The 69,727-nt window shown below is 44.9% G+C and overlaps 2 protein-coding genes and 5 non-coding genes across 7 annotated transcripts; 1 reads left to right on the top strand and 6 right to left on the bottom strand.

Moving 5' to 3' along the window:
* Positions 1-5,962: 5,962 nt before the first annotated feature.
* LOC127779088 (zinc finger A20 and AN1 domain-containing stress-associated protein 9) lies at positions 5,963-8,398 on the top strand. Its single transcript, XM_052305781.1, has 2 exons — positions 5,963-6,128; positions 7,676-8,398. Exon 2 carries the CDS (start codon positions 7,689-7,691, stop codon positions 8,172-8,174), a length of 486 nt encoding a protein of 161 aa, XP_052161741.1. The 5' UTR covers positions 5,963-6,128; positions 7,676-7,688; the 3' UTR covers positions 8,175-8,398.
* Positions 8,399-10,515: 2,117 nt separating this feature from the next.
* LOC127780974 (small nucleolar RNA SNORD24) lies at positions 10,516-10,603 on the bottom strand. Its single transcript, XR_008018865.1, has one exon. It is a non-coding gene; the product is annotated as a small nucleolar RNA SNORD24 (small nucleolar RNA).
* An 85-nt stretch (positions 10,604-10,688) lies between these two features.
* On the bottom strand, positions 10,689-10,770 carry LOC127781004 (small nucleolar RNA R12). The gene has a single exon (XR_008018894.1). It is a non-coding gene; the product is annotated as a small nucleolar RNA R12 (small nucleolar RNA).
* Positions 10,771-11,052: 282 nt separating this feature from the next.
* LOC127780972 (small nucleolar RNA SNORD24) lies at positions 11,053-11,138 on the bottom strand. The gene has a single exon (XR_008018864.1). It is a non-coding gene; the product is annotated as a small nucleolar RNA SNORD24 (small nucleolar RNA).
* Positions 11,139-11,217: 79 nt separating this feature from the next.
* LOC127781003 (small nucleolar RNA R12) lies at positions 11,218-11,300 on the bottom strand. The gene has a single exon (XR_008018893.1). It is a non-coding gene; the product is annotated as a small nucleolar RNA R12 (small nucleolar RNA).
* Positions 11,301-12,369: 1,069 nt separating this feature from the next.
* On the bottom strand, positions 12,370-15,590 carry LOC127779087 (glucan endo-1,3-beta-glucosidase 8-like). Its single transcript, XM_052305780.1, has 2 exons — positions 14,818-15,590; positions 12,370-13,599 (listed from the first exon to the last, which is right to left on the bottom strand). The coding sequence occupies exons 1-2, from the start codon at positions 15,153-15,155 to the stop codon at positions 12,501-12,503; spliced, it is 1,437 nt and encodes a 478-aa protein (XP_052161740.1). The 5' UTR covers positions 15,156-15,590; the 3' UTR covers positions 12,370-12,500.
* Positions 15,591-18,276: 2,686 nt separating this feature from the next.
* On the bottom strand, positions 18,277-18,348 carry TRNAG-GCC (transfer RNA glycine (anticodon GCC)). The gene has a single exon. It is a non-coding gene; the product is annotated as a tRNA-Gly (tRNA).
* Between the last annotated feature and the right edge of the window lie 51,379 nt (positions 18,349-69,727).

Here is a 69,727-nt window from a genome sequence, read left to right as displayed (position 1 = left end):
TGTATGTGTTTCTTCCAATTGAAAGTTCCAATCTCAAAACAGAAATAATAAATCCCGATCCATGAAAAAATAAAAACCCAAACCAAGCGGAATGTTACTCTACTTCCAATTGTTACCCAAAGCACCAAAATTGAACGTGAGGTTCGATAGATCGCTGCTGCGCTGCATACTGTACAAGTTAGCCAAATGAGGAGGACCGGACCAGCAGTGCGTCAGCGTGCTTAGGTAAGCCATGAACGCCCCACGTGACGGTTTTGCACACTGGCCATGTACTGTACCTGCACGAAGCCACGATCTTGCTGCTATTTACTGTAGTAACTACCATTACACTGCTGCATCTTCATGCAGCTTTGCATGATTGCAGGGTACATTCGCTCCGTGGTTTCTGTATACCTACAAGGAAAATACCGCACATACGATTTTTTTTAGAGTGAATTATACCTTGGGCTAGTGTTTATTACCTATGTTGCATATTGGACAAGGTAGTAGCAAGTATTTTCACTTTAGACCATGTTTTGTTACCAAAGGTTGTATTTTGGACTAGTTGGCTGACATATCGGTCACCAAAAGCATCTTCTTCCTCCTTTCATCCCTAAGCTAATTTCAGGGCATGCTACTACATTTGGGTAGTGAATGTGAAGGTGGATGAGCCTATGTACAGAGGTTGAGCTCAGCTTTGGGTACAACACCAAAGACAGCAAGGAACAACCGGATTCATGAGCGTGGTGCTCGAGCTCTGGGCATTGAAGGAGTTAGAGCCTTCACCTTGGTAGGATGGCATCTTCTTCCCACCAATGAGCAAGCAGAGCATGGAGACCACCTGCCCATTATCCCAATCGTTGAGGCAGCAAACAGAAATGTGTGGACACTGGGCAGGGGAGCCAGCGAATAGAACCGTGTGGGCACTAGGCAGGGGCAGCTTGATCTCGTTGTGCCTTGCTCATGGCTGCTTGCTCAAATCTACGTGCCTCTCGAAGAAGAAGAAGAATAAAGAGAGCAGGGAGATGGGGGCAGCGAGAGGAGAAGACAGGTACAATGTGAAACATTTTGTTAAGAAACCTGGTATAAAGTGAAAAGGGGAGTTTAACCCTAGTCCAAAGTGCAATATGGATAAAAAGAGATGGTCCAATGTGCAATTCACTCTTTTTTTTTTACGATCTTGTTATGACAAGATATAATGGTACGAACGGCTGGGGAACCTAACGTGAGCGCTCGGTGCACACGGACGCAGTCCAAACGTGCTTATGGGCCCTAAAGCCCAATTCACCTCTAAACCTGGTTTTACGTTCACTACTCCAAACTCTAGACCTGAGTTCGCTATTCCATCTTTCGCATGTTCCGATCTAATCTGTAAGTCTGAAACTAATCTAATAGCATATACGCCATCGAAGGCGAAGGTATGCCATCTTATTTACTTGATTTCCTTTAGCTTCACAATCATCTTTTTTGGTAAATTAATCTCTTTCTTTTTTGTTCCTGGGCAATGTTCATGGCCATGAAATGCTTTCTTTATTATTATGGATTTAATCTGAAATTTTCCTTTGCAAAACATATGCCATTATTTTTAATTTAATCTGAAACTAGGGTTGACACTATCACTGTCCAAGGTGCAAGGAACATATTTGTATGTGTAATTTGCTTAACCTGCCACATGATAAATTCAATGTTAAGTGCTAAGTACAATTACTATACCGTAAGATATTAGAAAGAAGATTGCTTAAGATATGATAGAAAAGAAGATTGCTTTGGTTGGATGTGCATGCAAGCCAACGAGATACCAGGCCAGGACGTCAGGAGCTTGGGCTTTGTGAAGGAGGGATCTGTTTGATCATACAACCATCGTATGAAATCATTCGTACATATAGCAGCGCTGATACCTAAAATCCTGACAAAGAATTGGCATACATATACCATTATACGCAGTAGCGGAGTCAGAAATTTACAAAAGACTAGGGCCTAACCAATAAAGACTAAGGCTCAATATATCAATACAATTTGTTGAATTTTCAAACTTTTCATGAATTTGAGAATGGATTTACAAAGAGAATAAGGAGATAAACCTAGAACTCGAGTTTTAATTGTCCTAGGCTTGTCTCGGTCTCTGATTATACGTAAGCAGAGTCACAAACTCACAATCTATATATTGGCCCCAGCGAGCTGAGTCCCGGACTATAGGGATGGCAATGGGGCGGGGCGGGGCCGGGTTAGGCTGGAACGCCCCCGACCCCGACCCCCGACTTCACACCCCCCCCCCCCGTCCCCGGCCCCGATCATGGTTGCGGGTTGAAAACATCCCCCGCCCCCGACCCCTGCGGGGCCCCGCAACCCGACCGGGGCCCTGCATTGGGTAGCATCTCCATCCAATCAACTCAAAAAATACGACGCAATCATCATTTCAGCAAAAAGAAATATTGTACATAGTTAACACACCATCAAAAATAGCATGAATACTTAAATATCATCATAAAAATTCAGCAAGAACACATATTGATCCATCATTCCACACATGAGTTACACACATGACAAATCACAAGGCACATTTGGAGTATTGGAGATGGAGCAATACCTCTCACTCTGTGATGCGTTGCAACCTCGCCGCCGGCCGTGCCCTTGCTACCCGTGTCGCCTCCCCGCCGCGCCCTGAGGCGCCGCGGCTGGCCGGCGCGGCGCCGCCCTGTGTGCCGCCGCCGCTGCCCTCTGGAGGGAGAGGAGGAGCTGGAGCCGCCGGACACCGAATGCCGGAGGGGAGATGGTGGCCTGGCGGCTGGCAGGCGCAGGCGGCGCCGGCGACGCCGAGAGGGCGAGATCCAGAGGCGAGCGCGCGCCGCCGCCTCCGCCTGTTCCTGTCTCAACACGGGAGGGGAGGGGAATCGATGTGGGGAGGAGAGAGACTGAAGGGATGTGCATGTGCTAGGGTTAAGGAACGTTTTTAGTGGGTTGGGCCTTTTGGGCTTTCTTTGATCTATATTTTGAGGTCTATATGTACCCCCTAGGGCCCCGCGGGTCACCCGCGGGTGAAATCTGTCCCCCGTTCCCTCCCCGCCCAAATGCGGGGCCCCGTCCCCGACGCACCCGCGGGTTGAAAATCGCCCCCGTCCCCGCCCCCGTAGGGGCGGGTCCCCGCAGGGGACCCGGCCCCGCGGGGGAAATTGCCATCCCTAGCGGACTAGCATCGTATAGCAGCATGCAGGATCTAGGAATCACGCGTGCAAGTATGTAAGTTCAGTTGGCTTGGCTCGAGCATGTTACTCCTCATGATTGGGGATTTGTTTGGAGGTGAGATCCTGCAATACACACTCTGGATCTAAGTGGTCAGTATGTTTTTCCTATACTCAGATTAATAAGACAATTATTCTCTCATTGATGTTCTATCTCCTACAAATATAGATGATATGTATCCACTTCATATTCTTACCCCATAGTCACACCCACGATAATAAAAATTTCACCTTCAACCCACACCCGCTCGTAGGTGCAAGGTTCTTACTATGCCCATACCCGGGTAGGTAATGGGTAAACTGTTGGGTTCCCATATCCGTAACACTAAATTAGAGCACTTATGTTATGTGCATCAACGTAGGTATATGTATCTTTCATGAGTTTCCAGAGGGTGCCATGATCTGCATCACACCGTAGGTGTGCTTCCAGCCTAGTGACAACCTGCACGCCTATGCCTCCTACACCGGCCGGCTGGTCCAAAGATTGATCAACAGTGGCCAGATCAGTACATATATATGGAGATCGACAATTAAGCTTGTGCCACGAGAAAGAAATGCGTCGTCGATCGAAAGTGCTCTAGTTGGGGTGTCATTTTCCTTTGTTAGTGGTGGATGATCCTGCATTAAGTACTATAATCACTGTTACCACCTTTTGCACTGTAGCAATATTGATATGGCACTAGGTTCCTCCTATGACAATTGACACATGACAATGTACCATGTTTTGTTCAAAGTGTGATCACTGATCTCTTCACCTACCAAGCCTAATAGAACAGATCAGTACCTCTCCCTTGAACATATGGTACACCTCAATCTCATCAGATCATGCTTAGGCTTGCCCTCCCTACTCCATTTGCAAGATATGGTTGGGGGCCAGCCTCAAACTAGGGCCAGCTCAAGATGCACGTATCCTCAATACTACTTTTGTACTGGCGTATAAATTGATCTTAATTATCAGCATAAAACATGTCGTTTAGTTAGGCCATGTTCGCCTCTGATTAAGATGTAGATTGTACCCAGTTTTCGTTAGCACTTTTTTTTAATTGCTAAACGATATATTTTATGTGAAAACTTTATATATCCAAGAGCATTTTTTAAGTTTAAAATAATTAAAAAAATTAATCACGTACTAATGATTTTCTCGTTATATGTGTCAGCACTTAATCTTCATCTACCATGTACTCAAATGAGGCCTTAGTGGATACATATGAAAGGCTTTTTGCATCGATATGTTCTTCGGTATTTTCAAAATAATATACTTTCATACTATTGTAATTTATAGGGTTTTGGTATTGTAGTATAAATTAGTTGTCCGATTTAAAGATTGTGTTGGTGCTATAACTTTCATGACTAGAGGAGTAATATTTTCAACACATGTACAATTCAAAAGATGACGGGTTTAAGTTTGTCTCACGTGTACAAAAAGCCTATTTTGCAGTCTAAGAGTTAATACATTTTGCATTATATGTTATCGGGTCTATTTCTCATTGATTGTAGCAACACCGCCACCCTTGTTATCACCATCCTTTCCTCCGCTTAGCCTTACTTGCTCCATAAAAATAATTCTAACCAGATTTAAGATTTACCCTCGGATTGGGTTCTTTTTGTGAGGACAGCGGGAGAACAATGCAACTTTCCACCTCAAAAACCTCATACTTGTCCCTCCTCAATACAATTTATTTTTGGCTACCATTTCGAGCAACTTGTAGTATGTCTACATCCTTCCGCACATACAGCCCACCACTTTTGAGAATATCATACGTATGATTCATTGTGAATCTCCACATTCTTCTTGCATCATAAATATGTTAGAAATACATATTTCAATCGATTAAATATGCAAACCCTGTTGGTGACGGTGGTGTTCATTTCTACTGAAGATAAAAATGAAGTTAGAGTCTTACGTAAAAAGAAAAAAGATAAAGTTAGGGCATTAAAAAACAATAAAACTGTTAGGGCGTGATTAATTAAGTTTTTATTACTATGAACTTGAGAAATAAATTAATTTGGTATTTTAAAACAACTTCTATAAATAAAGTTTTCATATGAAAATACCATTTAGCAATTTAAAAATATATTTATACAAATTGATATAAAATCTATATGTTAATAAAGAAAGACCCATTGTGGACCAATGAAGTGAGTATACATAATCCTTAAAAAAAATCAATGGGGTAAAAAGTCCTGGAGACAATAAACTATTGAACTGTTGGAAGAGTACATCAAAGCACTATAACCCTACCCAAGAAAAAGATCTAAAATACTGTCCCCTCAGAAAAACAAAATCTAAAATACTGTAGTATCCAATTACACGGTGTAAAGCTCGCTACAGTTCGATGTGGGCCCTGCGGTTCCTCCCCCCACCAAAAAAATTCCAAAAATAAAACAAAAAATCCCTCCACCGACATGTGGGCCCCACCACGCACGACGGGCTCCTCCTCTGTGGACCCGTTCCCACGCCGAAACCCGGACACCCAATCCGCCGCAACGGCTCGCAACCGCGTTCCCACCGCGGGCACTGACACCTGGGCCCCACCCGCAGTGACACGTCGACGCGGCGCCCTTGTCTCGGGTGATCCACACGACTCCAGAATCACGTCTAATTACTTATTAATTAATTGATTTAATTAAATTAATCCGAACCCTGCGAGATTATGGAGCGGGATTATTAAAGAAAGTGCCACGTGGATATTTGGAAGGCGTGGCGGCATGTGCCCCTTTATTTAAGCGGCCACGCAAAAATAAACCAACCGCGTCGTCGTCCTCCTCCACCTCCCCCTCCCTCAGCCTCGTCGTCGTCCCCCCCAAAAAAACGCGAAGAGAGAGAAAGAAAGCGAGATAGAGAGAGAGAGAGAGAGAGAGAGAGAATCCTCCGGTGAGGAAAAGTCCCGTGCCCTTCTCGCCTCGCAGGTTGGTGCGCCCCTCTCCTCGTTCATCTTCTTCCCCCAGATCCGATCGGCGGTGGCGGTGGCGGTGGCGGTGGCCGATCTGAGCCATCCGCCACCGCGGGTTCGTCGGGTGGTTGGCTTGATTTTTTTTATTTTTTTGGGGGTTTTTTTGGGGGGAGGGGGTTATTGGGAGATCGGGATGGGTGTGGTTGGATCTGTGATTGTTTGTTGTTGTTGTTGTTGTTGTTGATGATAGGGGTTGCTTGCTTGCGATTTGATTGTGTGTTCGGAGGTTGACCTTATGGTTATCGATTTTGCTGTGATTTGATTGCTTCCAGATTTGCTGCGATTTGATTTGATTCTAGGATGTAGTCATGTAGGGGAGATGATTTTTTTTTTACTTTTTGAGCCAATCAGCATAGGGAGGAGTGGGAGACATAGAATTCTCTCGCTTATGAGGAAAATTGGATGTGGCCTGTTGCTCCCAGCCTTATCTCAATCGTGTGAACCTCTATGAGAGGTGAGGGAAGCTACGCCAACGATTGATACACGGTTTCTGTGTGCTTTGCCTTTGCGCGGAGATTGATAAAGGATTAAAGGGATCAACCTTTCTTGCCGTGCATGGCAAATCAGCGATTGATTATATTCTGGGGGGATAGCGCCATGGGATTTCTTGATGAGCCTGTAAAAAAAAAAAAGAAGAAAAGGTCAGCCGCCTTTTGGATATCAGGGATTGCGGGAAGCTAGAGAGAGGTTTCTTGGATTGTAGGCACATCCGGATGGGATGAATTGAGGACGTAGGTTGCTTCCGCGGTTTGCATAAGTTATCGTGGAGTGAACAATCCAGCAAAGTCTATGATTTGTCTGAGGCTGTGAGCAATATAGATGGGCGAACGATGAGGTAGAAGAACATTGGTTCTGCCTAATGATCTGCTCATATAGCAGAACGATTGTAGCGCGGAGTTTCAGGTATTTCGTCACTGCTGATTTTGCTCTGCAGGAATCAAAAGCAGAGAAGACCGTTGGTTTCTATGTGTTTCCCATTGTAGTGTTTTAAGAATTGTTCAGCTTTTGGAGGGATACTACTATAATACTAGGACATAGCCTCTCGGGAGAATCATATAACCTGCTGTTTTTCAATGTTTGAAATCGGCTACCTAACATTGCCATCTCCATCTGCTTGCGAACACAATCCTTAGCTGTATGAAATTATGAAATTTTATCAATTCCCTGGTTTGATGGTCTCTTGAATTTGGTTGGCTAGAACAATATTTATTAGAATTTTGTTAACCTGGGATGTATCCAGTGACACATTTGGCTGTCCTACTGCGCAATGCTGATACATGCTATATCTTTTGCAAATTAATTTGAGAGCTGAAACAATAAAAAACAGATTATATCACCTAATTAAATGAAACTGAAAATGGTACAGATCCTTTTCATGATACCGATCCCTAGTTCCCCCACCCATTTGCAGCCTGTTTTCTTGCATATGGTGTTTTACTTATTTCCTATTCTAAAAATGTAATTTTCATCCACATTTACTCATAATTTGTTTTGCACGTACAGCCTGCCGGTAGCAATGGCACAAGAAAGCTGGAAAAATGAGTCTGAGGAGACTGTCCACACACCGGAGGCCCCAATATTGTGTGTAAACAACTGTGGCTTCTTCGGCAGTAGCATGACGAACAATATGTGTTCGAAGTGCTACAGGGACTTTGTGAAGGTCACGACAATGGCTGCCCCAGTAGTGGAGAAGAAGGCATTTACGCCAGCATCGTCTTCGAAGACACCATTGGAGCCAGCAAAGCCAGATGAAGTTCCTGCCGCAGCTGTAGAGGATAAGCAAGCGGCACAGGAGCCTCCAAAGCCACCCAGCAACCGATGCCTGTCATGCCGTAAGAAGGTTGGTCTGACTGGCTTCCAGTGCCGATGCGGAGGTACCTTCTGCTCAACACACCGTTATACCGAAGCTCACGACTGCACCTTCGACTACAAGAAGGCCGGCCGGGATCAGATTGCCAAGCAGAATCCTGTTGTGATAGCCGAGAAGATCAACAAGATCTGATTGAAGGTTATGGAAGGGCCATTTAATCTCTATTCATGGTGGCAACCGAGTCTTCAAGTTTACTTCAGCCAGTAGGTTCCTTCAGGTCTGGGTTAGTGTGCTAGGAGTCCCAATTGTGTCTATCCTTCCTCCTTATCATGGTTTCATTCTCTGGCAATTAAGGAATAATAATGTAAATATATATTCTATTCTTAACTATATTTCCATCTTATTGCTTATTGTTACAGCCTTGATGCTCTATTTTCATCCTTCGTTTTGACTCACAAGAATTTTGTGATGATGATTCCTTGTTGATGGCTTGATCTTAACGAGTGGTTTGTTGCATGTTAAAAAGATTAATTAGAGGTGATGAAACCTTGCTACTGCTGCCTATTTCCTGGAAGTTCCATTCAGGATTTTTATACTATTTGATAGTGGTATTGAAAGGATGGCGGCTTGTGCTATCCTGGAAAAGATGCCGTGGTTTCATATCGCTTCTTCTGAAAGTTGATGAGCCCATGGGCAGTTGTCCAAGATGATAAGATAGGATTGTATATGAGGTCCCAAATGGTATTGACAGGTCACCTGTTTTTATGTTATCATCACTTGTGTGCTGAATGTTGCACTAGGGAATTATCTATTGCTAAGTATGCTTATGAAGTTGTATAGGAGTACAAGATAAGCACTGAAATGTCTGGTCTGATTTTTTTGCAAGGTACTTGTCACACGTGTCATGTGAAATTGTTATCATCGGTCTCATAAAAGAAAATACTCTCATGCTGTCAAACTCATGCAAAAAGTTTGTTGATGGCTATGAGCAGTGTAGTTGAAGAGTTCTTCAGTGGCTAAATGACATCCCAAAGAAACATGACATCTGAATCGACCAAAATAGATGCCCACCCAATGGGCAGCTGACACTGGTCAGGTGGATGGATTAACCTAGTGGTAAGATGGTATCTACCTTACTTTGGGCAAGAAACAAAGATGAGCGTACTGTGTTGTAATAGATTTTTCACGAATGCTGTCGCAGGTCACAGCCATGGCAAACAAACAAAAAAAATGAACAGTATCTCAACAGTCACAAATCTTGCACATAAAAGGGACAGTATGAGGGGCAATCGATATTGACCCCTTCTTGATTTTTGCAATATACGACTATCACTGGAACTCTGGCTACATTCGTGAAGTAATTGGGTTGCTTCCATCCCTGACGAAGACTATCGTAAGCAACATTGCTAGTTGTTGCTTGGCTTATCAGCCACAGCACAAAAAAAAAGAGAGTAAATGATTTTCTAATTATAGTATGTTTTCCAAACTTATTTTTATACCATGTATTATGTACAAATATAAAAGTTTTGGGGAAGCACTAGTGAATTTTATGTACATGCAGATGGATTTTAACAATAATATTGTAAGATTAGTGATATGTCACTAATTTTTATTTCTTAGAATGTGTGTACATGCATCAATCGTATAATTGTAAAAAAGAAAAAGTTATCATTAATTGTTTTTTGATTGCTTCCATGAGCTAACTGATGGGTTCTTGTTCCCATGCCTATGCGAGCCCATAGTCTAACGCTTCAGTAGCAATGCGAGCTCACATATTTGCAGAACAAACAATTACTTGTAAGCAGGATCCAAAAATATATGGTAACAAGCTATTTGCAGAACAAACAATTACTTGTAAGCAGGATCCAAAAATATATGGTAACAAGCAAAAAAGCACCTCTTGTATACATGGAAAATACTTTTCAAGCAAGTAAACTTTGTAACAGAATTTAGGAATCCACCCTTTTTATGATAACCATGTTCCGCAATTTTCGTATAATGGACTTTACAAATTGTTCTGATACATAATCAAATCATAAGCGATATATCTACACGGTTAAGAGTTAAGACACAAGAATTTGCATCTTGGTATTGAACCCAAAGTTCAGTCCTCCAATGCCCCCTAGGTCCTAGGGGATGCCATGTCTTGTGCATACTGTCAGCAACTGTTCATTCTTCCATGCCCAGATGCATCCTGAGTTCATGGCACAATCAGAGAGATTAATATCTAACGTTGCACAATTACACATTGAGAGTTACTTGATATTTGTTCATTTGCTGTTCATAATTGGATAGTACATTTCAGTTTATTATAATAGTAAAGTCAACTATAACGCATGATCATACGAGCAATTCTATCATTTTTAACAGATCATACCAGCAATTCTATCATTTTTAACAGAGCACGTTTGCAGTTTAGCTAGTACTGAACTGAATTGCCCTGCCTTCCAAGTTTATGTTATGCGGCTTGCACACACAAAAGTCAAAACCAGAGAAGCAGAAAGCTAGAAATAAACAGTGACGGCTAGAACAAGGCCTCAGAGATCTTGGTGGTTAATGATCATCAGATGGGACTCAATGCCTCATCAAGAGTAGCAAATATTTTTCTCACATCCCTGGTCCTCAGCAAAGCAAACACAAAAAAACACATGAAGGCTTTTTTTTCAAAAACAAGAGGAAAAGAGACTTGTATCCAATGGCATGAATTTGAGTCGGAAGTAGCTGGTTAAAGATCACATTTCGATTTGAAATCAATGGGAATCCGTCTGATTTTCTTCTTCATCCTCAACCATGCCAACTGGTAAATCAACAAAGGAGGAAACCATCAAGATTGTGCCATGTCAGCCACTTGTGTATTTATAGCAGGCCTGATGTATCCTCAAGCTCTACACATCTCGCATTGCCAAGAAAGATATTTATTTCAGAGTTAGTAGATCCAGTAATTTAGTGCGTGTTCACTGTTTAGTAAATGAGCTGGGACATGAATTCCAGTATTTCGGATATGCATCTTGAACAACAAAATACAGCTCAGAAAAGCAGAAAAACCGAAATAAATCATGACGATTATTAAGGCTTCAGAGATCTTGGTGGTTATGATCATCAGATGGAACTCTTGTCCCATCAAGAGTAGCAAATATTTTTCTCACATCACGGGCCCTGACAAAAGAAAAAGAGAAATAAAAACACTCATTTTTTTCAAATAAAAAAGAGAGAATACTTTCCATTGGCATGATTTTTGAGTCAGAAGTAGCTGGTTTAAAGATCACATTTCGATTAGAAATCAATGGGAATCCGAACGATTTTCTTCATCACCCCCAACCATGCCAACTGATGAGATAAATCAACAACAAAAACACCTACTACGCCAGGAGGGGAAAAGTATCAAAAATACTAAATCAAATGGGGGGAAATTTACCTGCTTTGTCACCGGCAAATCCTGGGATTAAACAGGACAGCCGGAGCTTAAAAAGCAGGCGGGGACAACTAGGAAAGCGTCCTCCCCTCTGTTTCGATCTCGCCTAAGGATAGATCGATCGCCGCACTCGAGATTAGCAGCGAACAATTGCAATGTTAGGCTTAGCCAACCAATCCAATCCAACCAAAAAAAGATAAAAACACAAACAAATCGCAACATCACCGAAGAATCAAACAAAGAAAAGAGAAAACGCATCACAAATCCAGATCTAGCAATGGGCGAATCAGCTCAGCTACTAGGGTTCATTGCCATGGCGGCGGCGGCGCGGAGATGGAAGGCAAGGGTTTGGAGCTCCTGTATTTGTAGGCGTCGTAGCGGGTTTGCACTGATATCGGGTTGGGCTTGGATCCGCGTAAGAGGCCTGGCCCATGGCCTTGCTCGTGGGCCCACCACGCTGTAAGCACGTGGGCCTCGGCCCATGGCCCAGGGGTGGACGGCTCTCCCGCTTGTCCAGGTTGGAGTTGCCATTGCCACCCTGGATTCACAAGTAAAGCCACCAATGGGAATTTTCGATTATATTTTAGCAACATTATATGTGAAGTTGGAGTACAGCAATTGCAAATAACTCATCTTTTTGTAGTACATAATATTTTGTATTCGAAAGTCTTGTTTGGTGATATTTTGGTAATATCTACAAGAAATTGAAATATTCCTTATGAAATTCTTGCATTTTTCACTTGATCACTTAGAGGTAATGTAAGTATTAATTTGATGCCTGATAAAATGATTGCAGTACAATGATTAATTTATTTTGAGAGAATAAAGCGTAGTTTTTTTCCCCTGTCAGATGAACTTTCTGAATATTAGATAATCGACATTGGACATTGGACGGATATGAGCAAAAAAAAAAAAAAAAAACAAAGCACCAATTTAAGCTAATGTCATCAGATAAACTGTACTCAAATCAACTAATTACACAACAAATTAACCACCTCCTCTATTTCTTCAAATAAAAAGCACCTGAATCACATCACAGGCTTCTAATCCAAAGGGTAAAATCTCCAAAGAATGCAACAAATCAACAATGCACACTGATCTCAATGCTACCACAGAAGCAGGAGCTGTGCCAGCGCCGCCACGACCACGCCGGCGGCCACCGGCGCCGCCGCCGCCGCCGCCGACGACTTGATCTGTATTGTGAAGTTGCATTGCGCGGTGGTGGGGTCGGTCTCGGTGGGCACGGCGAGGCCCTGGAAATTGCAAGCCTCCTCCTTCTGGCTCTGCGCCTGGAAGTAGGCGTTGAAGGCGTAGGACGCGTTGCCATTGGTGTCCATGCCGTTGCACGACGAGCCGAAGCCGAGCGGCGTGCAGTCGGCGTACGTGCAGGCGAAGTTGATGTTGTCGCCGAGCTTGGACACGTCCTTGGCATTGGTGTTGATGACACACCACGTCTTGGGTAGGTACTCGATGCCCTTGGCCGGCACCAGCATCGTGTTCCGGCCCTGCCCGGCGAGGTCCATGGCGAACTTGGGCTGGCCGTCGTACCGGAGGACGCCCCAGTGGCGCTCGAAGCTGCCCGGCGCGACGCTCTTCATGTCCTCGTCGACCAGCCCGAACAGGTACATCTCGATGTACTGGTTCGGCCGCGCCGGCGTGCCGACGTTAGCGGCGAGCCGCTTGAGCAGCCCGGCGTAGAACCGCTGCGCGAGGTCCACCCTGGCGTTCTTGTCGCCGTCCGTCGGCCACCCGACCTCGCCGACGATGATCGGCATGTCGCCGTGCCCGACGGCCTTGAGCGCGGCAACCAGCGTGTCGAAGTTGGCGTCGAACACGTTGGTGTACATGATGCCGCCGTCGTTCACCGGCGTTGAGCCGCCGTCGAAGAAGGCGAAGTTGATCGGGAAGTGTTCGTCCAGGTACAGGCTGAGGAAGGGGTAGATGTTGACGGTGAAGGGCGCGTTGTTCTTGGCCAGGAACTTGACGATGTCCGTCATCAGGCCGGCGATCTCGGGGCGGAAGCGGCCGGCGGACGGCACCGTGGATTCGTACACGTCGGCGTTGAGAGGGACGGTGGCCTTGATCCGGTCGCCGATGCCGGCGTCGTTCAGCGCGTTCTGGACGTTCTGCAGCGCCGGCAATGTGATGTTGATGAACGAACCATTATATGCTTTCAAGAAGGGCTCATTGCCAACGGCCACATACCTGAAAGAAGAAGAAGCTGCTTTATCAGTTCTGTGTTTTTACTGGCAAATGGGGAAATGGTAATTTGGCAAAGCATGTAAAAACTGAAGAAAACCCTGTTGTTCTGTTCTGAATTTGCACTGGAGCATGTTTTGACGAATGCAGTGAGCGAATCAGTAGTACAATGTACAGTTAATTCTTGTTTGAAAGTCACTGCTAATTGAGAAATTCAGATGCAGAAGCAACTGGTTAATGAACAGGGAGCTAGCTAACAAATCAGTGAATTAGTTCTTCTTTTCTTTTTGCTTTTTGTGTTGAGAATCAAACAGTGTAATTTTCTATTTGTATCAGGAACAGTGTGAAATATTTAGCTTTGCCTTAACAATGTAGAGTATTATCTCTCACACACAAAAGGAGTTTAAAGAAGTATGAGATATCATCCAGAAAGAGTTACTTCCTCCGTTTCATATAATAAGACTTTCTAGTATTGTCCACGTTCATATATATATATGTTAATAAATCTAGACATGAGTAGCATTTTGGTCCCCCGTGGTAGCTTTATATTTACTCTCACTGCCTAAGCATTATCCTACCAAAACTCACAACTTCGACATTTACTTTCAGAAATAAATAACAAAAAATCTCTCATATATGGTTAGCACTTACTAGCAACCACCCATATACCAATCAATCAGGTTAGGAAGTAGGATATGCATGGATAACAATGCTGAATAATTGCTCCCGTTCTCTTATGTCTTTTCAAAGCCAATGGGAGAACAAGAACAAGTAATATTCCTATGTGTCCACACCATAGATAGAACCGGTCCCCCCAAAACCAATTTTTAATTTGGTTGATACCCTGTTTAGGTATAAATTAAACTCGTTGTCAAACATTGACAAGCACCATATCGTTATCCATGCTGCAGCAAACATGGGCCATTCAACAACGACATTATCTGTGGCTTGCACGACCAACCAAACGTGCCAATGTGCCATCGCCACCAACCTCCTCCACTGTCCTCTGCCTCCCCCTCCATGATTCTATCCATCCATCAATGATCCACACAAATCCTCATCCCAAAACCACAATTCCATGTTTTGCAAGTTGAAAAAGAAACTAAAATTTTGCTAAAAGACGCAAGAATTGAAGATCTAATCAAATATGATCATGGATAATTTGGTTAGATAGAGGTAGGTGGCCATGGCGATGGCGGCGGCGGCGAGGAGGAGAGGACTCACTTGATGGTGACGCCGCCATCGAAGTCGAAGCGCTTGACGTTCTTCTTGACCCAGTCCTTGGCGTTGCCGTAGTCGCTGGCCATGGTGGCGAGGTCCTTGTTGGGGATGGCGACCATCACCTCGACGCCGCTCCCGGCGAGCGCGCTCATGGCGGCGAAGTCGGTGTCGAACAGCTTCACCTTGGCGATCCCGTTGTCCTTGAGCAGCTGCACCACCGCCTTGGGCGGCAGCGGGTGCGTCGCCTGCGTCCCCCAGTTTATCCCCAACCCCTCCACCGCCGCCACCGCCCACCACGCCGCCATGGCCACCGCCACAATCACCACCACCAACCTCGCCATTGCTACCACTCGAACACACACCTCCGCTAAATCCCCAATCGGAGCCGTGAAGACCCAACGAGATTGGATTGATGATTCGATTCCACAAAGATCAAACGCCAAGAAATGGATGGATTTCTGGAACGAATTCGGGATGAAACTTTACAGGATTTTGGGGATTTTTCACGGATTGACCACACCCACACCAACAGTACAGCTCAGAAAAGCTGGAAACTAACCACAGGTAGCTCGCTCGCCATCAATGAAAGGAGCAATCACTTCACTCGCTCTAACTCTACTTCCTATTCGATCTCAATATCGAGCAAACACCAAGCAGACGAGCGAGAGATTGCTCTGCTCAACAGCAGCAGCAGCGACACGAGAATCGAGGAGGAGACGAGGCGAGAGCAAGCGGAGCATTCAAAAACTTGAAAAGAAAAAGAGTAGGAGTGGAGTGTATCGTGGTATGGTGGAGGACGCGCGTGTGCGGGCATTTTTCTAGTGAGGGGTGACGTGGAAGCGGGGCCCACATATTGGTGGAATTTTCCAAATTAGCTGGCGTCAGGTTCTTTTACTGCCGGAAATAGGGATCATTTGGACTTTGGTGAACATTTGACAAGAACGGTTGCTGGAATGGAGGCCAAAAAGGTGCTTTTGGAGTTTTTCTTTTTCTTTTTGAAGAGAGATTGGGAGCGTTTGTTTGCTAGAATTGCTAACTATTTGGTATTCAGTAGGAGTAGGCCATGTGAACAAGGCAAAGATACTCCTACCGATCATATTCATGTGTCGTACAACCTTCTCTATTGAATGAAATAGATAGTAATATTCTAAAGAAATATTTGTGATATGAGCCTCGAAATGAGGTAAAAATGTCGCATCATTCGACTCTTGAAGGCGTAGGCTACTTCGTCAAACCGTATCAAAATTCAAAATAAATAAAATATTTTTCTTATCCCAAAATAAGTTGTTTTCACTTTTTCACACACGTTTTATCTCCAAATACTAGTTCTGCTGGTATATAGCCGTCGGTGTCGGTGACATCGCCGGTGGTAATGGTGCGTTGTGCAAAATCTACCTATAAACATCCTCAATTCCACTTTCATCTCTTTCTTGTGCGGGGCTGCGAGGCAGGCAGAAACGCATTACGCACGATGTCCTGATAATAATCAACTCATCCTCCTTTTAGCAAGTGTTTCACACGAGGGGGAAGGTCCAAAAGCTCCAGCCAAGCAAGCAAATAGGATTCAATAATTGTAGGGTATTTGTCCATATTGATGCATATTAGATTGTGCTTGCTTCATGTGAGTGCTTATTATTGAGTAATTTTTTTAATAATTGATTGTAATTTATTGAGCGAAGACCGAAATTTCAATCAAAAGCAGCGACGGTAAAAGAACCACCACCTGAGACGTGTTTATTTTCAAAGTTTTTCTTCAAACTTTAAACTTTTCCATCACATCAAAACTTTCCTACACAAAAACTTCCAACTTTTCCATCATATCGTTCCAATTTCAATCAAACTTCTAATTTTAGTGTCAACTAAACACAACCTGACATTAATTTCTCGAGACATCGCTTTGTGTACCCAATCCAGAGCTGCGCGCGCGTGTCAGCATCAGCTGCTTTGTTGACTACAGTGTTTATGCCAGCAATAGCAAGTGACGTTTTGCACCTGGGTATATACTGTACGATCTAAGATTAATGTTATTTTAAATCGTACTATTTTTTTATAAGATTGATAAATATGTCGATACATTTGGTTTTTTATCAAACATTGCTAATACCTAAAAATTTTTCGCAACAACACATTTGATCCATGCTAACAAAAAATTTGACAATTTTGCTACTGCTACAGCTACACATTCAATAGATATTTTGGCGACGATCTAGACAGGTCCTCTGCTACTGCTATTATTCAGAGTTTATTTCGTACTCCCTCCGTTCCATAAAAACTCAACCAGTACTGAATATTACACATCCTAGAACTATAAATCTGGACATACCTCTGTCCAGATTCGTTATACGGAGTATGGTTGGTGGCTTGTGGTTTGGTGTACCTTAAAAAAACAAATTAGTATCAAATGTTATAAATTCTAGATTTTTTTTTTGCAAGGACAAATTCTAGATTTTGAATGTGACTCAATCTAATTCATAGTACTCCCTCCATCCCCTAATATAAGGGATTTTGATATTTTGCTTGCACTGTTTGACCACTCGTCTTATTCAAAAAAATTTGTGTAAATATAAAAAAGATAGTACTCCCTCCGTCCCCTAATATAGGGGATTTTGATATTTTACTTGCACTGTTTGACCACTCGTCTTATTAAAAATTTTTTGAAATTATTATTTATTTTATTTGTGATTTAATAATTTTAAAATTTTTTTAATAAGACGAGTAGTCAAACAGTGCAATCTATATCAAAATCACTTATATTAGAGGACGAAGATAGTATTAAGATGTGTCACATTTGATATTATATCGGTTTTTATGGGATAGATAGAGTATGCAAGTACTCCCTCCATCCTATAATATAAGGGAGCTTGGAGTACTATCTTCGTCCTCTAATATAAGTGATTTTGATATAGATTGCACTGTTTGACTACTCGTCTTATTAAAAAAAATTTAAAATTATTAAATCACAAATAAAATAAATAATAATTTCAAAAATTTTTTAATAAGACGAGTGGTCAAACAGTGCAAGTAAAATATCAAAATCCCCTATATTAGGGGACGGAGGGAGTATTAAGATGTGTCACATTTGATATTATATCGGTTTTTATGGGATAGATAGAGTATGCAAGTACTCCCTCCATCCTATAATATAAGGGAGCTTGGAGGGATGTGACCCTTATATTATGGGACTGAGGGAGTACATATTTGCCGGCGTGTTTCAGGTTCGTTTTCTGACGTGATTTTCAACAGAGAACGCCGGTCGCGTACTCGTGTGCGAAACAGCAATGGTGCAACAACTGAACAGCCTTATGGAGTACGTATGAGTATCTGAAAGAACTTCTCGGTGAGTAACGAGAGTAGTAAGTTGTTTAATAATTATTTGCAGCAGAAAAAATGAAGACCAAAAAATACATAAAAACTTCTTGGTGAGTGCAGCAGGAAAAATGAAGACCAAAATAACAAAACATTTGCATCAGCCGGGAATCGAACCCGGGGTCTGTACCGTGGCAGGGTACTATTCTACCACTAGACCACTGGTGCCTTGCTAGTCTGCTTATGGCTGATTAAATAAACAACGACTAGCATGTTGTTCCGCGCAAATTACACACCTAGCATCATTATATTTTCTCTTGTATAATAGAATATATGTTTTCTTATATTAAAATATATTACAATGACAACATAATTTTAAATTTTACAATAATTTTACGAAACTACTAATGTGTAATATTCCTATTGTATTTTAGTTATTAATTATTTTAATATCAAATTTTAGTTATTTGTAAATTATATATGTCAAGGTTATGGATATCATATACCTAATAGTAGTTGACTAAATCTCGGTAGGACCCACCACATATCATGTTTTATACGGAAACAACCTTCGAATATAGGAGGAATCCCGCATAAGGAAGGATAAATAGAGTTCTACATGGAAACGACAAGGACTACTCGGATTGTATCCATATCGGTCTCCCTAGTTCTACTTGAACAAGAGGACACCTATGGGTATAAATACAGGGCCCCCGAGGAGGAGAGGGGACACGGAACAATAGATCAAGACATAAATCAATATGCAAGCCAACATACACCAAGATAAGACGTCGGATATCGACTTCAGAGATAAGCATAGCTAGTCCCCTACGGTACTTACGGATACCGTCAGGAGAGATATAGCGTTGTCTTTAATCTCGCCGGATGCAGATTCGAGGAGGAAGACTACCCTGTTGTCGACTACGAGTCAGCACTTCAGATCGCCATGTCGACAACAGTTAGATAGGCTACCCCAAATATTGTACTGGTGTGATTATGGTGAATAAGAGCAACGATCGGCTTCGGCCAACAAGAGTAGGGTTATTGCCTGAAAATTTAGGGCCCGAACCAGTATAAAAATCCTCGTCCCCATCTCTTTACTACAATCTCGCATATACCCTGGTACCAACGATCCCCATACTATGAAAATACCGGAATCGTGACATCAAACGTCGATAATATATATTCCTATATGGACTCTAGACTCGTCTTTTAATATTTTTTTTAATTCTGATTTTTTATTATTTTTAATTGTATTTATATGTGGACTCTAAACTCATCTTTCAATCTTCTTTAATTTTTAATTTCAAATTTCAGCTACTTCTAAATTGTATTCCTATATTGACTTTAAACTCTTCTTCCCATGTTTTTCTTAATTTTGAATTTTAGTTATTTATAAATTGTATTTTTATATGTACTCTAAACACTACTTTTCATTTTATTATGTTTATTCTGAGTTTCAGTTAGTTTTAAATTCCTATATTGACTCTATACTCTACTTCTAATATTCCTTATTTCTTAATTCCGAATTTCTATTTTTTTCTTAATTGTATTTCTACATGGACTCTATACTCTACTTCTAATATTCCTTATTCTTAATTTCGAATTTCTATTATTTCCTAATTGTATTTCTATATAAACTCTATACTCTACTTCTAATATTCCTTATTTTCCGAATTTCTATTATTTCCTAATTGTATTTCTATATGAACTCTATACTCTACTTCTAATATTCCTTATTTTTAATTCTGAATTTCAGTTATTTCCTAATTGTATTTCTATATAGACTCTAGTCTCCTCTTCTAATATTTCTTATTTTTTAATTCCGAATTTCAACTATTTCTAAATTGTATTTCTATATGGACTCTAGTCTTTTCTTCTAATATTCCTTATTTTTTAATTCCGAATTTCAACTATTTCTAAATTGTATTTCTATGTGGACTCTAAACTCATCTTTCAATATTCTTTAATTTTTAATTTCAAATTTCAGTTACTTTTAAATTGTAATCCTATATTGACTTTAAACTCTTCTTCCCATGTTTTTCTTAATTTCGAATTTTAGTTATTTGTAAATTGTATTTTTATACGGACTCTAAACACTACCTTTTATTTTATTATGTTTATTATGAGTTTCAGTTAGTTTTAAATTCCTATATTGACTCTATACTCTACTTCTAATATTCCTTATTTCTTAATTCCGAATTTCAACTATTTCTAAATTGTATTTCTATATGGACTCTGCCTTTTCTTTTTTTCCAATTAATGTGAGAATTTTTAGACCATGAGAGCGAACGTGGAGGCTCCTTTTTCTATTCATTTAATAATATAATAATAGATTCCGTTAATGTGCAACCGTCCGATCCGTCGTACTTTGTTGGCTCACTGCTTTTTCATGTATTCTTTGGTAAAGTTAAAGTTAGTTCAGGCATACAACATGTGCACTTGTATAAAAAAATCGTTGACATTCAATTAGAAACAAGAAAGTAACGAAGCAACATACTCCATCCGTCCCCAGTACTAGAATTTAGGACGAAAAGAGTAGCAGACACATGGATGATGGATGAAATATCTTAGGAGGTGAAGTGCACTAAAAAAAAGTAAATGAAAAAAATTGAAACACTAACAGATATTTTACTCCCAGTCCCACGTATGACATGTTGAGTTACAAATACTGAAAAAGCATTCGTAAGCTCATATTTTAAAATATGATACACAGTTACGGCCCTATCGTTTCGCTTATTCGTGGAATAAGTCAAACGATATATTTGCAAATTAAAAATAATTTGTAAATAAAATTTTTATATACGTGTTCTTAACTATCTAAAAGCAAAGGCTGAAAAATAAACTTCAATGACAAAACCCCAAAATTAACTTCAAATTTAAGGTTGAAATTTAATTTTAGCTGAAAAGATGAGGCCTTTCGATTTTAGTTGAAACACTTCACTCCGGCACAAACACAGTTAAAACGTCAACATAAATACAAATACAAAACATAACGATCTATTCCCTTTATCCCAAAATATAAGGTATTTTAATTGAATGGGATACAATATCTTATATTTTGGGATGCAGGGAGTAGATTGGCCTTCACAGCCACCATTGTTGCTCCTCCATTCCTCATTCCTAAATCTCCTCGCATCACATCTCCTTCCCACGCACCATCATCCTCGAGCTCACGAAGACGGGCCTCCGTTTAGCCTTGCTCACGCTGCATGGCGGCCGGTATACTCGTGGCGCATGCACTCTCTCTTAATTTGATGTGCTACGATCTCGGCTTTTGGTGGAGGTGTCATGATGGGGCAACGATTCTCTCCCGTGAGATCAGACACCAAGGCTTCATATTTTCGTTTATGCTTATACTTATCAGCCAAAATTTAAATTTTTCAACCTTAAGTTTAGAGTTGATTTGAGGTTTTCTCATCGAAGTTTTTTTTTTACAGTCTTTACTTTTAGATCGCTAAGAATACGTATATAAAGGTTTTATTCACAAATTAATTTTCATTAGCAAATAGTATGTCGTTTCAAAACGATGGCTCCGCAATTTCCTCCCCAAATCGAATGACTAGGGAAGAGGTAATGTGGCTGGGCTAGCTAGGTAATAGGACGGGAAGCCCTATCGCTCCTTCAATGCGGCCCAAAGTCGTGGAAGTGATGAGCGAAACGGTGGCACACCGTCGACACGTGCATGAGTTTCATAAAGGAATAGCGCCATGGTGATGATAAATGTGGGTCTGCCGGGGCCGGCCAAGCTTCTGGAGGCGAATCGGAGGGCAACACAGAAGAAAGAAGAGGCTTGTGCAAGTAGGAGAGGAAAGGTGACCGGATTTTTTGGAATAGTCACCGGAGGGGAGAGGTTCCCCACCTGAATCTTCCATTGAAAAGCAGTTTTGAGTTTACATGGGGGGGGGGGGGGGGGGGGTACATGCATCAGCCCTAAGGCTAGCTATTATGGATGTAGAGAAGACAGACTATTTCAAAAAATATTGGACCAAACATCAGCCTCTAATCTGTCGTTAACTTTAAGACGCTCTGCCCATAGGAATGATTCTTCCTTGCAGCGTAGAATCAGCCGTTGGACTGACGGTTGGAGGTCGAGGAAGACGACATCATGTTTGTGATTCCAGAGACCCCATAAGCAGAGGAGATAGAAGGTCTTGTAGTGTTTTGAAGGTATGTTAGGTGGCCGGGCTAAGAGATGGATGTTGCTCACTTCGGTCACATTAGGTGAAACTCTGATTGTCGTCCAAAAAGCTGATGCGAAGGGGCACATGAAGAAGAGATGATCTGACGTTTCTTCCCCTGTCTGGCAGATTGCACATTGAGGTGATTGCAGGATTGTTTTGGTAAATAGGTTTTTGGCAGTTGGCAATCGATCCTTTGAGAGCAACCATGCAAAGAATTTAACCTTTGGAGGTGAAGCATTCTTCCAGATAAAGGTGTGAACTGGATCCGTTACTGACGGAGGCAATAGGGCATGGTATATTCCCCTAGCAGTGAGATCCCCTTGTTGTGAAAGCGTCGAGAATCTGAGGTCCTCTTCCTCAGAGAGGGAAACACCTTGCAAAGCCATTGTAAGCTGGGACAGCTCCTGTGAAGCAGCAGTGGACAGTCGCGGCGCCAGAGTAGAACGGATGGACCTTGAAAGCGTCCAAGAAACCGACGCCGCCTAGGAGAGAGAGTGCGAGAAGAGAGCAGGGTACTGTAGGCGTAAGCATTTGTTGGTGAGCCAGCAGTCATTCCAAAAGGATGTGCGAAGTCCATTGTTGACATGCATTCTGGTTGGGCAAGAGCTTAGGCCTTTCACAGTGCTCCACCCTGGATCGGTGCTACACCGCGCCACGGAGGCGTTTCGCTGAGGTGGAGGCAGGAATCGCGCCCACGCTTGGTCCCTCGTCCCCACACATAGCGACGCGGTACCACGCTTCGACGCGAGCACGCGCAGCCAGGAAAAGCGGCGACGCGTGCGCTGTGGGCGTCGGTTCTTCTGCGCATCGTGCCCTCGGGCCGCGGCCGCGAGGCGAAATCCCCGATTCACGCACGAAAAACCAATCCCGCGGCTAATCTCCTCCTCCCGCCACCGATTCGTCCGCTCCACCGATATCCCAAGATTTTCCCAATCAAATCCATGCCTGTTAATCAAGAACTGGAAGAAATCAAGGTGGGGAAACAAATCAAGAACCCAAAGAAATCAAGGTGGTGCAAACAAATCAACAACCCAAAGAACAAAAACGAACAGAAAAGAACAAGAACGGCGTCCACCGCCTCCTTCCTCCTACCTGTCTCGCCAGCCAGCCGCTGCCGCCGGGGAAGCCTCCCGCCGCCACCGCCGGGGACGACTCCCGCCGCCGCCGCCGGGGACGCCTCCCTCCGACGCCGCGCCAGCTGCCGCCGCTGGGGAAGCCTCCCGCCGCCGCTGCTCCAGCCGCCACCGCCGGGGACGCCTCCCTCCGACGCCGTGCCAGCCGCCATCGCCGGGGACGACTCCCGCCGCCGCCGCTCCAGCCGCCACCGCCGGGGACGACTCCCGCTGCCGCTTCCCGTCGGCGTCGCTGCGAGGGAGGAGAAGGAGACGAGACCGCGCGAGTAGTACTCGAGGAGAGGAGGCGAGGGCAGTTCAGGAAAAGTGGAGGCGATGAAGTAACTACTCGATGCGATGATTCCTTTTCGTGGGGTCCACCGGCTGTGGGTTTGGTACCCTGACTATGGGTGCTTGCATTGTAGGATAGGTGTCCTTAGACCATAACTTGCACTGTGAATGGCCTTAGATATAGAATGCCAGTGAGGTCCAAGCTTGCTGAGCTCGACAAGCGATTTAGAATTTGAATTTGCTTCTGACCAGAGCCAATTGGACCAGGAGGAATTTACCCGGTAGAGGTTGAATAGACGCTTGAGGAGTAATGCATCATTCTGCAGCTGAAGATTTTTGATTCCCAGGCCACCGAATTCCTTTGGTTGACAGACAGCAGACAAGGCAACTAGGCATTTGGCTCCGGAGCACGCGTCTTCACCAGTCCAGAGGAAAGCTCGTCGGCGCTTGTCAATTGCTTCAATTGTATTTTTTGGGAATTTTGTTACGTGACGACGACGGCGAGGACGACGGGAAGGTGGCGACAGTGGTGACGGCTAGGGTTAGGGTGTCGTTTTTTCAATTTTTTTTTTCGATTTTTTATTTTTTCGTGCGGGCGACATATGCACCCGCACGCGAAAATCGGATTTTCGTATGTGGTTGTGCCGCTCGCACGCATAAATAGTGATTTTCGCAGACGAAGTGCTTTAGACGGGCTGAAGCTCCGCACGCGAAAATCCGTTCGACCGCACAGGAAAACCTTTTGGGTAGTAGTGTGAATCGAAGGAAAAATCACGGAAAAAATGGTGAGAGAGGAGTGGGGAATCGATCGTACTTCCCCGCGAAAAAAGTCTGACTCCGATTCAAAACCACCGGCGATAAAAAAAATCCGTCTAAAAAACGGCATCTATAAATAAAGCCCGCAAAAAAAGGTAAAAAGAAAAAAGCCAAACACAGTCAACTAAAAACGGCAAGAAAAAAAATTATCTGATTCCGATTCTACGCAGTACCTACGGAAACGGCGGAAAAAAACCAGCGTCAGTAAAAAAAAGGGCAAAAAAGAATAAAACAAAAAAACCAGCGTCAGTAAAAAATGGCAAAAAAGAATAAAACAAGAAAACGCCAAAACGCCGTCAGCAAGAAAAGGGGCCGAAAAAAACAAAGAGAAGAAACACCGTCCAAAATCTTCTCTACCTCTATCTCTACTTCTCTATCTCTTCTCTATCTATACTATTATAAAAATTAAAGATGTATTTCTGATATTGACACATCATCTGTATTTGAATCGGTTTTAATTTTATATTTTGGTATATAATACTATATAACAAGAAAAATTGTAAAGCCATTTTTTTTCTCCGTCCGGATATTTTTTCGTCGTTTTCTTCCTTTCCGGTTTTTTATTTTTGGATTTTTTCATACGGTTTGTTATGGTCCTCCGGATATTTTTAGTCGGGTGTTTTTTTACGCAGAAAGGGCATGTTGTGGAACTCCGTTTTTATAACAGGAATCAATTGTGTAAACAGTACCATTTCTCTGGATCAAGTAGTTTGGTACACACGAGTTCATAGCTGAAATACCAAGTGCGCATACACAAGAGTCTAGCACAAATTATTACATCATAAGCCCGCAGGCATAGTCTTAGAACATAGGATCAAACGATCCGGAATACATCCCAAAAGTAGAAGTAGATAAGGCTGCAGAGTTAAGGCAGCGGCATGCCATTGTCACATGCAACGACCGTAACTAAGACCTACTGAGCGCCGTCGTCTTCATCACCCTCCTGGTAATAAGCGTAGGGATCTTCCGAAGCATCATCTCCGAACTTTGGTTAAGTTTGTATATTGCAAGGGTGAGTACCAACCGTATTCAGCAAGCCACCACATGAACAATGCACATGATAGAGGGTATTCAAGGAATAGCTATGGTCTTTTGCGCAAAGTAAGTTTCGTAATTCTTTTCACAAGCCTAAGACCTACCATAGACTAATCAAATTTTAGTACTAGTGTTCACATTAAACAATGACGGTTCTGTCCACCATCCATTGAAATCCCAAGGATAGCTTCCTGTCATTGGGTCGTCATGGTTTTCTGAGGACGTCCACCTTCCCTCCTCTTAGGAAGTGGCTCCAACAGCATAAAAATCATCATGCAATATCCCATCCCACACAAGTAAGGAATTTAGAGTCTAGCCAAGTGTAATACACGTCCCGGTGCTCAATAACCGCGAGCACGACTATTTGAATAGATTTGGTTTACTCACACGGCAGTGGATGTACACTTTTCCCACACTCCGCGACTGCCCAACACATGAGCCTTGTCCCAACACATGAGACCCGTCACGGCAAACCCTTTTGATAACCTCACATTGGCAGTACGCGCTCCATGAACTTTATATGCTCATACACTCTAGGCGTCCATGATTCTAGCAGTGTGAGGAGTTCTGGCGCTCCCGGGGAAGAAGTCTCACACACACATTAAGTTCTCTCTCACACTCTCATGGCAGTCCTACCAATGGTGACACCGATGTAGGGCATGCCTCGCGGCCCTACCTCAACGGCTGCCCTACCGTAGCGCACCTGCCTCACTCAATGAGAAACCACTATGCATGGATACTGCCTCCAGTCAGCTATCTACTCCGCTAGGTCTAGACCCATATGAGAAGTGCGGTTGTACGGGGGTCGTTTCATGCTTAACTTCATGGCTCAATCCTTAATTGACTAGGGACGACACTAGCCTTTTTCCGATACCACCCAAATCGTCCATTCGCCCCAGTCGAAAACAGTTGTTTCATTTTATTTTTCTTTCACAAATCATGTCATCAATATCATGGCAATGTGACGCTCATGTCTCCACATGCCGCATCTCAATTACCTTCCCAAAGGTAATTGCCCAAGCATAAAGTATTTTGATAAATATGAGTATGCATGATTCTAGAATAGCATTTCTAAGCATTTGTCATAATTGACTAGGGACTCATAGGTAATCATGGTTACAAGGATTTAAGGGGTAAACAATAATCAAGGCAGGGCATAATCACAAGTAGGATGTTCATCATTATATGCAATTTTATTTGTAAGCAAAATAATTTCGCAATTAGGATCAACATGTTCAAGGAATAGTGATGACTTGCCTTGCTCGTAGTCCTGCGGGTCTTGATCCTCGCTTGGATCCGCAACTCCCTCGAGGTCTAAAAGTACGTGCGGGAAAAATAATTTGAATTCAATTAGAATTCAAATAAAATCCAATAAAAACCAAATCAAAAAGCGAGCGCGAGAGGTGAATTCTATATCAACTACATTATTCGCGAAATATGACTATTCCGATTTTTATTTACTCAACCTAAGATATTTTGTGTTTTAAAAGTACATCCCTAAGAATTCAACGCAAATATATAGCTCTTAACAATTAATCTGAATTTCTACCGCGAATTGATTACTCATAGGAATTACCAAAAATAATCTATAATTATGTAAAATTTTGCAATTCTACAACTAAAAGTAATCTACAATTAAACCCCAATTATTTTAATTTCTAAACCTCCTTAATTTCTCCCCTAATTTCTCTTTTATTTCTCCTTCTCTTCTTTTCTATTTTCTTTTCTTTCTCTCTCTCTCTCTCGGCTTCTTCTCCTCTCTCTGCTCCCGTTTCCTCTCCTTCTCTCCCTCTTACTGCCTACCGAGACCGGCTAGGCGGGGGGGGGGGGGGGGGGGGGGGGAGGGGGGGAAGGAAAGGGCGGCGGCGCACGGCGGCGGCGACGGCGACGGCGGCAGCGACACAAGGCGGCGACGCGGCAACATCGGTGGGGGAAGAAGGGGGAAGGGAGGGGAAGAGGAGGTGGGGTGGTGTGGGGTGGAATGGCGTCCGGGGGGGAAGGAATTTTATAGGGCACGGGGAGGGGTGGCCAGTTAATGGGCGACGGGACGGCGCGGCGCGCGGGGCTCGAGGCGGCGACGGGCGAGCAGCGCACGGTGTGATAGGCGGCAGCGGCGACGCGGCGTGCGCGGCGGCACGGGGCTCGGCGCGACGGGACGGGCGCGCGGTAGGGCGCATGCGCGAGGGTGACGGGCAGCGATGCGACGACGCGCAGGCGGCAGCGGCAACGGGACGGTCGCGTGGTGGCTCGGGGCGCGAGGGCGCGACAGCGACGGGACGGGCGCGAGGGCGACGGGCGGCGATGCGACGGCGCGCAGGCGGCAGCGGTGACGCGACGGGCACGCGGCGGATCGGGGCGCGAGGGCGCGATGGCGACGGCGGCGCGGCGACGGGACGCGACGGCGACGGTGGCGCGGGGCTCGGGCGGCTAGGCGCGCTCGGCAGAGGAGGGGGCAGGGCTAGGGAACAGTGCTAGATCCTATTTAACCCTATTTTAGCCTATCCCTTACACAATTTTAATCCTATAAATTCTACTTTTTACTTAGTTAGATGTTAACTAAATTTAAGCACTAAATCCTCATGAAGGTTCATCAAAAATTGTTACCACCCATATTTATTTATTTATTTATTTATTTTATGTTTAAATTTTAATTAGGGCCAATTCTTATTTCATCGGAATTAAATTTAATTGCTATCGAAACGGTCGTGATATCATTTTAGTTATTTCTATACTCACCTAATCTTTATTTTAAATTATACTTCAATTATTTATTTGTCAATTTCTTTTCTAGGGTTTATTCCTAATTAATTATTCTTATTCGCGATTAATTGAACTCCATAATAAAATCCAAATAAAATAGGCGAATAAATCCGACATGATGCAATTTATTTAAAAAGTTTTTTGAAGGTCGGTATTTTAGGGTTTCGATTATGTTGGTCAAATTTTCAGGGTGTTACAAACCTACCCCCCTTAAATAAATCTCGTCCCGAGATTTCTTACCGGTTGTCGAACAGATGCGTATATTCTGTCTTCATGAATTCTTCACTTTCTCAAGTGGCTTCATCCTTAGTGTGATTACTCCACTGCACCTTGTACATACGCCACACTTTGATTCTAGTTCTCTTTTCAGCTTTGTCTAATATCCTAACTGGGTGTTTCGGATACGTGAGATAGTTGCTAATATGGATTTCTTCCAACGGAGCTTGCTCCTCCGGCCGTCTCAAGCACTTCTTTAATTGAGACACATGGAAGACTGGGTGCACATCGGCAATGGTTTCGGGTAGCTGTAATTGATAGGCAATTTCTCCTCGTCTAGCCATGATTTGGAAAGGTCCCACATATCTCGGTGCTAGTTTTCCTTTGACCTTAAACCTTTTTGTACCTGTCATCAGAGAAACCCTCAGATATACATAATCTCCTTCCTTAAATTCTAGGTGTCTTCTCCGGGTGTCAGCGTAACTCTTCTGTCGTGATTGTGCCACCTTTAGATGGTCACGGATTAGGCGAACCTTTTCTTTGGCCTCTTTGATTATGTCAGGTCCAAACACGGCACGCTCTCCAGTCTCGGACCACATTAGTGGGGTACGGCATTGTCAATCGAATAATGCCTCATTTGGCGACATCTTCAGGCTAGCTTGGAAACTGTTGTTGTAGGAGAATTCAGCGTAGGGCAGACATTTCTCCCAATCCTTGCTAAAATCCAACACACAAGCTCTTAACATGTCCTCCAAGACCTGATTTGTTCTCTCTGTTTGACCATCCGTTTGTGGGTGGTAAGCTGTGCTAAAGGCAAGGTAACTTCCTAGGGCTTCATGTAATTTCTCCCAGAAATGCGAGTTAAAATGTGTGCCTTGATCGGATATAATTCTCTTAGGTACACCATGAAGACATACTATCCTGGTCATGTATAACTTGGCTAGCTTGGCACCACTATAATTCGTCTTGACCGGAATAAATCTCGCCGTCTTGGTGAGTCGATCCACGATCACCCAAATGGAATCGTAACCAGTTGCGGTCTTGGGCAATCCAACAATAAAATCCATACATATCTCATACCATTTCCATTCAGGAATCCTAAGGGGTTGCAGCAAACCTGCCGGTCGCTGGTGCTTGGCCTTCATCTTCAGGCATACGTCGTAGAGTGCTACGTATTCTGCCACGTCTCTCTTCATGTTGGGCCACCAATATCCTTCCTTCAGATCCTAGTACATTTTCGTACTTCCGGGGTGCAATGAATATGCCGATTCGTGCGCTTCTTTTAGAATTAATCCCCTCAGTCCACCCTGTTTGGGTACATAGATCCTCTTTTTATACCACAAGACCTCTTTTTCATCGATCGAAAATTCCTTTGCAAACCCTGCAGCCATGCGGTCCTTCACCTCTTGGATTTCTTCATTGTCCTTTTGGGCTTTCCCTATTTGGGTTCTCAAAAGAGGTTGGAATGTCCAGGGTATTTATCTGACCATGAGGAACTAAATGTAAGTTCAGCTGAGCCATTTCCTTCTTAAGCTCAGGGGCCATTCCTTCCAGTCTTAGATGATTGCAATAGCTCTTGCAACGCAAGGCGTCGGCTACAACGTTTGCCTTGCCTGGATGGTAGTGAACCTCCAGATCGTAATCCTTGATTAATTCCAACCATCACCTTTGCCTTAAGTTAAGATCTGACTGAGTGAAAATGTATTTCAGGCTTTTGTGGTCGGTGTAGATATCACAATAATTTCCAATCAAATAGTGTCTCCAAATCTTCAGTGCATGAACCACGGCCGCTAGCTCTAGGTCATGGGTAGGGTAATTTTCTTCGTGTGGTCGCAGTTGTCGCGATGCGTAGGCCACAACCTTTCCGTCTTGCATCAGTACTCCTCCTAGTCCTTGCCTTGATGCATCACAATATATAACAAAGTTTTTCCGATTGTCGGGGAGAACTAGAATAGGTGCAGAGGCCAACTTTTCCTTGAGCTGTTCAAAGCTTTCCTGGCACTGTTCCGACCATGCAAACTTCCTTTCCTTCTTTAGTAGTTGAGTCATGGGTCGGGCTATTTTAGAGAACCCTTCAATGAACCTCCGGTAGTACCCGGCCAATCCTAGAAAACTCCGAATTTCGGTCACAGATTTGGGTGCCTTCCATTCCGTAACAACCTCGACTTTAGTAGGATCCACTGCTACTCTACCGACTGAGATCACGTGGCCTAGAAAGGTGACTTCTTTCAACCAGAACTCACATTTACTAAATTTCGCATATAGCTGATGCTTCCGAAGTTTCTCAAGCACTAAACGCAAGTGCACTGCATGCTCTTCCTCGTCTTTGGAGTAGATTAAAATATCATCGATGAACACTACCACAAACTTGTCCAAGTACTCCATGAACACTTTGTTCATGAGATTCATAAAGTATGCCGGGGTGTTGGTTAACCCAAACGACATTACTGTGAATTTATACAATCCATAGCGTGTTGAAAACGTGGTCTTAGGTATATCTCTGGTCCTAATCTTCAGTTGGTGGTATCCTGATCGAAGGTCAATCTTAGAGAACAACTTAGCTCCTTTAAGTTGATCGGAAAGATCATCAATACGTGGTATGGGATACTTATTCTTGATAGTTACTTCATTCAATGAGCGGTAGTCCACACACATTCTCATGCTACCATCCTTCTTTTTTACGAATAACACTGGGGCTCCCCAAGGTGATGAACTGGGGCGCACAAATCCCTTCTCTTGCAACTCTCTAATTTGCTTCTTAAGTTCCTCCAACTCATTGACCGGCATCCGATATGGTCTCTTGGATATAGGGGCAGTCCCGGGTATTAGGTTAATGACGAATTCTATGTCACGATCTGGTGGCATTCTAGGTAAATCTTCCGGAAACACATCGGGGAATCGCTGAACTACGGGCATTCCTTTCATGGGTAGCATGGTAAATATGCCTCCGGCACATTCGGTCAGTCTAGGATCTTGATCCATAGTTGTTCTCATATCTGATCCCCAGGGTGTGGTCAGGGAAACTTCTCTACGTCTACAGTCAATAACTCCTCTGTTCTTTGTTAACCAATCCATGCCCAATATAACATCAAGGGTCTGAGGTATCAAAACCATAAGGTTGGAGGGAAACACCACATCCCTAAGATGAATAGGTACATCGATGCAAGCATGGCTTACGGTTACGTCACCCCCAGGTGAGTGTACTATCATAGGTTTCCTAAGTCCCACCAAAGTTGAGCTGTTGACTCCAAGGATATGAATGAATGCGATGCACCAGAATCGAAGAGAACTTTAACTGTGGTAGAATTGATAGAGAACGTACCCATTAGTACGCCCTGATCTTCCTGGGCTTCTTCAGCTCTCACGTGGTTCACTTGCCCTCGTCCATAGCTAGTGGCGGTCCTGTTGGTCTGCGGTGTCCTAAATAGTCCCCTTCCAGCTGTTGGGGTAGCAGTCCCGTGAATGACCGTTGCATTAGCTCCAGTGCGAATGGGTGTCTTGTTTGGATGAGGACATTTGTTGGCGAAATGCCCGTACTCTCCACAGTTGAAACAACTTCCTGGCCTCATTACTCCAGTTGCGGCCTGATTCGGTGCAGGTGCTCGGTTCTGAGTGGTAACCGGCCTGTGGAACTTGCTAGGTGCGGCGGGACGATTGGTTGCCACCACCATAGGTTTCCATCCTGATGGAATAGCTCCTTTAGGATGCTGAGATGCAACTTGAGGCGGGCGATTCATGGCAAGCCTCCTCTTGCGATTGTGCTCCACAACCTTCCGGTCGTTCTCCAGCCTAACGACCTTGTTGATCAGACTCTGGAAACTATCATGGTCTTGCCCAATCATGGGTCCACGCAGTTCATCGTTCAAACCTTCGATGAACTTGTCGATCTTTTCCTCCTCGTCAGCAAGATCTCCCGATGCATAGCACGCCAGTTGGGTGAAACGGTTCAGGTACTCTTGCATAGTGGTATTTCCTTGACGTAGCCTCCTGAACTCATTCTTCTTCATACGCATCACAGCGGCAGGCACGAAGTTGTCATGAAAGGCCGTAGTGAACTCCTCCTAGTTTGGTTCTCCAGCATGTTCTCCTCGGGCTTCTTTGTAGGTGTCCCACCAGTCTCCGGCTGGTCCTTCCAGTTGGTTTATTGCAAAGATCACTTTATCGGCATCACGCACTCGAACGAGGGTTAGCTTCTTCTCAGTAATCCTTAACCAATCCTCAGCATCCATAGGTTCTTCAGCTGTGGCGAAGGTGGGTGGCTTAGTCCTCATGAATTCTCCAAAGCTTGATCCTCCACGGTTGCCTTGATTATTTGCAATGGCTCGCAGAAGTTGGGTTTGAGTAGCCATAACTCCGGCCAGGGTGGTTAGGTCGGGTGCTTGAGTTTCTTCATTGTTGGTTGACGCTCGACGTCGGCTTGCCATCTGTGTAGATCGATTGGGTAAGTAACCCAATTTCCTAACTAACCCACATAGTTTTATCCCATTAAGGGAGTTGTTTTGATGTGAACTTTGTTTAGCAAGCATGGTGGAATAAACTCATTCATAACACAACAATAATAATATCATAAAGAACATCACAGAGTTCCACAAATAGTACATAAATCATGATGCAATCGACTGCACATATACGCAGTCCAAACAGAGTTCATCCAAAAGCTACATTGAACTAATCATCAAACTACTCATCAGTCTAGGTGGGTAAGGGGGGGTGCGTGTCCCGCGCTGTCCAAAAACCATCTGAAGCGAGAGCGAAGCTGCATTAGACCTCCAGTCTAGTCGTCCAACCATCCGCAGGATCCTAGGGCAGGGAGCGGGTAGTCGCTAGCTCGTGCAAATCTGAGTCCCCACGGCTCAGAGGTAGTGGCCTCCGGATCTGGCTTGGGTTTCTTGCCCGGGGGTCGTGTGCTCTTGCGAGCGGTGCTGAGGGTGCGAGGGCCTCCGACAAAGGTGATGCGGTGGACAGGAGTCTCGTCCTCTGAAGGGTCGGTGATGTCCGGCTCTATCTCTGGCTCAGTGTCGGTCCCCTCTGCCCTGAAGTCGACCTGGATCGGAGTCTCCAAACTGGAACCCGGCTATGGTGAGGGAGTAGGGATCACTAGGGTTTGCGCGGCCTCTGTGGTTGGCGGCTGCGTCGCTGTCGGGTCCGACGGGTAGGGTCCTGACTCGGTAGCTAGCATATCAACCTCCCCCAACAGAGCGTGGAACGCTGGCGGGTACGACGGGGTAAGGAAGAAGTAGCGGTCACGCCCTACTGCTGTGGAAGTAGAAGCTCCTGTGGTGCTGACTGTAGCGGCTCTCAGCTGCTCCTCAAGCTGGCTGACGTGCTCCTGGCTCTCTCTCAGCTGCTCCTCGAGTGTATCCATCATCCCGCGGCGATCATTGTACTGATCAGATAGCTGCTGGTACTGGTCGCCGTGGACCTGGAGATGTGCCTTCAGTGAGTCTATCTCACTGCCCCAAGCCTGGTGCTCCTCCTCTAGCTGTAGCTGCTGTACTGTGAGGTCAGTCACCTCGGTCTCCAACTCTCCCAAATGCCTCTACTGGTCATCGATCTCTAACAGAGCCTCCTCGTAGCAGTCATCGACGGCCTCGGCCCATCGGGTTGTAGCAGCAAGGTGTGTCCTGGACTGTGCAGACAGAGTTGCCCTCCTCCCGGAATGGGTGATGAGCAAACTCGGTACTCGCCAACTCAGCTCGGGGAATAGAGCTAAGTTGGTGGAATGCCTCCCGGGCTGCGTCCTGCATCGCGTTCTCGGGCAAGTCGCGACGGTAGCGCGTCAGGAAACTGTAGTCTACCCCTGAAGGAACTCGTGGCTTCACGTCAGCTCGTGCCTCCCATCCAAATCCACATTGCTTCACCTGATAATAGGGAACCTCGGGTACCTCAAACACCTCATCATACGGTGCAACTCCAAAACGAACCCCTGTGCACGTGGTACCTCCATCTCCCATGTAGCGTACGAGTCCTGATTTGCCATCTAATTTTAAGAAAAAACCAAAGTCAGGTAAAAGTAAAACTCATTTATGTAAAGAAAGTAGACAAGAGTAAGATGAAAAGCACATGGAGTTTTGTAAACATAGTGTTTTTATTTTTGAAAGTATTTGCTAAATGGGAATTTCTCCCTTGGCCAACTAGAAAGGGGTGGGGCGCCATTTGGTCTTTTCCTACAGTCGTATGGCTCTGATACCTGCTCTGTGGACCCCGTTTTTATAACAGGAATCAATCGTGTAAACAGTACCATTTCGTTGGATCAAGTAGTTTGGTACACACGAGTTCATAGCTGAAATACCAAGTGCACATACACAAGAGTCTAGCGCAAATTATTACATTATAAGCCCGCAGGCATAGTCTTAGAACATAGGATCAAACGATCCGGAATACATGCCAAAAACAGAAGTAGATAAGGCAGCGGAGTTAAGGCAGCGGCATGCCATTGCCACAGGCAACGACCGTAACTAAGACCTACGGAGCACCATCGTCTTCATCACCCTCCTGGTAATAAGCGTAGGGATCCTCCGAAGCATCATCTTCGAACTCTGGTTAAGTTTGTATATTGCAAGGGTGAGTACCAACCATACTCAGCAAGCCACCACAGCAATAATACACATGATAGAGGGTATTCAAGGAATAGCTATGGTTCTTTTGTGGAAAGCAAGTTTCGCAATTCTTTTCACAAGCCTAAGACCTACCATAGACTAATGAAATTTTAGTACCAGTGTTCACATTAAACAACGACGGTTCTGTCCACCATCCATTGTGATCCCAAGGATAGCTTCCCGTTATTGGGTCGTCATGGTTTTCTGAGGACGTCCACCTTCCCTCCTCTTAGGAAGTGGCTCCAACAGCATAAAAATCATCATGCAATATCCCATCCACACAAGTTAGGAATTTAGAGTCTTGCCAAGTGTAATACACGTGCCTGTGCTCAATAACCGTGAGCACGACTATTTGAATAGATTTGGTTTACTCACACTGCAGTGGATATACACTTTACTCGCACTCCGCGACTGCCCAACACATGGGCCTCATCCCAACACATGTGACGCATCACGGCAAAGTCTTTTGATAACCTCGCATTGCCAGTACCCGCTTTATGAACTTTACATCCTCATACACTCTAGGCGTCCATGTTTCTAGTATTGTGAGGAGTTTTGGCGTTCCGGGGAAAGAAGTCTCACACACACATTAAGTTCTCTCTCACACTCTCATGGCAGTGTTATCAATGGCGACACCGATGTAGGGCACGCCTCGCGGCCCTACCTCAACGGCTGCCCCACCATAACGCACCTGCCTCACTCAATGAGAAACCACTATGCATGGATACTGCCTCCGCTCAGCTATCTACTCCGCTAGGTCTATACCCATACGAGAAGTGTGGTTGTATGGCGGTCGTTTCATGCTTAACTTCACGGTTTGGTCCTTAATTGACCAGGAATGGCACTAGTCTTTTCCGGATACCACTCAAATCCTCCATCCGCCCTAGTCGAAAATAGTTGTTTCATTTTATTTTTCTTTCACAAATCATGTCATCAATATCATGGCAATGTGGCGCTCATATCTCTACATGTCGCATCTCAATTACCTTCCCAAAGGTAATTGCCTAAGCATAAAGCATTTTGATAAATATGAGTATGCATGATTGTAGAATAGCATTTCTAAACATTTGTCATAATTGACTAGGGACTCGTATGTAATCATGGTGTGGGGTGGGGGAAGAACGGGGAAGGGAGGGGAAGAGGAGGTGGGGTGGTGTGGGGTGGAATGGCGTTCGAGGGGGGGAATTATATAGGGCGCGGGGAGGGGTGGCCAGTTAATGGGCGACGGGATGGTGCGGCGCGCGGGGCTCGAGGCGGTGACGGCGACGGGCGAGCGGTGCGCGGTGTGACAGGCGGCAGCGGCGACGCGACGTGTGCAGCGGCACGGGGATCAGTGCGACGCGATGGGCGCGGGGCAGGGCGCAGGCGCGAGGGCGATGGGCGGCGATGTGACGGCGCGCAAGCGGCAGCGGCGACGGAACGGGCGCGCGGTGGCTCGGGGCGCGAGGGCGCGACGGCGACGGGACGGGTGTGCGGCGGTGCGCAGGCGCGAGGGCGACGGGTGGGGATGCGATGGCACGCAGGCGGCAGCTGCGACGGGACGGGCGCGCGGCGGCTCGGGGCATGAGGGCAACGGCGGCGCGGGGGTCGGGGCAGCTAGGCACGCGCGGCAGAGGAGGGGGCAGGGCTAGGGAACCTCATCGAGCACCTACCATGCAATGAACAGTGCTAGATCCTATTTAACCCTATTTTAGCCTATCCCCTATACAATTTTAATCCTATAAATTCTACTTTTTACTTAGTTAGATGTTAACTAAATTTAAGCACTAAATCCTCATGAAGGTTCATCAAAAATTGTTACCACCCATATTTATTTATTTATTTATTGTTTAAATTTTAATTATGGCCAATTCTTATTCCATCGTAATTAAATTTAATTGCTATAGAGACGGTCGCGATATCATTTTACTTATTTCTATCCTCACCTAATCTTTATTTTAAATTATACTTCAATTATTTATTTGTCAAATTCTTTTCTAGGATTTACTCCTAATTAATTATTCTTATTTGCGATTAATTGAACTCTGCAATAAAATCCAAATAAAATAGGCGAATAAATCCGACATGATGCAATTTATTTAAAAAGTTTTTTTGAAGGTCGGTATTTTAGGGTTTTGATTTTGTTGGTCGAATTTTCAGGGTGTTACGCATGTGGTTTTGGGTTTTCTTTTCATCGCCGTCTTTATCCTTTGCCAGGTCACGTTTATCTTGTCTCTTCATACGTTTTCTCCTACAATTGATTGTAAAAATCGATCCCTTCTCCCTCATTATTTTTCCCATGATTTTCCCCTTCAATTCAGTTTTAATTGGTCGCATTTAATCACATTTAACTGTCGCTGATGATGATGGCTGGCCGGCAAGCTTCCTCGACCATTTTTATTAGGAGTTTTGTTCGCTCTGATTTTAGAAAAAACGGAAAGAGAAGATCAAGTGGATTGATCACAACCAATTTTAGAAGGTCTCCAGCATCGTAAGGGCACGGCACCTGTCACGTCCCAAAACGACCTTAAAATATACCCTTTAAATTATGCCTAGAATAATTAAAATCCTTGTGAAAGCCTCCAAAAATTAAAATGTGCAAAGTTAAAAGTCAAATAAGGCTTGAAGGATTTTTGTATATTTCCTAAAAGCCTAAAATGTGTAAATAAATTTTAGTGGAATTTTCAGAGCACAAATAATAATTATTAAGAAATAAACAAAGTTGAAAAGGTTTTATAAAAAGAAAAACCCTGAAAATTCCCCCTCCCCTCTCATGGGCCAAATCCGGCCCATCTCCCTCCCCCTCTCTGTCCTCTCCCCGCGGCCCACTTGGCCTTCCCCCGCGCGCGCCGCTGACGGGCGGGCCCGCCCGCCACCCTCGCTGACAGGTGGGGCCCACCCATTATCCCCTTCCTCCCGCCGCTCCCGCCGCCCCGCCCGCGCCTAGCGCCGTCGCCGCCGCGAATCCCGCCGCCCCCGACCGTTCCTGCGTGCAATTGAATGGGGGGAAATATTCCCCGTGATTCCCTCTCCCTTTCCCCCCATTTTTCCCTCTCTCTCCCACGTTCAAATGGCCGGATTTGCTCCCGCAAATCTCGCCGGCGCCATTGATGGCGGCCGGATCTCCCGCGCCGGTTTCCTTCCCCGCCGGCCGCCCTCTCTCACTCCCGACCCTATTTAAACCCTCCCCGCATCTACCCCGTCCGTTTCCGCCACTCGCCGCCCTTTCTCCTCGCTGGAATCGAGCTCGCGCCGTCGTCCTCTCTCTCCACCGTCGCCGACAACCTCCGGCCGGCCCCCTCCGCTCGCCGGGACCGTCCCCCGCCTCGGCGTCGTCTCCTCTGGCTTCGCCGCGCCGCCGCCGACCCCGTCCACCACCTCGCCGAGCTCGCCGACCGCCGGAGTACCGTCGTCCCCGTCCACCCGAGCCGCGCCACCGCCTCCCTCCACTCCGGCCGCCTCCTTTGTCGTCGCCGTCGACCCGGGGTGAGCCGTGGACCGCCGCCTCTTTTCCCCCCTTCCCTTCCCCTCTCTTGGCCGCCGCTCCGCCGTACCTATGGCCGCCGCCGGCGACCATAGGGGCGCGGGCGCGCCGCCTCCCGCCGGCCACGCCGACATGGCCGCCTCCGGGCGCGCCGTGTGGCCGCCGCGTGGGGCCCAGCCGTCAGCCGCCCGTGCCCTCGGGTGCGGCTGACGCGTGGGGCCGACGGCGCCGGACGGTGTGAGCCCGGGTGCGCCCGGTCCACCGTGGACCGTGAGGCTGCCGCGTGGGCCCCACTCCCGTGGACCCGGTCCGCGCGCCCTCTCCCCTCGGCTGACGCAGTAAACCCTTTTTAAATTAAAATTTAAATCAAGAAATTCGCAAATATTCAAAGAGCATATAAACTTCAAATGGCCATAACTTGGCCATTTGAACTCGGAATTGGACCGTTCAAGTCTCTAATTTTTCCTTAAGAAGTCTAAGAACCCATTTTTGTGCTTTGTTCCTGTTTGTTATATGGAGTTTATTAGAGTAAAAGCCTTTTTCCTTTCCGTTGGTCGTGTAGACGCTGCAGCTTCGGAAGATCCACTCTACCTGGAGGTTGAAGCCGACGTTTGGGAAAGCGAGTAAGGCAAGTCAAATCATCCTTGAGCATATTGAATCCCAGTTTATAAATTTATTTTGATTTAAATTAATGCATTATCGCTTTATTTAAATTCCCGCGTTATCACTGTTTTATTTAGCCATGCCTATTTACCTTTGTTATGACCTTATTATAATTGCTATTGTTATTATTACCTTGTTCACCCTAGAATAAACAAAACCCCAACTAGTGGGTACTCTATTCATGGTTCCACTAGTATGAATTTAGGTAGATGCTTCGCTGTTTAATTAGGCAACATTAGGTGATTTTATAACTTTAGACTTTGGGAATATTCATATCACTTGGATACTATGGAATGGTTGGATTATGGTGGAATTGGACGCACACCTCCCCCTCTATTCAAAATCTTCAAAATGGTTTTAGGCTGGGCTCGGGGTGCATGGTTTTGATAGTAGCACCTCGGCCACATAAGGACCGGTCTTCGGGCCTCTGTTGCAAAGCACTATCGTACTTCCACATGTCTAGTGGGTAAGGCTTAGTTTGTGGCTCAGTCTGGTTATAAACAAAAGTACACGGATGGAGATGGATGAAGTCGGGGGTCGATGGACATCTCTAGGACAAATGAAGGCTACACCAGCTGCGGCCCGGTAGTCGAGATGTCATGGCACAGGGCTGGTGTCCTGCTGCTAGGGGCTTGATCCTGCCTACCTGTCCCGGAGGTTCCGGCCGTAGGTGGGGTTGGGTCGGTACTCTTGTCTATGGCTAGGATGGGTTGGAAACTATGTCATGTCTTCCATCCGTATGCCGTGGTGGTATGTGCCACGTGGTTACACGTGAGGAAGACGTGTCTTGTGGGTAAAGATGTACACCTCTGATCAGAGTATAACCTATTCGAATAGCCGCGCCCTCGGTTATGGGCAAGCCTAGCAATGTACCCAAGTTAGTGTTTTAAATTCTTAAAACCTGCTTAACAACTAAAATGTGGAATGGTTAGCCTGGGTTGGCTTGGGACGAGCTGGGACCCAGGGTCAGGTTGCCAGTTTGGTCTGAATCATTGTATGCCTTGGGTTAAGGCAGGTTCGTGTGGGTTCACGGCCTTGTTTAATAATATTGTGTAGCTTTAAGATCATGTTTACAAAGTAGCATTGAGCAACTAAGTGTCTTTTAATGCTGTTTACTGCAAACCCTAACCCCCTATATTATGACTCCCTTGTACTCCTTTGCATTTATTCTGCACTCGTGGGTGTGTCTTGTTGAGTACGGTGGTTGTACTCAGTCTTGTTCAATTTTTCCCAAACCCAGAAGAGGAGTTCCTAGAAGATGAAGGCTTTGGTGTCTAGCTCGTGCCTGTCGTTAAGCGCCTGTGGTCGTCGCCCTAGTCTTCCGCTGTTTTCCGTTTGTCTTCGTGTGTGCTGGGCCTTCGCCGCCCATGTAATAAATTAACTATTTACGCTTCCGCTTGTTAAACTCTGAATTGTATCAACTTTTGGTGTACCTTGCCTCCTGGGACAAGGAATAATACACGCACGTAAGGAACGCCCGTTGGGTTAATTCCGGTCGTGACAGCACCGTATCCTGAAGGTTAAAGACGTGCGAGCTAGACCAGATTAAAGACGTGCGAGCTAGACCCACGGCTCTTCCTGTGGATTGGGCAGGGAGAGTCAGGACGAGCGGAGGGGGGTAGCATATTGGGCTAGGGCTGGAAAAGAAAAAAGATGGACTTTTGGTCTAAAACTAGAAATGAGCTTTCGATACAAAACTGAAAAAGAAAAAAAAGAATGGGCTTTCGGTCCAAAACTAAAAAGAAAAAAAAGAATGGGCTTTCGGTCCAAAACTAAAAAAGAAAAAAAAGTATATAACGTAGCAAAAATCGTATAATGTATAGTGATTCAAAAATATTTTACCCGTTACAACGTACGTATATTTTTTCCTAGTACCTTAACTAATTAAAATTTTATCCGTTACAATATTTTTTTTCAGTACCTTAACTAATTAAAATTTTACCCGTTACAATGCACGCGGATATTTATTTTTTTTCTAGTACTAATTAAAAGATTCGTATTTTTCATGTCGTCACAGTCCGTTTCGTTCATCCCCGTGATTTTTTAAGTCCAATTTCGTCCGTCCACGCGATTTTTCTTCGCTCATGCGATTTTTCAATATTTTCCTAGTCCGATTTGGTAGTCATCAAACAAGTGATTCCAAAACAACGATCCCCACCACAGCCCAAGAAACTAAATCGGACTCAAACAAGTCATTCCAAAATACTCGCAAAGATTCACATGCAAGATCGGAAGCCGCTGCCATCAGCAGGAGGCTGAGGAGCAGACTAACAGCACAGAACGATTGGTCGGCGAAGAAAGAAAGTCATGGGGGAGAAGGAGCAGCGCCGGAGTTGCTTGCCTAGAGGTCATCGCCTTCGCGCCTGTGCCGCCGGGTCCGCCCTCGGCCGCCACCACCAACATCGGATCCACCCGCGGCCACCGCCGACGCCATCACCGCCGCCGGAGGGAGAAGAGAGGCGGCAGAGGGAGCCGCCGCTGCCGGATCCACCTTCAACAGACACCACCGCCGCTGGATCCTTGAGCTGGTGCCGTCCTTGCCACCACCATCATCTTCCTCTTCTCACCGTTGCCGGTGTCGTCTTCCTCACCGGCCTTTGCCTCCCTTCACAAGCTTCGACGCGCTAGATCCATCGGCGCCCTCCCTCCCTCTTGTCTCCAGATCCCGCAGCCCTCTCCTCCCTTCAGCCCTTCTCACCATTGCCGGTGCCGCGTCCCTTCTGTGTCACCGCCACTGCCTTCTCCTCCCTCCACCAACTGCAAGGCCGTCAGATCCGGCAGCCATGGGCTTACGACCACCGATCTGGCCATCACGGTGGCCGGGAGCGGCTAGGAACAGCGGCGAATTACATGGAGAGATGGGGACAAGCGGCGATGAGGGCGAGGGGTCGGTCTCTTTTTTTTTTCTTTTTCTGTCAAGAGAATCTAATGGAATGGATGGGTATTGAGCGGCGACGAGGGCGAGGCCCGCTCTCTCTCTCTCTCTCTCTCTCTCTCTCTCTTTTTCTGTTTTCTGTTTTATTTTCTTTTTCTATCTAGAGATCCGCAAGTAATATAGGATAGTTATATGTAAAATTTAAGGTTCGTTCTAATTTTTTTTATCACTTTGCTGGAAAATATCTCTATACTTAATTTTTATGTTGAGAATGCTACAACGATTTTGAACACCAAAATTATTCTTTGCGTGTGGTAAATTATTTATATACTATCCAATTAAATTTGATTTTTTAGTCTTAACTAATTAAAATATTCGTATTTTTCCGTTCGTCACATCTTCTGTACACAAATTTTTCGTCCGACTCTCCCCCTCAAAGAAAATAAAATCTCAGTCGGAATTTCATCACCCCCCAAAAAAATCCTAAACGGAATTCAATCACACAAATAGAAGTGTCAAATAACACATAAAGTTTTAATCCAGTTGTGTTAGATACCAAATACAAGAATAGAAGAACTGCAAACGAAGAAAAAAACAAATCGACCAAAAATCGAGTGGAGTTTGCTGTAGCCGCCACCGCCACCGCTTCCCATGGCTAGATCCAGCGAGTGGCCGCTAGCAGTGGCTTGCCGAGCTGCACTGCCGCTGCCCGCCACCACCATCATTTCAGCCAAGGGAGGGAGGCAAGAGGGAGTGAGGAGAGGAAAAACAGAAATAGGGTTAGGGATATGGTACCAACCGTTTTTATGGATTCAGAACCGATCCGAGCCGTTCATTAAAATGAGCGGCTTGGATCAATCTCGCATCGGACCGGCCTCCATCTCTGCGCTGCAGCACTACTGGGCCGCACGCAGCCCATGAAACACTAACAGCGTGCGATTGAGTTGTTAGGCCACATTTGGTATGGTTAGTCTTTTTTTTTTAAAGCAACAAGTCCACTTTGCCTCTCTCAAATATATCTCCAATCTAATTCATAGAAAAAACTAAAAATAAAAAATTATCTAACAAAATACAATTACCCAACAAGAGGATGTTAGTCTTTTTTAATTGCTACAAAACCTTAATTGATGTTGAAATATATTGTTTTCAACATGTTGTGTATTGGCAAATTTATATCAAGAATACCTTATTATAAAAGGACTCATATCACAAATTAAATCCTAAAAATATTTATTGTGATTTTAGTTAAAATTACTCCGTTGCAACGCACTATTAAATAATAATTTATTATGAGCTACTATATTTTCCTCTATCATTTAAGACTTTTTCTAGCGAGTAAAAGTACCAAAGCAGTGTAGAAATAACTTCGGTTAAAAACAAATATTTTTAGTTTTAATACACCGTAGCGAAGCACGGACATTTTGCTAGTGATAGTAATATTATAAAAAAAATTACTATCATAAAATATTCTAAAACGGAGAAAATATGATGCAGCTGTAGTACGACTGTACGAGTCAGGATCGTCTATCTTATACGGAGAAAAATTAATGTAAGAATAGCCTTATTTTAAAGTTAATCTAGTATATATCCAAATATCTATCCAAAGTTGATATATCTATTATCATAATAGGTTATGATATATCTATTCTCATAATAGGTTAATTTATTTTGAAATGGAGGGAATAAAATCTTATCTTAAAGTTTGACTCCAAGGTCGCTTTAGTCTCAAATTATTTAAACAAGCGTCTAATTAAATTTACCATTTAGCTTAATATGGTGCTTGTACCAATAAAAAAAATATCAAGTAGGGCATATCATGTCATCCTCACATGCAAGGATGACATGTTTCCAATGGCATGGATCAAATTAACCCTTAAAAAAATTAGTACAGTTTACATACGCACCACAACACTTAAACGGATTTCTTTCCCTATTAAAAGGGATTAGTATTTTGCACGTAGGATAGGCTTGATCATGGCGGCCGCCGTGGATCAGACACCAAGGCCCAAGGGGGTTCAGGAGATCAGCCTCCGCCGCCGCCGACGTCTCCTCTTCCGGCCCCGACGAGATGACCAGACACCGCAGGAGCCGGAGTTCGTCGTCATAGACATCGTGGACGAGGACGACGATCACCGCTCTCTGCCTTCCTCTCGGCTGGCAGCCACCTCTGTTTCTTCCCCTGCTCCAACAGCCAAACCACGGTGGCAACAATATAATGGCCGCGGCGGCAGCGAAATCGGGTGCTTCAACCACCGCACCGGCGGGGTAGGTATTGGCTGCTGGTTGACTTCGTCAGAGCTATGGATGAAAACGAAATGGAAATTTCCGGTTGGCTGGTGTTAGTTTTCGACTTTCTACAGACCGAGCCATACGAAACGAAAATAAAAATAGTAAGAATACGGAAATGAAAATAGTTTTGCTTTTATACTGGTGATTTCCGTATTTACAGTATTCTTGTAAAATTTACTGTTTTTTATAATATAGTAATTACTGTATTTCTATATATGGCGATATTGATATTTATAGGGTATATCTCTATTTGACCCATAGTTTAGAGACTAATTGACTCTTCAATCAAATTCCTAACTTAAGTGCATGGCTAAAATAAAGTTAATTTATAATTTAGATAGTATAAGTTTGAATTTATTTATACGTATTATGCAGTTATGCAAAGTTAAATATATGTTTTTATAGTTTAATTTTTTTATTTGTTACCGATTTCCGATCTGTAACGACATGTTTCCGTCCGTATTGTACCGTTTTCAGCTTTCCAATATTTCCAATATCATTTTCATTTTCGACTTTACTATTTTCGATGTCATTTTTTTGAAAAATATGGTTATGAAAATACCGGTTTCGATTCGTCGGAGCCAAGTCCCTTGCTTGCCCTTCACCACCGCATGGTCCATCACAGCTGAGCGTCGCTTGCGCTTCACCGTCTTGCCATAGGTAGTTACTTCATATCTCGCATCTTCAATATTTTCTCTTTGGTTCTCATCAAACGATAAGGTCTATCTTCTAGCTTCTCACATCATCTTCATTTTTATCAACTTCAACCATGGTGTTTATCTCCTTCAACATGTCCATCAATCCACAATCCTATCACTTGATCCTCACATGAGTACCATCAACCATTTTGCTTGATGCCGGAACATAACCTAACATCACAAACTCATAGCAAATGTTAGTTCCAACAATCACGGTCATTAATCACCAAAACTCCTCCTAACACAAGGTTAGAGGACTTGATCTTTCACGAACACAATGGTGTAATTGGATCGTAGATCGGATGAGTAGTTTAAGAGAATTTTATTTGAAGCATATGTTGTAGGAATATATTTCTTTACTTGCTCCATGGGCTAGTAGTATCCGGACAAGCATTGAGGGGTCTCTCGTCTGCACTAAAATGAGAGGCCTCTTGCTTTAGATTTTGCCTACTCTCAAAGCCCTCCTCTCCCTCTCGTGAAACATAGCCCTCTGTTCATGTATAGATAATAGGTTTCACTTTGGACCACCTTTTAATGGGTCGTTCTTGGGCTAGGGCGAGAAGGGTGATGGCCTAGGGCCAATGAAATCAAGGCCTCCCCCAAACCATGTATACATGTACATATACCTATAGGAAAAAGTACACCCAAGGTACCTTAACTTGTCATCGAGTTACAAAATTGTCCCCTAACCGTAAAACCAGATATATGATATTCCTCAACTTACAAAACAGTTCAATTTAGGTCATTCGGTGGTTTTGATCCCGGTTTTGTCCGACTGAGTCAACGTGGACCAATGTGGGCCCCACATGTTAGGGTGTCCACGTCATCACCCTTCTTTCCCCTCTTCTCTCCCTTTCTCCTCTCTGTCTCACTCTTCTCTGGCAGGCCGGTCGGCAGGTGGGGAGGAGGCTGCGGGGTGAGACGGGAGAGCAGGAGGGCGTCGGCAGCCGACGACGGGCGACGCGGGAGAAGGGAAGGCGGCAGTTGGAGAGGTCGCAGGTGCGGAGGAGGGCATCGGCGACCAACGACGGGCGACACAGCGACACAAAAGAAGGGGAGGCAGTGACTGCCGCCGTGTCCTCGCCCTCCTCGACAAGTTCCCCTTCAGCGCTGACTTCCCCGTTGTCACACCCGGAGTTTTCCCCTTTCCCATAGTTCTAACTCATCAATAAATTATCTATAGAAATTACTTTGGTTAACCAGGAGAAAACCCAATTTAATAATCGGAATTGCCAGGGAGAATTTTTTTTCGAATTCTCTTTGCTCTAAAATCCATAACAGGACTTAAAGCAGAATTCTCAGAGCACTGGAGGCAATGTTGCTAAGTTTAAAAATGTCAAGATCGCATTAATATTAATTCTTCCTTTTGTCTTTGGTCATGAATTGTGCCCAATTCTCTCCCCTCTCTGTCCACGGTTTCGTTTTGCATGGAGAACCGAGTCCGAGTTCGTTTCCGGTACCATTTTCCTTTCCTTTCCTAAAGCGGCACCGCATCATTTTTTCCTTTCTTTCCCTTTTGGGTGCCCTATCCTATTCGGTTTTTCCTTCCTCCTTTCCCCCTTGACGAGCCGTGCGCCCCTCCCCCTAGTCGGCCGAGCCGCCGTCCCCTCCCTCTCCTATCCCTATTCGGATTCCTCCCCCTCCTCCTCCCAATCCGAGTCTCTTAAGGCCTACTTATCCCCTTCTATTTTCCTCTCCTATATAAGTCTTAGCTCCCCATCTTTTCCCTATTAAATTTTATTTTGCTCTAGTCCTAGCCGCAAGCCACCGCCGGGGGCCGGTGCCGGCGCCGTTGCGTCGCCGGTACTCCGTTCTCCCTTCCCATGGTTGTGTTTGTTGTTGCAACCATCAATTCATCTATCTAATTTTTCCTGTTCAATCTTATCTAGCTTCGTCGTCATCCTCTCTCCGAGCTCGCCACTTGAACCGCCGCCGCCGGCGTCATCCACTCTCCATCCGTCGTTGTTTTCCGGTGAGGTTTCCGTTCTCTTTTAGGGTTAAGTTTTCCCGTACCTAGTGTTTGCGTCGTAGTGCCGTTGCCCTAACCCTAGAGCCGCCGCCGAGCCACCGTGTGCCGCCTAGCCGAGCCGCCACCACATCTACCGTGCCGCCACCGCCTCTGCCGAGCCACCGCCACTGCCGCGGTGTGTTGTCGCCGCTGTGCCTCTGCGTGTCGCCATTGTGCCGCTGTGTGCCACCACCGTGCGCCTTTGCCGAGCCGCTGCCGCCTAGCCGAGCCGAGCCGCTGCCGCTCTGCCGTCTTGCCGCCGCCGCCGCATAGTCACTGAGCCGAGCTGCCACTTAGAGCCGCCATGTCCCGCAAAAACCTAGCTACCTCTTTAACCCGTTGCTCGGTAGTTGAGTTGTCTAGCCGTAGGTGCAACCCAAAGTCCCTACTGGCCTATCGTTTGCCGTACCGAGACTTTACCGTGAATCGTGTCTAGCTTACCAGTTTAGCCGCAGCCGTTGTTGAGTCGCTCGCCCGTTCGTTCGAACGAAGTGTCGCCCCATGTTTTGTTCGTTCATTTGTTCGTCCTGAATCGTTCCTTGGTTTAGAACCATCAGAGCTGCCGGTTCTGTTCGCCGGTTTTGGTTGATCATTTGAATGGTCCCGTGTCACTTAGAATTGACTCGTTGAGTCTGTATCTTGTGAGGCTTGCTTACCAATGTTATTTATCCTTTGATCTTATTTCCTTTTGGGCAATAATATATGTCAAATAATTAAGGTTTTCGGTTATTAGTAATAGCACCATCCATCTTGTAAAATTCATATCTAATTCATCCGAGCTTCGTTTTAATCCATTCAAATTGCAGTTAATTCGTTAAAATATATAGAATCCATTAAAATTGGTTTCTTTCTCTATTTCAGTAGCTTTATAGCTTGTATTTATTATGTGCCTTGTTTGTTGTTTAGAATCCGGTAGTTCCGACGCTCCAGTTTATTTCGAAGTGGTCACCGAGGTTCCGTCAGCTCAAGAGCAAGGCAAGTCATTCATTATCATTGATCATGTTGAGCCTATTTGCAAAATCCCTGCTTTTCTCTTAAAATTGCATTATTTTATAATGTCATGTGGGATGGAATTTACTCGTACTCAGCCTTTTGGATACCTTGATTCATTGATAGCTTGAGATATTAATTTGACTAGATGATTGGTTTAGGAATGCTTAGCCATGCTTAGATCAATTAGCTCACAATGGGGTTTCACTATAATTTAGTCCTTAATTATTATGATGATGTTGTACCACCTTGGTATATAACTAATTAACTAAAATATGCTATAATGGTGGGTTGTGGGTACATGCATGATCTTTGGAAGTCGTGCCCATGACAATTAAGGACCGGTTCTCGGGAATCCCTGAAAAATATACTCATACTAACCACAAGCCTGATGGGCTCCGGGCTTGATCTAAAGTATAATCTTTTCTAGCTAACACACCGTTGGCAAGGGTGGGCGTGATGGAGTATGGATGGACCTGGACATTGGTCTATGCTGCTTCTGAATTTACCTAGGCACGAGTGGGGACTGCCCATTGCTTGTATAGGGATGAGGGTAAAACCGGAGGTGGGTGTGTTGGTTAGGGGAGGCTCTATGGAGGGTTTTGTCACGATTTTCCCCTTTGCAGTATCATGGTGGTACTTCGAGGCATAGTAACATGTGTGTAATCGTGTCTTATGGGTAAAGTTATACACCTCTGATCAGAGTAAATTTATTCGAATAGCCGTCCCAGCGATTATTGGGCGGTCAACCAGCTCAGCGTGATTAGTCTCACTTTAATAATTTGATTTAATGAACTGGTGTAGTTCAGTTGGTTTGGTTTGCCTGTTTCAACGTGGATTTAGTGATGTTGTTAATACTGTCGAATTATATATACTATTTTACTACTTTCAACTTATGATTTATAAATGCTGCTTTTTACTGCAAATATTCTATGATCCATTCTTTTTAATACCCTTGCATCATACCTTCCCCTTGGTATGACTTGTTGAGTACGGTGGTTGTACTCAGTCTTGCTTTATTTTTTCTAATCCCCCAGAAGCGGAGAATTTATCGGATGGTGAGTTCTACGAAGATTAAGCTTGTGCTGGGCGTCGAGATTTTGCCTGTGGATTATGGAGGAAGCTTCGGTTTTTGCTAAGAAGATTAAGTTTAGATGGTCTTTAGTTTTTCCGCTGCTTTTCTGAGTTTATTTTATATTTTTGTAATACGTGGAACTGTATCAAATTGTTGTCTATGTACTCTAGTTGATGTCTGGACAGAGGTTAAATGCACAGATAGCCGGTGATTCGGGTCGTCAAATCTCTGGGCGTGACATATGTAGTCGCCAACCACCCCGATCTAGCTAAATGGCCAAATCAAGATGGGTTTTGCAAACTAGACCAGCTAGCGGAGACGATCTAGGTGGAACAATGGATAATTACCCGTCTCGTGGGCGAACGGAAGGTTTACAGGACGAACCTACAAAGGGATATCACACTCTCGCATCGACGGCAGACGGTTTACGAAGCAAACCGACAAAAATGGACGAAACTAGGCTAGAACTAAGCAAAAAGTAGATACAATATTGAAAAGCGATTTAATTGGCTAATTGTGTTGAAAATAGATCGTGTTTTTCAATTGAACCAGCCTTAACCCTTATACAGGGGTTGGTCTTGCCTCCTATAGGTCCTCCTCTACGTCCAACTCGGGATAGAAACCAAAGAAAACTCGAGATATAGCCTTCCAAGTAAGGAATCCTGAGACCCGATGAAATCATACTCGGGCTCGGTCTCTACCGGTCTGACTGGCCACATGCCGCCGGTTAGACCAGTCCTTAAGCAACGGTCTTACCGGCCAATAAACGTCAGTCAGACTGGCTCTGTAGAGGAAACCGGCGAATTTTCTAAATCTTAGCAATTATCTTTAATTTAATCCTATGTGCCAAATTTAGATGTAATCATCATCCTAAATCCTAATCTATGTTAGTCCACCAACATCGAAATTCGAAAACACAAGAAGTCCGTTTAGGCGAAGGAATAACTACCGAGTACGTTTACATTACATATGCGACGATTTTTTTCCGTATAAAAGAAAGGGAATATTTTGTACGTAGACAGTAGAGGCGGACGCTGTGGATCAGATGCCACGGGAGATGAGCCCCGCCACCGACAATGACCAGCCGCCGCGGGAGCCGGAGTTCGTCGTCGTTGAGATCGCGGACAACGGCCAACACCCTCCTCCCCGGCAGCCGCATCTTCGCCCGCTTCATCAGCAACACGTCGCGGCTTGTCTTGCGGGCCGGCCGCCGCAGCCGCAGCCTCTGGTTCTTCCCCTGCTCCAGCAGCCAAACCACGGTGACAACAATGGCCGTGGCGGCAGCGAAATCGGGTGCTTCAACCGCCGCACCGGCAAGGTAGGCATCACTGGCTGGTGGTTAATTAACGTCGTCAGAGCATATGAGATCAATAGATATTTAACGCCATGAACTACGGTGCTGCTGCTGTATTGCAGGCCGTTCTCTTTGGTGTGGTGATGTTATTCGTGGTGGCGACGGAGGCGTTGGCTTGGCTGCTGCCAGCGGAGCACAGGGAAGGCGGCGCCGGAGCGCTGCGCGTCGCGTGTCCCATGCTCATCGCCCTCGTCGCCCTATCTTGGAAGATCTTCCTACCGCACGCAAATCAATCTAATTTCTCTAGTACTATAATTTAATCAAGGTTCGGACCATCAAAATAAGCAGTAAATTTAATGCGAGCGGGAGGTGATTACAAGTATTCTCATTAATTTAGCCTCGTTGACCTCTCAATCTCTCATGGATCAAGGATGATGATCCTACAATGATTGACTACAATATTTGCATTTGTCGATTGTACTAGTGTAGTTCAGATGTGCAGAACCAAAACATACCAAAGATTAATCAAGTTTTGTGAGTTTATAGATACAAATATCTCTATGTACTACTACCTCTATCCTACAATATTAGTTTTACTAGAAAAAACATGCGGCGTTGCCACGTGCAACACTCGATGGGCCACGCTATTTGACCCTATTGAGACATAATGATCAGTGCATTGCAAGTTATAGCTAGCAAAATACTATATTGCACAATCATGATTATTGTAGCAGAGTAAAAAAATGTGAATACTAGGGAATGGCCTAATATCAAATAAATAGAAGCGGTGAGACTATTTATGTGACATATTATGTAACAAAGATTACTTCACATAAGAACTGGAAGTTTGTAACACTCATTTGAAGAGTATGTGACATATTATAGACACGTTTGAGGAGGTAACACAATCTATCCAACAACAAATTGCATCTACAATAGATTCATCTATGGCTACTTTAAATACTAAGTTAAATGCATCTATTGAGACTCATGTTGAAGGATTTTTCAGGACTAAATTCGGCCCTCTCATGGCCGATTTTATGTTCAAAGATAAAGCCTCTACCAGTGCTAGCCAAGCCCCTATAGATCAAATAAGTAGCAAAATCGATGGGGGCAAAGACACAACAAACCAGCGAGGGGTGGTCGGCGCATACAGCCGGTCCGACCGGGCTAGATGGCCGGTCAGACCGCGACTTCGCCGCCGGTCAAACCGGCCAGATGGCCGGTCAGACCGGGTATTACCTCGGCAGTCAGACCGGACCCCAGCCCGGTCTGGCCGCACCTCTGGAGGCCGGTCAGACCTGGTCTTGGACCAGTTAGACTGGCGCAATCATCCCTATACAGGGGGTAGATCCAATGACAAATAATGCATATTTGTATCATCTTAGAACATTTGATCCCCCTGTATCTACTGTTGCTGCTAGTTCCCAAATTCCCCCACATGTTCCCAATGCTTATAATGATGCTATTAGGGGATATCTTCCCGATACTAGGCAAGGCCAATATAATTATATTGCGCCGCAACCACAACCTATTAGGCCACCAACCCCACCACCAAACCAGCATAGGCCTGATAATATGGAGGAATTGATTAGTGGAATCATTAGGGATAAATTCGGGATTAAAGCTAGGAATCGTGCTAAAGTTTACCAAAAGCCGTATCCTGACTATCATGACAGCATACCATATCCTCGTGGTTATAGGGTTCCCGAATTTATCAAATTCAGTGGTGAGGATAGTAGGACCATATGGGAGCATGTAGGTCAATTCTTAGCACAATGTGAAGAGGCTAGTAGTTCTGATACTTTTAAATTGCGATTATTTTCTTTATCTTTGTCCGGTACTGCTTTTACATGGTTTACTTCTTTATCGGCGAATTCTATTCGTACTTGGACTCAATTAGAACAAAGATTCCATGATTATTTTTATACTGGTGAAACTGAGCTTAGATTGTCTGATTTAACATCGGTTAAGAAAAATTACAATGAATCTATCATAGATTATCTTAAGAGATTTAGGGATGTTAGAAACCGATGTTATAGTTTGAATATAACTGATAGGGATTTGGCTGATCTTGTTTTTAATGGTTTAATAGCTCCTATTAAAGAAAGATTAGATGGCCAACAATTTCTTGATGTTAGTCAACTCATGCAAAAGACTCTAGCTCAGGAAAGCCGGGTTAAGGATAGTAAGAAATTTTCTAGACCATATGAGAAGAAGCCTAATGTTAATTCAATTGATTACCCTGAAGCTAGTGATAGTGATGATGAGGGCGATCATGATATATATGTTGCTGAGTAGTCATGGAGTAACAAAAATAAGCCTTTTGTTTGTTCTAATTTAATGCCGACTCCTCGTAAAGATCGGCAAAGTGAGGTTAAATATAGTTTTGATGTGGCCAAATGTGATAAGATCTTTGATTATTTTTTGCAAGAAAAACAAATTAGATTACCTAAAGGCCATGTCATACCATCCCAAGAAGAATTGATTCTCACTCTCATTCTACTGATGATTGCAGTGTGTTTCGACAACAGGTTCAATCGGCCATAGATGAATGACGATTGAAGTTTACCGATGGTTCTAAGATGAAGTTTGGTCATGATCCTTTTTCGGTGAACACAATTAATTTTGATGAGAAGAGGGTATTGATTCGGCCGGAGCAAGCCGAATCTACTAAGGGGAAATGAGTGATCATCGGGGAGCCTAGACCAAAGATAATGGTGCCAAAGAATCCGGAGGTTGGTGTTTGGAAGGAGAATATGAGCGAAGCTTCGAGTTCTAAAGCTCCTAAGAAGACCAAGGTGACCTTCGATATGCTTTTGGATATGTATGAGAAGCAAGGTGGTCAGAAGGCTCGCAATAAAGGAAAAAGACCAAGATCACCTCCTAGGGAGCGATTTGGTCATTCACCAAGACGGTCGCAATCACCTACATATCATCGTTCTCAAGATATGTCATGGGGGCCTTATCCAATGCCGCCGCCGAATTACCCTTTTCCTTACTACATGCCATGGGGGGCAACACCGCCAATGTTCAATCACATGCCTCCAATGCAATACAACCAAGGATGGGGAGAACCAAGGATGCCAATTCATGACCATTTGTCTTTACCAAACAATGGCCAGTTTTATGCTAAGAACCGAGTCAATGAAGAAAAGAGGGAAGGAAAGCGCGTCAAAGTGGAGACTAGGACTTCGGAGGTGATTACCATCAAAGTGGGGTCTAATGATGTACCAATACCTTCTGGAGATGAAGTTGGAGAGTCTTCAAGCAACAAATCCGAAGCCGGGACCAGCTCATCGCAGTCGGCCGGTCTGACCAGGCCTTCTGGCCGGTTTGACCGCAGCTCTACGACCGGTTTGACCGGGCCATCAGGCCGGTCTGACCGCCGACCCCATGTCAGTCCGACCGGGGCATCAGGCCGGTCTGACCGCCAACCTAATGTCGGTCTAACCGGCGCATCTGGCCGGTCTGACCGGTGGTCTACGTCCGGTCTGACCGGGCTCCAGCGCCGGTTTGACAGGAGGTTTGCAAAGAGTAGTGCGGGGGCTTCATCGTCATCAAGTAGACTCAACAGGGGGCATTATTTACCTCCTAGAACAGAGCCGAAACCGAGGTGGATGCCTAAGGATTTAATGGCTACTCAAAAGAGGAGGTTGCAACGTCTTCGGGCGCAAGAATTAAGGGAGAGAGAGGCCGAAGAGCAAAGGGATAGAAGATTTAACGAGTTGCGACCACCGCCTACAAAGATGTGGAGGCGTAAGTGTATAGACATTGAAGAATCGGTTGTTGTAAAGGAGAAAGAAGAACAATCGGTTGCTAAAGATGAGTCATCTCCAAAGGAGGACATGGATGTCAACATGGTGTGTATGTTGCCTATGGAATTTTGTGCTATGGATGAAGCTGAAGTTGCTCAATTTTCACTAGGTCCTAAAGTTGCAGTTTTTGAGAAGCCCGATGAGTCAAACCGTCATATGAAACCTCTCTATCTCAAAAACCATATTGATGGGAAGCCGGTCTCTAGAATGCTAGTGGATGGAGGTGCTGCCGTGAATTTGATGCCATACTCGTTGTTCAAGAAGTTGGGGCGTGGAGATGATGAATTGAAGAAGACCAACATGATTCTCAATGGCTTCAATGGTGAACCAACGGAGGCAAAGGGTATCTTTTCGGTGGAGCTTACCGTGGGAAACAAGACGCTACCAACCGCTTTCTTCATCGTTGATGTGCAAGGTAACTACAATGTTATTTTAGGTCGTTGTTGGATCCATGCCAATTGTTATGTGCCTTCTACCTTGCATCAATGTTTAATTCAATGAGACGGCGATGATGTTGAAATTGTTCAAGCGGATACATCGGCAGAGGTTGCAATGGCTGATGCTACATTTTAGTGGCGTCATGGGTGTAAGATCGAACACAAGTAACCAAACAAACCTACCAGAGGGGGGGTGAATGGTAGGGAAAACCAAAAACCCAAAAATCTTTTGCGGAATTAAAGATTACCCTTGAACGAAGTCAACAATGAAGTCCTGTCGCCGCCAGTCGAACCACCCTTCTGCCGCCGGTCAAACTGCCGAAGCCTCGCCGGTCAGACCGCCGCTATCCCACCGGTCAGACCACACGCACACCTGCGGTTAGACTATCGGGACCCAGAAACACCGGTAGATGACAAACTCGAAGATGTGGATTGAAACTTTTCGATGGTGAATGACAAACTCGAAGATGTAGATTGAAACTTTTTGACTTTATTGCATCAACTAGTGTTTACAAAGTGCACCAACAGCACTCCTCATCAAAATCTCGAACTAAACTCGAAACCCTAACTTTCTCTCAACTCTAGTCTCTCTAAAACCGATACCGGGAAGCCTCACCCTCCATCTCTTTATACCACAAAACCCCCCTACTCAAAGTAGGTGTAGAACTTCTATTTACAATAGGACTCAATCCACAATTTCTATACCTATACAATTTCCGAAACTCCCACAGCCACAGCCAACCGCATCGGACTCGATCTCCTGCGCTTGCTCCTGCTTGGGCCTATCGCACGTGGGCTGACGTGCTGCTGCTCCTGGACTAGCTCGGCCTCCAGTCAGCTGCCACCGAAGCCCACCGAGCCATCACACATGCATGGCACAACATGCATGCATCAATCACCATACATACATGCATTTGCTACGACCAGCATACACACATATATGCATACACGACCTGCTACAGTAACTCGAAGCACTGTAGCACCATATACTTCTCTCTAATTTCTTCCGATCTCCTTCGCGAACACCGGCACTTGCACGCACACCTCGTGAAGCCCGTTGCGAAGATCTCTCCCACACGATGTCCATCCACCGTATGCCATATTGTATCCAACTTCGTCACCGGTATCCTTGATCGTCTGGACCTCAACTCCTCCCTGAGTCTAGTCCCGATCTCCATCGTTGACCGAAGTTGACCTCCAAGAATCCTGACTCTAGTCACCTTCCCACATGGTATCCCAACCGCACTAGACCTCTGCTCCTCCCTGAGCATAGTCCCGGTCCTCACCATTGACCAAGGCCAACCTCAAGTCACCTGCACACAATCAGAAAAAACAATCGTTTTTGGGCACAGATAATACAACCTGACCCACATTAGTCACACGCACTCACACCAACATTCACACATACTCTTAAACCAATTATTTGATTAAATCATTTGCATAGCCAATTGTTCATCACAAATATTAATCATGACAATGGGAATATTCAATGCCTATCAGGGATGGATCTTTCTAGCTATGATTTCATTAGTATCTCTAATGGCAAATTTGTACCTATCTCTGTAAAGCCGGCTAGTTTAGCACGGCTAGGCCATGTCAATTTATGTAATGAGTAGAGAAGCTAATTTAGAGTGGTTGCAAAAGAGGGTGCAAGAATATCGGTCTACAAAGAACGATATTGGTGAAACTATTGAAGATTTTGATGACGTAGAGAAGCGTGGTCAAGGGTTTACATCGGCCGATCCGTTGGAAGAAGTTGACATAGGTGATGGAACTAAGCCAAGGCCGACTTTTGTAAACAAAAACATGAGCGCCGATTATAAGGTTAAAGTAATCGAACTACTTAGGGAGTATGTGGATTGCTTCGCATGGGAGTATCATGAGATGCCGGGTCTTAGCCGTGAGCTTGTTGAGCATCGGCTTCCAATTAAACCGGGTTTTAGGCCTTATAAACAACCATCTCGTTATTTTAATCCTTTGCTATATGACCGAGTCAAAGAGGAGATTGATCGGTTGTTGAAGGCGGGGTTTATTAGGCCGTGTCGTTATGCGGAGTGGGTTTCTTGTATAATCCCGGTGGAGAAGAAGGGGAGTGGTAAGATTAGAGTTTGCATAGATTTTAGAGATTTAAATAAAGCTACTCCCAAAGATGAATATCCTATGCCTATAGCCGACATGATGATCAATGATGCCTCGGGTGATAAGGTGATTAGTTTCTTGGATGGTAATGCCGGCTACAATCAAATCTTTATGGCAGAGGAGGATATGTACAAGTCGGCTTTTAGGTGCCCGGGATTTGTTGGCTTGTTTGAGTGGGTTGTCATGACTTTTGGATTGAAGAACGCCGGTGCAACATATCAAAGGGCAATGAATTTGATCTTCCATGATTTACTCGGTATTATCTTTTAAATCTATATTGATGATATTGTTGTTAAATCGGATGGTATGGAGGGACATATAGCCGATTTGAGGTTAGCTTTTGAGAGGATGCGCCAGTATGGTTTGAAGATGAACCCACTTAAATGTGCTTTTGGTGTGTCGGCGAGGAAGTTCTTAGGATTTATGGTACATGAGAGAGGAGTTTAGATTGATCCTAAGAAGATAGAAAAGATTCATGATTTCAAAGCGCCGACATGCAAGAAGGAAGTTCAAAAGTTGCTAGGTAAAGTGAATTATTTGAGGAGATTTATATCTAACCTAGCAGGTAAAATCGATGCTTTTGTCTCTATACTTCGCTTGAAAAAAGAAGCCGATTTTACTTGGGGGGCAAAACAACAAGAGGCATTTGAAGGGTTGAAGAAGTATTTGTCTACTCCACCTGTGGTGCGAGCGCCTAAAGCTGGAAAGCCTTTTCGGTTATATATTGCTTTCGAAAACAAAGTCATTGGTTCCGTTTTAACGCAAGAGGAAGATGACAAGGAATATATCATTACATATTTGAGTTGCCATCTTTTGGATGCCGAAACGAGGTATGTCTTTATAGAGATACTTTGTTTATGCCTATACTATGCTTGTACCAAATTGCGGCATTATTTGTTATCTAGTACATGCATAGTTGCTTGTCAAGCCGATGTTATTAAACACATGTTGCAAAGGCCAATTCTAAGTGGGAGAATTGGCAAGTGGGCATATGCTTTGATTGAACATGATTTGGCTTATGAACCGTTGAAATCTATGAGAGGCCAAATTGTAGTTGATTTTATAGTAGACCATCATGTAGATATTGCTTATTAGGAAGAGGTTGGCATAGTTGAAGCTATACCTTGGAAGATTTATTTTGATGGTTCTTCTTGCAAAGAAGGTAAAGGCATAGGTGTAGTTTTGTTTTCACCTAATGGCATATGTTATGAGGCATCGGTTCGTTTGGAGTATTATTGTACAAATAATCAAGCAAAATACAACGCTTTATTATTCGGCTTACAAGTGATGGAGCTGGTTGGAGCTAAACACGTGGAAGTTTTTGGTGATTCGGAATTGGTGGTGCAACAAGTTGCTGGAGTTTACAAATGCTTGGACAGATCACTAAATAGATATCTTGATTCATGTTTGGATATTATTGCCAATATTGATAATTTTGCTATTAGATATATTGCTAGGCATGATAATTCTAGAGCAAATGATTTGGCACAACAAGCATCTGGCTATAATGTGAAGAAGGGATTATTTCTGATATCAGAAGAGCCGGTGCTTGATTTTAAATCTTTGTGCGAAATTGGCAAAATTGCAGACCAGGGGCGGTCTGATTGACGTTGCGCGGCCGGTCTGACCAGTGACCAGGGGCGGTCTGACCGACCTTGCATGGCCGGTCTGACCGGTTCTGGACAGGAGGCTAGGGGGCACGCCGCAATTGATTCAAAGGCCGAATTAATCGTAAATTCGGACATTTGTGCCTAGGAAACAAAAGAAGATTGGAGAATTCTTTTGATTAGATATTTGAAAGACCCTACATTTAAGGTTGATCGAAAAATTCGGCGGCAAGCATTCAAATATACATTGCTTGATGAGGATCTATATCGCCAAAATATAGATGGAGTTTTGTTGAAGTGCTTAGATAATGATCAATCTAAAGTAGCTATGGGGGAGGTGCATCAGGGAATTTGTGGAACTCATCAATCGGCCCATAAAATGAATTGGTTGCTTAGGAGAGCGGGATTCTATTGGCCGAGGATGACTGAAGATTGTTTCAAATATTATAGGGGATGCGAAGCTTGTCAACGGTTCGGCAATGTTCAATTGGCGCCCGCCTCCGTGTTGAACCCTATCATCAAACCGTGTCCGTTCCGAGGTTGGGCTTTGGATTTCATTGGTCAAATTTATCCTTCATCATCAAAGGGGCATAGGTTCGTGCTAGTTGCAACGGATTACTTCACCAAGTGGGCCGAAGCCGTGCCGCTCAAGAATATGACTCATACGGAGGTAATTGACTTTATTTTGATGCATATTATCCATAGATTCGGTATTCCGCAAACATTAACTACGGATCAAGGAGCTTCTTTTATGTCTAAGGAAGTGAAGAGTTTTGCCGAATCTTATGGTGTTAAATTGTTGAGTTCTTCTCCTTACTACGCTCAGGCTAATGGACAAGCCGAGTCAAGTAATAAGACGTTGTTGAAGCTAGTGAAAAAGAAGATTGAGGAACACCCAAAGAAGTGGCATGAGGTGCTTTCTGAAGCATTGTGGGCACATAGGATATCTAAACATGGTGCCACTAAAGTCACTCCTTTTGAGTTGGTTTATAGTCAAGAAGCCATTTTACCGGTTGAGGTAAATCTTGGTTCTCTTCGTTATATCAAGCAAGATGATCTATCAAGTGACGATTACAAGACGTTGATGGGAGATAATCTTGATGAAGTCATCGACAAGCGCTTGAAGGCTTTGGAAGAGATAGAGAAAGAAAAGAAGAGGGTGGCCAAGGCGTACAACAAAAGGGTGAAAGCAAAGTTGTTTCAAGTTGGGGATTTGGTTTGGAAGACAATTTTGCCTTTGGGTACTCGATCCAGGGAGTTCGGTAAGTAGTCTCCTAGTTGGAAGGGTCCTGATTGAGTATGCGGCATTGTTTGAGAGAACGCGTATTTTTTGGAGGCACTTCAAGGAGAGCGTTTTCAGCGAGCAATCAATGGGAAATACTTGAAGAAATACTTCCCGAGCGTTAGGCAAGATGCTTAGGTCGTACTATGGCCGGTAATTGGATTATCGTCCTAAGACCAAAAACATGTTCTATGCTTTTAGATTCACGTTATTCATAAAAAAGACAGGGGGGCATATGTTTACACCCAAATTTGGCACCTAGGGATAAATAGGAGAAATTGCCAAAGTTTGGAAGTCTACCGGTTTTCCTCTGTGGGGCTGATCTGACCGCCGTGTGTGGGCCGGTAAGACCGCCGGGTGAGGGCCGGTCAGACCGGTGGTGTGTGGCCGGTCTAACCGGCAGAGTCCGAGTCCGGGTCTGTTTCGCCAGGTCTCGAAGTTTCCTTACTCGAGAAGGCATGTTTCGGGTTTCCTTTAGATTCTATCCCGAGTTGAATGTGGAGGAGGGCCTGTAGAGGGCAAGACCAACCCCTATATATGGGACATGGCCGGTTCAATTGTAACTATCCAAAATACAATCAATCAATCGAATCAGTTTTCATATTGCTTTTAGTTTTCTCTTAGTTTGTCCATCTTTGTCGATTTGGGCCATAAATCGTCCGCCACCGCTGCGAGAGTGCGACACTTCTTTGTAGGTTTGTTTTGAAAACCTTCCGTTTTGCCCACGAGATGGGTAGTTATCTAGAAAATCGGCTCTGCTAGCCGGTTTAGTTATCAAAACCCATCTTGGTCTAGTTTTTGCTAGATTGAGGTGGTTGGTGACTCTAGGATCACCGCAAGGCGTTTAGGTGCTGCGATCGTGCTTGTCAGCTTGTCACAAAAAGTTGCCAACAGAATATGAAACAATGACGAGAGGAAAGTGGAGCGATGGAGAATGAATATATATAGAGAGAAGATGAAGAGTCAATCCAGATTACAGAAGATGAAGAATCGTGACCCTATCGGTGGCATCAGGTGGCTTTTCAGTTTTTCATTTTACTCTAATGTAAGATTGCTTTTCTTATATTTTAGTCCTTTTCAAGTGTGGGAGCGCATGCACGAACCACGCCGTGCCACGTGGCATCGCTAATCGTTCGATAATTTGCATGGATTTCTATAGTAAGAGATGACTAAACGCAGTTATTAAGAATATATATATATATATATATATATATATATATATATATATGTATAATTAAATGGAGAGTGTTGGTGAAATGGGAACCGAGGTGCCCATTTATCAAGCAAAGGCATCATTATTGAATAAATAGCATGCTCAGAATGCCTTTATTAAAAATAAAAAGTTAACCATAGGGTGACGTAGGTAGGTGTTGACTCGAAAAATTGACACGCAGCGACCTGGGAGATCTGCTTAACTCTAGTGCAGGTGCAGGAAAATTGCCTTTGGGTTCTGAGCATGCCAGATGGTTTGATTCTGCAACCAACAAGATAGAAAAATAGCAAAGAGTTAAATCCATCAATGATAGCCGATCGGCAAGATTGCCGATGACATATCATTCGGGGCCACGCCGATGTAACTCGACGGATCGGCGGAGGCAAGTAAAAACTTGGAGATTGTTCGGTATACTCGATCGGCTGTAGATACCAGCGACACGTAATCCATCCAATGGGACTCGCTTAGATCGAGCGACTGGGATAGATCGGTTGTAACACCGAGACAGTATAAATCGCTCTATATCTAAACATGCTCCAAAGCAGGGGTAGATACCGACACAGATGAAATATAAGAAGCTAAGACCAATCTAGCGATTGGGAAGCTTAATATACTTCAAGAGGATGGGATTTTGATATAAGGGGCAGATTTAGACGATCTAGAGCAAAAAAAAAAAGGACGTAAAACGCCTAAATCAGGTAAGATCGGCTGAAACCCCGATATTATCTCTATTAGCAGTCAGAAAAGATTAGATGAAACGTTTCAGGACAGTACTTAATAGATCGAACCTAACCGATGCAGCATTAAGCATGAAGAGAAACATAAGTTCTAATCAAACCGATGAAAGCTCATTCGAGATGGTAGACATACCGCATAATCTAGCTCAATATTGAAGCCTAAGCCTATCGACCGTATTCGATGATAGAGGCTAGGCGATGAAGCTTAGATGACGAGATCGATCTAGATTATGCGATATATATGATAACTCGGCGACTTGCGGGAACAGGATTAGAGTGTCATGATGATTTAAGCACTAATCCCGATAACGCAAGCCGCCATGATAAGATTTACCTTTTTGTCAGAGATCAAACCCGATGCAGCCCAACTCGAAAGCAAAAACTCGTCGAAACAATGAAAGTAAAAAGGGTGGCGATGCACCGAAGTGTATTGAACTATCATCCCTTGATTACATGGGGTCGGGCCATATTTATACCCGAAGTACATGATAGGTCCTTGCTGGACACGACTCTTAGCTCTAACACAATTTAAAATACGAATGAGTCCTTCAGGTGGACCCTTACGAAAATATCTCTAAGGAAACTAGAAAATGTCCCAATTAATAGATACAATTGCCCTTCTTAGGACTCCTATCCTTCTGTGGCAATAGCTATGGAGGTCTTCATCCAACCCGACGATGGTTGTGGGGCCACCTTTCCCGAGATTGGCGGCATCGGCTTGACTTCATCGTATCCGGTGCTTAGCTGATATGTGGTAGCCGATGTTACTGTAGCCGATTTGTGCGGCAGCCGATGCTGTTCGTAGTCAACTTTTACTCTGCTTTCCCGATCGGGCTTTTTCCAAAATCGGCTTTATTTCCAACTTCGAACGTAACCCATGGAGCTACCAAATTTGGTCGTCAACAGTAGGGGCCCCTTACGAACGGCCCCGATTCCACCTAAGATTTCATACATGAGATTCTCTCTGGCTGAGTAGGAATATTGAGTATATGGCCCAAAACTCTTAGTATAAAAGCAGCTTGGGGTCTAGGTTGGGTCCCAAGCATACCCTGAATATAACTTAAGGATATACCCTAAGGTCGGCCTTGGGTCCGGCCCTGTTCCGGGCCTCGGGCTAACCCTAGCCCTTGTAAGTTCTACGGTCCTCGGCAAGATGAGTGTAAGAACATGAGAGACCTATATGTCTTAAGAGGATAAGCTAAGGTCTGCCTCGGGCCCGGTCTAGTCCTGGGCCCCAAGCTCACCTTTGCCTGTAAAAGTCACACGTTACTCAAGGAAGAGGGGTGATGGGGCGTGCCAAGCATAACGGCGTAAACCGAGGTGTGCCTCGGGCCTGGCCTTGCCCCGGGCCCCGGGCTCACCTTGAACCTTGTATAGCTCCATTCCTCTGCTTAGAGGGGCGCCAGAAGGTACAAGATGCATAATCTTGAAATATTCTTCCATCAACGACATCTTCGAGAAGCTCATCAAGGAATAATCAACCTTCTTTAAGCGCGATAGGGCGCGACCTCCGAAACTTCCGGGAAGTTGGGCGTGCTCCACAGCCAGCTTGGAGGCAGCATGCCGCGCCATAAATGAAAGAGGTTTATGGGGGATCCCCAGCCAGTCTGAGTTGAAAGGACATGGACAAGACGCCAGCGCTGAGTCACTTTGGATGGTGGCGCCTAAGACACGCGCCACACATGCCTCGCGCCACTTGAGTTTGCCAAACGGGCAGATAAGCAAACATGGTGCTATTTCGGGCAGGTCAGGCCCACCACAGACCATGTGGTGAGCACACTAGCGGAGGCCCAACTGTCTCAGATGGTAAGCGTAGTTTCACGTGGTGACCACTACCGTAAGACTTGAAGGGTTTTTGGAGGGCTGCGTTAGAGAACCAGCCAACAGCGACAAGATGGCTGATAAGACAAGTCTAAGAGTAGATTTGTAATAATTTGAGCCCCTCCTTGGACTATAAAAGGAATAGGACTAGATACGAATGAAGGGTTGGATTCTCTTAGGATAGAACTACCGCTTTGTAGCCGGAAAAGGTCTCCCTTGTACCGAGTTGATCTAGAGAAAACAACAAACACCAACACAGGGGTAGGGTATTACACCTCCGAGTGGCCTAAACCTGTATAACCTCCTACCTCCTCCTCGCGGGGTGGCTAGGCCCCACGAATCCACCGCGATCGAAGATACTTTGCATCACCTGCCGACTAACCCCCTGGTCGAATCTTCACTCTCGTGGAGGGGTCTCCTCTCCTCGTTGTCTGAGGGATCGTACCCTCGATAGCTGGCACGCCAGGTAGTGGGTTTTTTCTGGTGATTTTGCGCAAATCCTTCTGCAAGATCTTTCCGCACGGCGGGAGGACATCGCCGACTTGAGTCGGACAACGGAGATTTCGACCCATGGCTCCATCGCGGCATGGCAAAGTGGTCGTGTGTCAAGAATGGCACGCCCGCGGGAAACATGCACGGGAGCGCCATGGGCGGTACGGGCGTGGGCTCATTCTTCATCGCCGCCTTGTGCCCAACCACCCATAAGGGCCACAGTTCCCATCGCAAAAGACAACTTGGTAAGCTCCATGGAGGGGGTGCTAGAGAGGGAGCACTCTCTTTCATTGATTTTCGCAGTCGGGGCAACAGCCCGCCTGTGAAAATCCATTCAACAAACAAAAAAAACTCACAGCCGTCGCCGCCACCGCCCTCCTCCGGCCGGATCTGGGAGGGGAGGGGAGGGGAGCCGCGCCGGGCGTCGTCATCGCCGCCGCCCCGCGCCGTCGTCGCCGCCGCTGCCACCCCGTGCCATAGCCCCGCCGCTGCCCCCGCCGGCCTCCCCCTCCCTCCTCCGGCCAGATCTAGGAGGGAGGAGGCGGGTAGACGCCGCCGCGGCCCCGTGCCTCATCGTCGCCACCGCCCCGCGCCGTAGCCGCCGCCGCTGCCCCCGCCGGCCTCCCCCTCCCTCCCCCGACTAGATCTGGGAGGGGGGAGGGGATGTAGACCTCCGATTTTGAAAATCGGAAATCTTCTGTGTTTATCCGTACCAATCCCTAGATCAGTAGTTGGTACACACATACAAAGTTGAATCACAACATATCACGAATGAATTCAGGCTAAATGAGTTAAATACTTACATTAGTGCCAGGTAGGCCAACAACTATCAGAGAACAACAGCGGAAGACAAAATAATATAAGGGGCTGGTAAACATGCCACAGGTAGTCGACTGGGGAACGAGACCTAGAACAAGAGGCTTCTCTTCAACACTCTGCTAAAAGATATGTAAATCGCAAGGGTGAGTACCAACCGTACTCAGTAAGCCACCACAACAACAATGCATATGATAGAGGGTACTTCAAGGAATGGCTTCAGGTTCCTTTGCATAAAGCAAGTTTTGAAAATCTTTTCACAAGCCTAAGACCTAGCATAGATGTCACACCCTAAAAATCCTAAATATATAAATTGTTGTTTAATTGGAATTATTAGAAATGATTTTAAAAGCCTTGAAAAGAAGATCTAATTTTAAATAATAAATTCCAATATAAAATAGGGCCAGATAAAATTTCATTAAATATTTTGCTTAATTCTATAATTCCTAGATTTTTCTGGGATTTATTTGAGCTAAGGAAGTATTTTTAATAAATGGAATTGCATTTCATGAATAATTTAAATTGAAAAAGGTTTTTAAAAGTCTCTTCTGGCTTTGGGCCGAAAGTTGGCCCAATCCATCTCTCTCTCCCTCGGCCCAAGCCGGCCCGCAGCCGCCCGCTCGCGCGCGCGCGTCCGTTCGCTGACAGGTGGGGCCCACCTGTCGGACTCGTCGTCCTCCTCGCGCCGCCGCCGCGCCTGAACCCTAGCGCCGTGTCGCCGCCGTCTCTTTCCAAATCCGGCCGCGCCTTTCCTTCTCCGGTGAAATCAATAGAGGGGAAATGATCTTCGGGACCTCCACTACCTTTTCCCTTTTGGAAACTTCATCTAAATCGCTTTGGAAATTCGTGGATTCGATCTCGAATCGGATTCATCTCTTTTCCCGAACCCTAGACCTTTCCTTCGCGTTGCCGGTCACCGTGGGCCTTTGCCGCCGCCTCCTTGCCCCTATAAAAGGATCCCCAGGTCCTCTGCTACCCGTCGCCACCCTCGCCTTCATCCGCCGCCGCCCGTAGCGCCCTAGCCCCGTGAAGCTTCGCGCCGCCGTCGTCGCCGCCGCTCCAGCCGTGCATCACCGTCGCTTCAGTCGTCGCCGTTGCTCGGGGAGGCCGCCGTCGTGTACACTGTCTCGTTGCCGTCCTCGTTCGCCCTTCCGTCGTCGCCGTAGACCGCCTGAGCACCGCCGTCGTCGTCAAGCCGAAGGTCGCCGCCGCTTCTTCCTCGTCGCCGTCGCCGTCCGTTGATCTTCCGCCATTGCTTTGGTCACCGGTGAGTTCACCGTGCCGTCCGCTACCCGTAGGTGCTCTCCGTTCGCGCCACCGCGCCGTCGTTCGCCGGCGAGCATGCGCGCCCGAGCCGCCGCCGGTGGTGACGTCACCGCTGACGTCATCGGTGCCGTCCGCCGTGGTCTGGCTGTGGACCGATCGATCTCGGCCGTTCGTTTTGGTTGGATCAATCTCGGCCGTCCGTTCCCGTGAACCGTCGCCGTGCACCCGGTCCACCGCGAACCCTAGCCGCTGACGCAATAATTCCCTTTTCCTTTTCAAAAATAATTCATTATTGCGTCATAATTCAATTAAAATCTAAATAAATGATTTAATCCGATTTAATCTTTGAAAATTCATAACTAATTCATCTTAGCTCGGATTTAGTTGGTTCAAGTCTCTAAATTTTTCTAAAATTGAGATCTACATGTTAAAAATATCCACATGTACTGTTCATGCTTGTTTATGTGCTGTTTTGGTGTGTTTGCTCTTTTCTGTTTAGATTCCGACGTTCCCGGAGAGTCTGAGTTTGCGGGAGAAGTTTTTGAAGAGTTCCAAGGCCAACAAGGCAAGTCACACAGATCCCAAACAACCCTTTGAGCATGTTGATCCCGTTTAAAGCTATTGTTTCTATTCAACTATTGCATTTATTTTCGAATGTCATTGGGTGGAATTAACCTATTGTTTGTTATAGCCCTTTTGTTCTTGATTATTTTATTCCTTGATACCTTGGGTTATTATAACTTGACTAGTTGAGCTTTATATATTGGTTCAGCTAGATATTAGATGTGATTGCTTAGCTATGCTTAGAAACTTTAGCACACTTTTGGGATAACTTATGACTCACTATTATTTAATGATGGCTTAATGATAGCTCATGATGGTTAATCATGATTGGTTAATTAATTAATTTGCCAACTAAAACCTGATAATGGTGGGTTGTGAGCACATGGTTTTGATGGTCGTGCTCATGACAATTAAGGACTGGTTCACGAGTTTCGGTTGTGAAACATTAACCGTGCCAACCACAAGCCAGCGTGGGCAATGGCTTTACCTTTTGTATAGCATGGTTCATTGCGGGGCACCAGACTGAGAAGTGGCGGAGATAAGCCCACGGGGGTCGCTGGGGAGTCCATGCCTTGTTTATAAGGGGGTGATTATGATCCAGGAACGGTGCACTGTGGTGGATTGTGTTGTGCGAGGGGTACTATCACAGCTCCTTTCCGAGGTACCGTGGTGGTATCGAGGCACATGGTGACATGTTGTGGGGCTGTGTCTTGTGGGTACAGTGTTACACCTCTGGCCAGAGTAAAACTATTCGAATAGCCGTGCTCGCGGTTATGGGCGAGTCTAACAATGTCTTTCGTGATTAGTCTCACACTTCTCACCCTAATAAAAGATGCTATAACTGGTAATAATTTGATTAGCTCCTGGTTTGGAATGGTACATTCCTGGTTTGGAGATAGAACTGTGCAGCCGGGATGGTTGTTCAGAATGGTTGGGCCTATGCAACAGGGTATGTTGTATAGCGTTGGATTAATATTGTTTAATTATTACTTAACTGTTTTATTAAATTCTGAAATGTTTATTAAATGCTGTTTATGCAAATGAAACCCTACTATGCCATCCTTTGTTATCCTGTGCATTTGCATATTTGCTGCGTGGCTTGCTGAGTATGTCATATACTCACCTTGCAATCATTCATCAGAGGAGGAGTTCTACAGTGATGCTGATGGTGTGGAGGATTAGGTGTAGCCCTAGTCAAGCTGCCTGTGGAGTGGAGTCGTCTGCGCCATTTATCTTTTTTTTTCCGCTGCTTAGGTCTTTATTGATTGAGAGGAACTATCTACCTCTGTAATGACATTTTATTCGCTTATTAATTAAGAGTAAAAATTGTACTCTATTATCAATTTGTTATTGTGTGCCTCGGCTGATTCCTGGACGAGGGTTCACACACATGTAAGCGTTTGGAATTTTGGATAGAAATTCTAGGCGTGACAATAGACTGATCAAGTTTCAATAGCAGTGTTCACATTAAACAACGACGGTTCTATCCACCATCCATTGTGAACCCAAGGATAGCTTCCCGCCATTGAGTCATCATGGTTTTCTGAGGACGTCCACCTTCCCTCCTCTTGAGAAGTGGCTTCGCAAAGCCTTTCGATAACCTCGCATTGGCAGTACCCGCTCCATGAACTTTACATCCTCATGCACTCTAGGCGTCCTTGTTTCTAGCAGTGTGAGGAGTTCTGGCGCTCCCGGGGAAGAAGTCTCTCACACACAATAAGTTCTCTCTCACACTCTCATGGCAGTCCTACCAATGGTGACACCGATGTAGGGCACGCCTCGCGGCCCTACCTCAACGGCTACCCCACCGTAGCGCACCTGCCTCACTCAATGAGAAACCACTATGCATGGATACTGCCTCTGCTCAGCTATCTAATCCGCTAGGTATATACCCATACGAGAGGTGCGGTTTTACGGGGGCCGTTTCATGCTTAACTTCATGGCTTGGTCCTTAATTGACCAAGGATGGCACTAGCCTTTTCCGGATACCACCCAAATCCTTCATCCGCCCCAGTTTAAAAACAGTTGTTTCATTTTATTTTTCTTTCACAAATCATGTCATCCTTATCATGACAATGTGACGCTCATGTCTCCACATGCCGCATCTCAATTACCTTCCCAAAGGTAATTGCCCAAGCATAGAGCATTTTGATAAATATGAGTATGCATGATTCTAGAATAGCATTTCTAAGCATTTGTCATAATTGACTAGGGACTCATACTCATGGTTACAAGGATTTAAGGGGTAAACAATAATCAAGGCATGGCATAATCACAAGTAGGATGTTCATAATTGCATGCAATTTTATTTGTAAACAAAATAATTTAGCAATTGGGATCAACATGTTCAAAGAATAGTGATGACTTGCCTGCTTAGGATAGTACTTATTCTTGATATAATTCTCAATCAACCTTCACCTCCTAGAAGCTGCAGACGTTACCTCACGACTAACCGATGTACAATTCTATAATACGCGAGAAAAACCAATATTCAACAACAAGCAAATATGCACAAGTGAGAAAGAAAATTGTTGGGGTTGTACCAAGGGTTGCTCATATTACTCGTTTTTGCTAATTGAAAGGGTCAAATAGGCCTAGATGGGGGGGGTTGAATAGGCTAATTCAAAAACTTAAGTTAATGCTGAAGCAGTAATTTTCGGATATATCCGAAAATTTTTCGATATATCCGAAAATTTCGGAGTCAGCGCAAATCAAAGAAAAAACCTAGATCTAGTTGCCTATGACAAGAATATGCTAGCACAAACAGCAACTAGACCTATAGCGGCACAATCATGCAAAGCTAGTGGAGAGGGAGGAAGAAAACTCACCGAGGATGAAGCACACGAAGTTGTCCCCGAAGTTCGAATCCTTGAGGGGATTCTACTCTCTGTTGAGGAGCTCACTAAGAGCCGGGTCTTAGCTAACCCTTTCCTCAAGAGGTTGCACTAAGCACTCCTCCTTCCACTAAGGGTATCTCTTCCCTTTCAGAGGTGAGATCCGATCTTCACAAACTTCTCCCGGCCAACCACACGTAGATCGGTGGCTCG

Source organism: Oryza glaberrima, chromosome 7, assembly GCF_000147395.1.
Source record: "Oryza glaberrima chromosome 7, OglaRS2, whole genome shotgun sequence".
Taxonomy (NCBI): Eukaryota; Viridiplantae; Streptophyta; class Magnoliopsida; order Poales; family Poaceae; genus Oryza; species Oryza glaberrima.
Note: the sequence above shows the minus strand (reverse complement) of the source record. Positions and strands in the feature narration are given on the sequence as shown.

Bases quoted from the DNA above. Each gene is read 5' to 3' on its own strand.
- LOC127779087 (XM_052305780.1), bottom strand. From the start codon at position 15,155: ATGGCGAGGTTGGTGGTGGTGATTGTGGCGGTGGCCATGGCGGCGTGG. The intron at 13,600-14,817 runs GTGAGTCCTCTC...TTCTTCTTTCAG, and splicing joins GATGGCGGCGTCACCATCAA to GTATGTGGCCGTTGGCAATG.
- LOC127779088 (XM_052305781.1), top strand. From the start codon at position 7,689: ATGGCACAAGAAAGCTGGAAAAATGAGTCTGAGGAGACTGTCCACACA.